Source organism: Palaemon carinicauda, unplaced genomic scaffold, assembly GCF_036898095.1.
Source record: "Palaemon carinicauda isolate YSFRI2023 unplaced genomic scaffold, ASM3689809v2 scaffold279, whole genome shotgun sequence".
Lineage (NCBI taxonomy): Eukaryota > Metazoa > Arthropoda > Malacostraca > Decapoda > Palaemonidae > Palaemon > Palaemon carinicauda.
In genome coordinates, this window is record NW_027170447.1 from 113,134 (window position 1) to 185,222 (window position 72,089).

Genomic DNA, 72,089 nt, shown 5'->3' on the forward strand with positions numbered 1-72,089 from the left:
CGTAGTAATCCACCCAATGATACTAAATAAGACATACACACCTTTTTTATATTCAAAAAAATTTAAATTTCATTTATAAAGATAAGAAGAAACTTTTATTACATGCAGTGGTTTTGATTTGTGATATAATTATATATGTCAATTTTTTTGTTTTTAAATGCTTCATATGTAGTTGAAATTTTTTCAATTAATTGCTCTAATAACAGAAAATTTTCCTGTTTAGCCTTTTCATTGTTCATGAAATATAATTTCAACAATTCAAACAAAAAATGTAATAATATTGTGGTATAACAAAGTTCTGTTCCATTTTCATTATCATTTTTGATTTTTGAATCTGTGTTGGTGGTGAAATAAAAAAATTTGTTTATATTTTGAGCTTTTAAAATTATTTCCATAAAATTACAAGCATTAACTAAAAATAAGTTTCGTATCGGCCGAAATATTTTGTTTGGGGTTTTTAAAAAAACCATCAAATTTATCAAAAATATAATCTTTATCCTTTTCCCCAAGAAAGTTAATATTATTATTGATTAGAAAAAACAGTTTTTCCTTCTATTTAAAATTCAGAAAACATTCGCAAATAAAATTACATATTTTTATTAGTTGCTCGGGAGGATTAGAATTGTAGATGTGTTTGAAGTTTTTGTAATATTTTTCGCTTTCATTAGTCCAAAATCCTCCTTTTTTAAATGGTTCAATCATATAACGCTCAATATCACATAAAACGTCTTTTGCTCGTTCATTTTCCTTTGAATTCATATTTTTTAATTTAGAGTGGAAAACTACCAAGATGTTTTTGTATTAATAGTTATCAGCCTTCTTACTTATATAACATTTTATATATATTATATTGAAATATATATATATAAAGTATATACGGCAATGAACAGCTAAATTCAAAGATTTGTGGTTATCACGATAATTTATTTAAACCCCCAAAAATACGATACAAATATTTATATAAAACAAAAATGATTGATATACAATAAATATAGGAAACATAAAAATGTCAAAAAATAGGACGAAGAATGATAAAATGAATGGTTGTTATACTACATATAAATAAAAAGTTTGACATGTTCAATTCTATCATTTTCCCGGTAATACTATTACATTTGACACAAGTTGCTCTTTTCATAAAATCAATTATTAGTTCTTTGTCCATTTCAGGTTGATTAGAGTACATTGATATAAAATTTTTAAAGTGTTTACACTTTACACAGTTAAAAGTATAATACACGCGATATCTTATTTCATCTACGAATATTGACCGATAAACATCAACAAATAAAATAGATTTACTATCAAAATTTACAGCTGTGACATTGCAGGATTGGAAACCCAAATCAACAAAACTTAGTATATCATTATTTTTTACTAAATCAAATAAATGTTTATTGAGTGGTTTTCTGTCACGATTTAAAAACCTTTCAAAACTAAGATCGGCCGCAATATAAATGGTGGCCAAAGAATTGAGAACCTTTTCAAAATCTTTACATTTTTCTGTGGCTTCGTTTTTTTGGGTAACAGGAAAGTCCGCTTGCTTGATATTTTGGCTCATTTTTTTTTGTATTCTGGGTGCAATGACAGAATACTACTACTACTACTGCTGCTGCTACTACTACTAGGGTTAACTAATGCCAAGTTCTAAAATCTGTGTTACGTTTGTTTTTATTTATATTTTACCATTATTTAATAAAAATTAGTTGCCGAATTATTCTTCATGAAATATACCTATTTTATAAATAACCATTATAACAGAATAATTTGAGAATTAAAATGTTTTCTTACAGATGATATGAATAATCAATAATATTTTAAGGTGAAGGGTAAAAATTATTAATGGTCATTGAAAATATTTTGTTAAAAATATCATCATTTTGTAATTCATTGAGTTTTTTAAATTCACTGCTCCGATTTTTATAATGATTCCATGAGCTCATTATTTGATGCTCGATTGCTATAATACCCTTCTCATCATCGTCATTACCATCATTTACACTCGTTATATTACTTTTTGTATTTTTGTCATAGGGTGGGCGTTTCGTTTTTGCTTATGTGTGCTGATATTTTTCGTGGTTGTTGCTTGTATATTTTTCCTTTTTGATAGTTTTATTACTTTCATCACAAAGTTTTCTTTTTTTGTTTCCTTGGATGCAATTGTAATAATACCGTTCGAAAGATCTATCTGTTGTTAAACTTGAAGCTTTGTCTAACATGCAATTTGCTGGGTGCTTATCCATATAAATCTATGAGGCATATCGTACTCTAGTTAAAGCTACAAAATATAAATTCCGCAATAAATCCCAATGAGAATCCGTTTCTAAATCAATTTCCACTTTGTATTTTAAAGTTTTTCCTTGTACACTATGCGTGGTTAAAGCATAACCGAGTGTTATAGGAAATTGTTTGATGATTAAATTACCTGCGCCAGTTATGTGTTTATTTTTCATATATTGCTTTTCAAATGAATGCCTATTGAATTTGACAATGCTTTGATGATTATCTTCATCGTTGTTATCATTATTATTATTATTATTATCATTACCAACCTCATCTAGTTTTTTTACTATAATGGCATCTACGTCATTAGTTTCATTGGTTAAAATTTTACACACTTTTAAAGACATTCCTTTTACAAGTCCACTAGATAAAATATTTGCCCGGCAAATACATATAGTTCCCTTTTTTATTTCTAACACTGAATCAATACCTATATTTGTGTATACATCATAATTCTTGGGAATTCCTTCGTCTATTATTGCTGGAATTTTATATATCATACCTTCTCCTTCCTTTTCTAATCGGTAAACATTTTCTTCGCGTCTTTTTTTGTTTGTGGCTACGATTAATACTTTTCTTGTGTCGGGGCATAATTAGTAGTCACTTAATGTTCCACCAATTTTTATATTTTCCCTAAAATTATGTATCTTATTTATTAGTGTCATTTTGTCTATACAGTTTTCGTTTTCTAAAGTATCACTAAAGCATGGGATAAATTATTTAAATATACTTTCATTGTGGCTCGCAAATCTTTGTTGGGTTTTTAAGCAATGTACATTTATTTAATCGTGTTTTCCCCAATCAACATCATAACAACTCTTTCATTTTAATTCTGGTGATACGGGGGGTAATTGATTTTTACCATAAAATAATATATATATAGTTTGATTTATGGGAAACGCACAAAGTAATAAAGCGAATGATAGACTTGTTATTAAAGAGCCTTCATCTATTAAGACAACATATATATGGTCGTTCTTAAAATTGTGCTTATAATATTGCATTAGGCGTTTGAGACCAACGACTTCAATTATATTTGATATCAACTTATCAAGCGAAGAATTTTTAAGGTTGCTTCTTATTTCTTTTCCGCATTTTTCAAATTTCTCAGCCACATTTTCATCAATTTTGAAGTTACCGATGCCCAAAATATCAAAACAAAAGGATTTAATAGCTTGATTAATTGTAATTCCCCTTTGTTGTAGCGCTATGTAATTATTTGGTGCTACAACTGTTAAATTTATCTTGTATCGGAGACCATTCCTATAAAATTGACAAAAAGCATTAATATTATTTTGCAAAAATGATTTTCCCGTCCCCGGGAGTCCGTGGCATGAATATATTGATAATTCATTAAATAGATTATTACATACCTCTTCATTATTATTGTTATTATTATTATTATTATTTGAAACTTTTAATGCAATGTTATCCAGTGCTTGTATAAATAGGTCGTAAAAACATATTTGATCCTTGGACATGATACTTTTACATTTTTTTATAATTTTCAATTCATTACAACCCAAATCCTTTATAATTTCTTCAAGGGAGTTATATTTATTGGTTTCATATAATTGTAAAATTAACGTTTCAAAAATACATCGCATTAATAAATAAAGATATAAGTAAATGAAATTAGTTTTAAAATATTATAATATATATATAAAAAAACTATAAATATAATTATATATTAAAAGCCAAATTGATTTAATCTTGTGTTTTTATGCATTTTTGTCCAGAATAATCCTTTTTAGAAATATTACATTTGTTCAATAACGTTTTAAATTTGTTTACATCCGTTAGAACATAAATTATACCGTGGATACCACCACCCATAGGAAATGTTGCTACAACACCAAAATATGTATATATATCATCGCGTTTAGTTCGAAAAACACACTTATATCTTTCATATAAATCACTTTGTTTTATAGTCACTATACTCTATCAATAAATAAGGGGTGTATCTTTAACGTCAAGATATTAAAGTTAATATGCGGAAAGGGGTCATTACTCTTCAAATTACCATCGCTATTATTATCAGGATCAATAAATTCTTTTAAATAAAATGATTGATACCATAACATCATCTTTTTGTTTTCTTGTTTTGTTTCACTCATTTCTATACGAGATCGAATGTTTTTTTTATTTAACCGATGATATTTAGAAATAATATCTTCATCGTTAATGGAAGAAAAGTATTTTTTATCGTAAGTTAATATTATTTCTCCAATACAATAATTCTGTGGCGGTGGTGTATAATAAAAAAACCCACCGTAATATAACACTTTATTTTTGTAATTTAAATTCAAAACAAACCTAAGTTTATTAAATTCATTATTTTGGTGGAACAGTTCAATTTCATTAATATTATTGAATAAAAACTCAAATGATAATACTTCATAATAATACCAATATATTCTCTCATTCCATGGAATAGCAATTTTTATTTTGGCTACATTATTGAATGAGTCTAAATACCTGGCATCTTTAAAAAACTTATTTAAGCCATCCTTAAATTCACCTAGATTCATTTTTTTTATATTAAAAAAATATGGCAGATGGAATGATAAACAATGGTTTACAAGAACACGAATTGGAATACATCGATTTACAAGACCTAATAGATAACTTCAATTTTGATGAAGAATCATATAATGAAAATTTTCAGATTTTTGAAAACCAGATGATGGGCAATTCAGATATTGACGGTCAAACGTTGGATGAGACGTTACTACCAATTTATAATAATGATGATATTGATATTATCAATAACCAAGACATGAATATTGTAACGGATACGACAGAAAGCCACGGAGAAATAAATCAGCAACCAAAACTTCAACTATTAGAGGGGATGGGCATGAAAATTAATTCAACTCCACCACAACCAACACCCAAAATCATCAAGGGTAAAGACATGAATAAAATGCAAGAACTTTTTAAAAGTGAAAACAACTTAACAAATTTCCCCCCAAAACCTAATGGTGCTTCCAATGAAAGCAGCACTCCAAACCCCAACAGCCCCGGTAGTAGTAGTAGTAGTATTAGTAGTAATGACAATTTTGAATCCTTTGAGCAACCACCCCTAATATATAAAGACCAAAAAAACAATATCCAATATCAAATTATGCAAACACTTCATGGCAATAAAAGCAAGAACATTAACAGAAACAACAATGAAAATAATTTACAAAATAAATATTCATTTCAACAACCAAATAAAAATCAATTACATTTAGAGGAGAATACATCAACCGCCACTTCTATTTCTCAAAAAGAAGGAGATGAAATAAATTCGTCTTTGTATAAACAAATTCATCATCAACAACAACTACCACCACCACAGAAGCATAAACCCACACAACCCACACAAATGACCAAACAACCAAGAGTAATAGTAAAAAGAAAATTTGATGATGAAAATGACGATGATATTGTATATCCTTTGGATAAGAAGAAACCCAAAAGTGATTCAGTTAAAAGCAATCGGTTATATATTGCAAAAAAATCTATGAAAGATGATAATAGTAATTGACAAAGATATTTTTATCCTAATCATATTGCTTTATCATCACCAAAAAATAATCATAGTCCTAAAGATGGGGGAACCGAGTATTATCTATTTAAGAGATCGACAAAGAATACTCCCACACAATTATCTAGTTTATAGGTAATTTTTTCAGTTTAACATATAAGAATATTTTCTCTTAGGGAAAAAATAAGAAATAAATTTTTCACATCAATTTTTTTATTAATAATAATAATACATAAATTATTATAAATAACAATAATGACTTTATTTAATGATTATGATAATAACATAAACATTTTTGAAACAAATATACATACCCCAAATACCACAATTAAACAATAAAAATGAAACAATTAAACAATAGAGCTCTTCTTTCTTCTTGTATAATACTTTTTGTGATTGTTGTCATTCTGGTCACTCTCATTAAAATAATCATTTTTACATAGAATTTTATTTTTTTGTGTTTTTGTGTTATTTATATGACAAAGCCCCTTTAAACATACTCGTTGTGCTTTGCGGCAAGGACATTTTAGTGTTACACATATACTTTGACATTTACAACCATTAAACATTGTCCCTTCTTCGTGTTGTACAACGGTCCTTAAAGGCATTGATGCCTTTTTAGAAAATAGAAGAGGAGGAAGAGGAGGAGGGGGAGGGGGGGAGTATTATTAATCTTCATAATAACATTTGTATTTTCTATTATTCTTTCCATATTTTCACATTTTTCAATGGTCGAGGGAGAAAATAGATTTTTAATTATAATATTCTTATTCAATGATGCAATTCTATACTTATTTATATCTGGTAAATATTCAACAATTTTTCCTAACATATTATTAAAATTCATTTTATGAACTTTATCAACTTTGGGTATATGAATTTTAACAATAGTCCCTGGGTGGTATATTTCTAGATTATTACTCTCAATATTATTCTCGCCTACCGTAGCGGCGTGTTTCATGTTGATGGATATTTGTTTTCTCAAAATTTCTAGCCGCTTTGAATTATCGGAAATCTGATTTGATTCTTGGAGTGTGTCCATTTCTTCTTCTTGTTCTTGTTCTTGTTCTTGTTCTTGTTCTTGTTCTTGTTCTTCTTCTTGTTCTTGTTCTTCTTGTTCTTGTTCTTGTTCTTCTTGTTCTTGTTCTTGTTCTTCGTTAATTCTTAATGAAATAGGGGGGTTTTGTCCAAATACTGCAAAATACGGAGAATATCCAATTGTACGGTTTAAAGCATTATTTTTTTGCATTTGTACAAACGGTAGACCCTTTACCCAATTTATGTTTTGATTATCTGCAATCCAACATCGCATCATTTGTTCAATATCTTGGTTGGATCTTTCAACCGATCCTTGAGATTCGGGGTGTCTGGGCCTTCCTTTAACAATGCTAATGTTGGGCCATATTTTATTTCATTTATCAGTAAAGTTAAATTCGCGTCCATTATCTGATTGCAAAATTTTTGGACAACCAATTGTAGTGAAGATATCTATTAAAATTTTAACAACAGATGTTACATCTTTATTAACCAATGGTCGCAGAATGCAGAACTTTGTCAAATGGTCTTGATAATTTAGAATATATCTAAATTCACAAACATTTATTGTCGACATGTCAATTAAATCAACCTGGCCACTCTCATCAAAACCATTTGATATGATTGGATTAATTTTGTTATTGTTTTTAGATGAAATATTTGATCTTTTCTTCAAACAATTATTACAAAGAGAAATAAATAAATGAACTTGATACAAAGAAATATTAATTATGCCATTTGTTTTAAGATTATGTAGTGTTCTTTTTTCGCCACCGTGTCCACAATTTATATGAGATTTGAAAATATTATCCCATATTTCTTCCTTCTACTGGAATAAGATAAGAAGAAGTAGTAAGGTAACGAGGGTTACTTGACTTTTTTTTAATCAATCTTTCCTTACCCGCGATAACTCCAGTTTTATAGTTCCGCAACAGATAATAAGACATGGCTGGTTTTGTACGATGATTCAATTCACTTTCTTTAATTATCCTTATATATTTATCCAATACTTCATTGTTTACCATCGATCTAGATAGTATTTGTTTTGTGTTAGAATTTCTGGTTTCTTTCCCTCTCCATGAATACTTTTCTTCGAGCTTCTGATAGAAGATTTTCTTTTTTTCATCATAATTGGTTGGCATTTTGATGTTGGGTATTTATCAATTTTTGGGTCTTCAAAATAATTCCATGGCACGTCGGGTACCTAAAAAAAATATACTTGTATATATATGTGTGTAATCACATAAAAGCAGACTACTCGTTAATACTTATCATACTTGTTTTGGAATTTATATCGCATTTTCAAAAACAATGTTTAACCAAAGAAAAAATAATAAAAGTGTCATAATCAAAAAATTATTGCGTGATATGGTAATCAAATCTGATGATTCTGATGTTTTGGATTTAGAATATATTCCAAAATCATTCACCGAAAAAAATGGATATTTTTCAATAAGAAGACTAAGAGAAATTCAAAAATATATTTTTGAAAGAACTTTGAATGAACTATATGAAAATTCCAAAGAAAAATTGGTAATTATGACCAATTCCACCACCCGCAATTTAAAATTTTTTAAATTACACGATAATATTACTAAAATGATATTTCGATCAATAGAGGTTAATTGTAGATTGATATCTCATTTTGATGGAACAAAAACTAATATAAGCGAAAATGCACCATCAAATACAAACTTGAATAGAATAAGTAATATCAAATTTAAAGGAGACCTCCAGATATTGATTGAAAATTTACTAAATAGAGGCCTATGTGATATTTTGAGTGTTACTGATTATGACAAAAATGCAATAAGAATGAATTACGCCTCGGCGTACGTCCCGCTTGGTTGTAGGGATTATTGTACACTTCCCTGTAAAAATATAGAAAAAAAAATAATGGAACCTGATGCAAACGTTTCCAACCTATTTTCATTACACAATAATAATTTTAACAATTTATTTCAATCAAAAGATACAAATATATGTTTCTTTAAAAGACAACCCATTGGAAAAACATTTATTCCTTTTATAAACAGAAATAATAAAGATAATAACAAAGATAGAATAACCAAGGATAAAACCAATAGTGATGATGATGATGATGATGATGATAATAGAGCTGATGAATACGACTTTTATTCTAACAACAAACAAAATGATCTATCTTATGAATATTTTAGTCAAGATATAAACCCAGAAAACGATTATATATTTGATAATTGTTATGTTAAAGCTACTCAAAATATGAAGGAAGATTTAGAGGCGTCTATTTTAGGAATATATAATCTCGAGGCTTTTAATGAAAACGAAAATTTTTTGTCTAGTATAGGTAATAAATCGTGTACAGCACTGATGGACTTTCAGCTAGAAAAAATTGGTATCAGCCATGCTGGATTTAATTTATGTCTAAATCTAAGAAATGTAAATTGTGCGCCAATATTTTATACAAATATTACTAGTGAAAATCTATTACCTTCGGTTGATGAATATCTCATAAATGAAGTTAAAAATAAACCAGAATATCAAAAATATTTAATTGATAATAATATTGTCAAAAAAATTAATATTTGTAATTGGGTTATTAAGAATGAAATTGAATCAAGCGACGATGAAAAGGAAATATCATCGAGCGACAATGAAAATGAAATATCATCAAGATTTTGTATTGATAATGATAATGATGATGACGATGATGAAGAAGAAGAAGAAGAAGAAGAAGTTTGCAGTCAACCGAAAAAGCGAAAGACCCAATAAAAACCTCATTATTTTTCAATCGACATCATTTCATCAATAAATTAAATGAATTAGTTCCAGTTCGATGAGGGATACACATAATTGTTGAACTAATAAAACTACATAGATTATCACGCAATTGATTTTCGGGTGATATTTTAATTAAATAGTTCTTTACATTTTCAAATGTATATTTCTGTAATACATTACAAGGAAATTTCATTCCTTGGCGGTTGATTGGATTATATCGATTACCCATCAAAATGCCCACAAGATGAATAAGAATGAGTGTTGCATTAATGTGTGGATTATTTTTTTCGATTTTTATATATAACAAATTACTAAGATTAATAATACTAGTGATGTGTCCTAACCATTTATCAAAATTTCTTATGTCTGTTGAATATACCAAAAATAATTGTTTATTATTGCTAATTAATCTACATACATCAAATAACCACATTGGTATACCAGGAAAAACTGGGTGGTTGATAACTAATCCATATCTTTCAATACCATCACTTAGCATATAACTAACATAAAATTTACTTTTTCTACAATCAATGAAATGGGCTATAATTGAAAACATATTAATGTCTGCTATAAAAATATCATCATATTTATATTTGGAAACAAGAATTGTTTCAATAAGAATATTATCATCGATTAGATATGTATTTATATATATATTAATCAGAGTATTTTTGTTATCAATGTTTCCTTCGTTTAGTGCTTTGTAATACATTTTAGAAATGAATACGTACAATAAACCATTTTTTTATCATATATAGAGGACTTTCTAGTTATATTTTTATTGTTCTGGTTTCTTTCCCGTTTTTTATTTTCAAGATATATATCCATATCTAAATGGGTATATATCTATTGATGATTTGCGTTTTTATCATCATTTAAGAAATTTTCAGTATCATTCTTAATAATTGTAGAATCATTTTTACTGGCTTTTATAATGGTGTGGCTTTGATCAAATTGAGATTGAATTTGAGCGTGTTGGAGAGTTTTCCATACAATGGCTGATATATCTGTGCCAGGCTCATATAATTCCATTTTATGTATGTCTGTTTAAATAATGATAATGTTAACTCCAAAACAATTTGTTTGTTTATTTATTACTTTTATTTTTTTTGTAAAGTCGTCGTGCGATTGTAATGTTTTTTTCAATATCATTATTATTATTATATTTATTATTCTTATATATATAAATTATGTTATTTTCCATCATTATTTATTATTTCAATTATATTTAGTTCAACATATAAATAATTTTTCAAATCGCGCTCATCTTCTGCATAAATGATGCTTCCAAATAAGGATGGTTCTTGTTTTGGTGATTGAGACGAAAAATTTGCTATTATATACACATATATATCTTTGGCAATAGCTGTGTCATAAATTTTTCCAATGAATTTAAATAATTCATTATTTCTGTTTGAAAAGAAATAAAGCGTATTTATTGTAGATTTATTAATTTTTAAATTGGGGGGGTTTGTACTATTGCAAAGACTGGCCATAGGTTGCTTTGTAGTGTACAGTACTGAAAAGATATTTGGACGATTATTTATATTATCAAACAAGGGACCGAGCAAATTATATAATTTGTCAATGGTATCGACACACGGAACATAACTTTTAAATGTTACTACTGTTTTATTTTGTTCTAAATTCATATTTATTGAATTTTTTAACTATTAAAAAAATGAAATTATATGACGATTCTTTGATTCAAATTCCGATAGATAATATAGACTCTAATTTGATTAAAAACTATCTCAAGAACAACCCAAACATAAAGGAATATAAAAAAAGGTTTTATTGTCGATGGCACCGAAAAATAAAATCTAGAAAGGGAAAAAATATAAAAAAAACATGGGAAACAAAAGTAAAAATGCCTTCATTTATGCTGGTAATCCTATAGCAAATTATAAATCAAATAAAAATACACCCGCCCAACAATTTTTTTGTTTGTGTGAAAATAGATTTTGGGAAAATAAAATGTATCATGACTTAAAAAAAAAAATTCCAAAATTGGTTACTTACAAAGATTTACTGAGTAATCATTATTGTTTGAATACATTTTCCAAGGAAGAATATGATTTATGTGATAATTTATCGGTGGTCAAGATAATAATAGAATATAAAAACGGGGAATTAATGGTTGATAATTCAAATACTTTATGCCATTTTTGGCAACCACATTTGGTTAATAATGTATCTGTAATATTACAAGATTTTTTATATTTGTGTTCGGTTTGTCTAGAGGATAATTGTCGTGCGGTTAATTCATTCGTGCATAGGTGTGGTCATATTATGTGCTTGTCTTGTGTTCAATCTAAAATAAATATTTATCCCAAAATCCCACACAAAAACCTTTTAAATGAATGTCAGTTATGCAGAGGAAAAAATATAGATATTGAATAATAACAAAAAAGTTTCTTATTTGCTACCCAACGTACTGCCGCTATGAAGTTTAGTAATCATAATAAAAAGACGCTTGTATAATGATAATATTCAGAAAATAAAAAATTTCTATACAATTCACCCCAAGTTTTTCTTTATTGTTCATATTTAAAAAATAACGAAACAACACATCAACTCTAGCAAAAAATGAATATAGAACAAGTGGATAATAATTTATTAAATCATATATTATCAAAAATTAAAAAATCCTATTATAACCTTCCAGGATTGACTTATGATTCTAGGGAGTTAAAATTTTTTTGTAGGCATTTAGATAAGGAAATATTAAACAGCGTGAGTTTATCGCCATATCATGGACAAAGAAATCCTCTATTGAAAACATCTACAAATTTAAATATTTTTCGATATATGATAGACAACATAAATCGTGTTTTACAGGAGTCGGGTGATATTAGACCATTCGAATCATATTTCGATAAACTTAAATATAATCCAATTGAAGAGATTTATGAGGCCTTGTGTTTTATTTATTACTTAGATGCTCATGAAAATTATATCGATAATACAAAAGAATTTAATTGTGTAGTGGAAAATTATTCAACAGATGATAAAAAAACATTTTCCGGTAGTAGAACGGAATGTTTAATTAAAACATTAGATTTAGATTGGTGGAATAAAACAAGAAAAAAAGTTAAGATTTTTTCTATAAACACAGAAAAAAAGAAACACGTTGGCAATATATATAAATTGTTTAATGGATTAATGGGTTTTATCATGATGCATAACTCTGATGATCAAAATTTGTGGGATTCCATCGGTACTGCATGTGGTGACATAAAAGGGAAAAAGGCTGTAATTATTGAAGCTATATATGCTGGCCTTATAACTAACAACGACGTTACTCAAATTTCACAAATTCTTGCAAGCAAACTATCGCTAGATTCATCCCCAAATAATGTAGCTGCACTTATTTACATAACTATTTTTTCATATAAGATTTTGTATTTTAGTTATATAAGATCGTCGAAATTTACTTAAAAATGAAAATTTCTAATATTTTATTTGAGCAATCACAATTTTCATTCTTGGTGTAGTAATGATTTTTAGACACAATTTGACAATATATTGGTAAATAATCTGGCCAAATTATAAAATCATCATTTCGAATTTTATTGCCCAATTCTAATTCAAATTTTAAACACAAACAAAAAACATTCAAAGTTTTATTTATTTCAGCATGTTTTTGTAATTCTTTGCGGAATATGATAGGAATCTGATATTTCATGAAATCTAAGCGTGACATATCATTTAAACACGCATTTTTGAGATTTGGAAAAAAATGTTCTTGATTCTCATTAATCATATTAGATATTTTATCTCTATCAATAATACCCCTCGGATATGCTAGAATTATCCTTTTAAAAATTTCTATATCTTTAGTAAAAAATAGGAAATGAAAATAGGAGTATTTTAATCTAAAAATTATTTGACTGTATATAAAAAAATAATAGATTTTTTCTTTATTTTATAGTCTAATAATCAATAAAATATCATTGTTTGAAATGTGGAGACCATAAAGTCTATCTATATTCTTAATTTCTAATGACATTTTAACGAAAAAATTATAATCTGATAATTTCAAATCCTTTTTTATCCAATTATCACTTCCATAGTAAGGCGAAACAGTATAAAATGATGTGGTCTCTTTTTTTTCGATGGGAGTAGACATGATACACCTTTCGTGTGTTAGGGGTATAACATACTTATTATATTTTGAAAATTCACTATCTGTAAAGAGTAAAGATCGAGGGGATGTACTATTCAAGTCATTAAAATAATCCTCTAAGAAACCTTCCATATCGACGGTTGTTTCTATTCCTGGAACAAATGATTTAAAATTTGGATGGCCGCTATCCATTTTGTTAATAATACAATAATATAAGATTTTGATTACCTTATTAAATTTTATCAAATAACAATTTTAAAACACAAAGAAACTATCTTTTGAATAAATATGCGTGTATATATATATATATATATATATAATATTAATATTTATACTAAAAAATATTATCGTTTGTTAATATTGTTATTATTAATATAATTATTATTATTATTATTATTATTATTAACGGTGTAATTATTCAATTGTTTAAGAATTTTCTCAAAATATTGTTTAATGGTAGTAAATAGAAAAGGTGTGATATAGTATAAATAATGTTAAAATTTATCGCGTTTAATAAAAAAAAAGGTAAAATGTGGGTTGAAACCCTGGATAGGTACGGTGGGTCGTTTGCGACCCCGAGCGTCAAAAAAAAACAGGTTTTTCTCACGTGACTCACCCCCGTGACTGAATTTGTGGGTGATCGACCTGCAGGAGGTGTCTCCCCTACACGCTCTAGTAGTGTCCAGATGTGCATTGCTGTAGCTGTACTCCTTCCCCGATTTCTGAGACGCGTCGGGGTCGAGCGCGACCGAGTTTACCCTTCTAAGGTAGTTTGCATAATTATCAAAGTTATTACGTATTATGAAATTGTCGTAGAATGGTGCAACTTGTATAGGTTATCAGTTGTGGAAAGTCTTGGTGGATTGTTTGGCTACCATGTGCATGATTTTTTTTTTAGTTAAAATGTCGTTCATCACCACGAGGACCATTTTACCGCGAGTGCCCCTTTTTCATTTTTTTTCATTTTTTTGCCAAGTCATTTTTCCGTAAGATATTGCCAAATAGGGTCGTAAAACTTTTGCTTGTTTAGTGTTGGAAAGTTTGTCTAGATGATCTGGCTACTCATGCGTGACTTTGTTTTTGTCAGATACGACGTAGTTATTGGTATATTGGGTATTTAACTGCGGTTACCAATTTCTGTTTTTTTTCAATATTTGTAAAAATTACTACGTAGTAAGGAATTGCCGTATATTATTCATTTTTTTTTTCATGTTTATGTGTTAGAAAGTGTGCCTTGATGGTTGGGCTAACACGTGCATGTCTTTTTTTTATCTCAGATGCCGTATATTAGAATGTCGGGCATTTTACCGCGAGTGCCCCTTTTTCATTTTTTTCTCATTTTTTTGCCAAGTCATTTTTCCGTAAGATATTGCAAAATAGTGTCGTAAAACTTTTGCTTTTTTAGTGTTGGAAAGTGTGTCTAGATGATCTGGCTACCCATGCGTGATTTTGTTTTTGTCAGATACGACGTAGTTATTGGTATATTGGGTATTTAACTGCGGTTGCCAATTTCTGTTTTTTTTCAATATTTGTAAAAATTTACTACGTAGTAAGGAATTGCCGTATATTATTGATTTTTTTTTCATGTTTATGTGTTAGAAAGTGTGCCTTGATGGTTGGGCTAACACGTGGATGTCTTTTTTTTTATCTGAGATGCCGTATATTAGAATGTTGGGCATTTTTCCGCGAGTGCCCCTTTTTATTTGTTTTGCATTTTTTTGCTTAGTCATGTTACCGTAAGGAATTGGCAAGTAGTGTCGCAAAACTTATATTTTTATAGTTTTGGAAAGTGTTTCTAGATGATCTGACTACCCATGCCTATTTTTTTTTAGCCAGATATGGCGTATATATAAGTATGTGTTCGATTTTCCTGTGATTGCCATTTTTTCGTTTTTTCCCATTTCTTTCAAAATTACTACGTACTAAGGAACTATCACAGAGTAATGATTCATTTATATGTTTATTTGTCGGAAAATGTGCCTTGATGGTTTGCCTAGCACGTGGCTGAAATTTTTTTTTCTGAAATGCCGTATATTAGAATGGCCATTTTTCCACGAGTGCCCCTTTTTATTTGTTTTGCATTTTTTTGCTTAGTCATGTTACCGTAAGGAATGGGCGAGTAGTGTCGCAAAACTTATAATTTTATAGTGTTGGAAAGTGTTTCTATATGATCTGACTACCCATGCCTATCTTTTTTTTTTTAGCCAGATATGGCGTATATATAGGTATGTGTTCGATTTTCCTGTGATTGCCATTTTTTCGTTTTTTCCCATTTCTTTCAAAATTACTACGTACTAAGGAACTATCACAGAGTAATGATTCATTTAGATGTTTATTTGTCGGAAAATGTGCCTTGATGGTTTGCCTAGCACGTGGCTGAATTTTTTTTTCTGAAATGCCGTATATTAGAATGTTAACCATTTTTCCGCGAGTGCCCCTTTTTATTTGTTTTGCATTTTTTTGCGTAGTCATGTTACCGTAAGAAATTGGCAAGTAGTGTCGCAAAACTTATATTTTTATAGTGTTGGAAAGTGTTTCTAGATGATCTGGCTACCCATGCCTATCTTTTTTTTAGCCAGATATGGCGTATATACAGGTATGTGTTCGATTTTCCGGTGATTGCCATTTTTTCGTTTTTTCCCAATTCTTTCAAAATTACTACGTACTAAGGAACTATCACAGAGTAATGATTCCTCTAGATGTTTATTTGTCGGAAAATTTTGTTTACTTCTTTTTTGATTGAATATCATCAAATTTGTTTAGCTAAAATATTATATTGTTTTACATTTTTTTTTTCGATTTTATTTCCCTTCAAAAAAATTTTTTTGGGTCAGAATTTTAATTTTATAGTCGTAAAATAATCGACAATTATCCAGCAACTCACCATACAATTTTTATGCATATCCAATAATAATTAGATTAGTAAATAACACCTTGAAATTGACATACCCTTCCTACATTTCAAGTGGCAGATTAGGGAGTCTGAGTCAGTGTGGTTGGCGGCCATTTTGTGGACATATCCGAAGCGTAAGCTGCCCCATCTATATATATTCTTGTTCCCTATAGAATTTGTGATATTTTGGTATATTTTTACCTGCATAAATATCATATTATATATTAAATATATGTATTTTTTTACGAAATTTCTAAGTACTCAAAAAATTACCTTTAGATATGGCCCCTGATATAAATGTAATTTACAAAATAATGAAGATTTTTTTACATATTTCTATTTTAGAATAACATATGTTTATTCCCTAAAAAAATTAGCCACTTCCTATTTCATTTGGGTACCCAAAAAAATTCATGAAATTTGGACAAATTTTTTTGGCCAAAAAAAGTTACCCTTTTTTTCTCATTTCAGATCTTCACCTCCATGGGTCTGACTTCATCCAAAATACATCAAGATGTGTCCTAAACATTCAAGAATCAATTCCTAAAAGAATTTGTGTATATATGTATAAACTTTTTTTTATAAATTTTTATGTCAGGTCTTTTTTTTTCTACTTAATTTTTAAAAATATTTATAATAAATAGTTTTTCTGCAGATGAGTAGTATTTATCTTTACAGTTGTTTTAAGCATTCATTGAAGTTATTTTTGGCAAAAGAAAAAAGGAGGTTACTGCAAAAACTGATTTTTCAAGAATTTTTTTTGGCGTCGGGGTCGTTCGCGTCCGAGTATACCCTTAAAGGGGTGTCCGAGGAGCGTACCTATCCAGGGTTAAATCCTAGAGCTAGTCTCATTAAAAATATAACTAGTAATAAATATTAAATATTTCACAGAGTAAATATGAGGTACGTAAAAAACCCACCAACCCACTCATTCACTCACTCCTAGCCCCCCCCCCTCCGCCGCCCCCCTCCCCCCCTTCCTATCCGCCCATTCTCAGTCCTCCCTAAACAATAAAAAGGGTGGCGATTAAAGCTAGTTGGTTAGTAAAGCACGCCGCAGCTATGGCCGAGGACGCAAATCAACTCTTTGTAGATATATTCATAAAAACCGTTACAACCAACGACAAAGTTGTAAACCCGGTTTTGGATAGTAACTGTATCTTTAATCTTTTGAAAATTCTTTATCCGGCGGCAACCGAAAACACTTTAAGTTTGCTAAAAGAAAACGGACTTAAGGAAATATTATCAAATATATCACCATTTTCATCGTTTTCATATAAAAATATAGGACTTTGTCTCGTTCCAATTTATGAAAAAGATAACATTAATAAAGAATATATGAAATCAATACAGAAGGATTTTTCAAACTTTACGATTAAAACTATCCCACAATCTCAAAACGAACACAATCAAATAAATGAATGGGCTAAATCTTGTTGGTGGATTTATCAAAATAATAATAATAACAACAACAACAACAACAAGAATAATGAAAATTTTTTTTGGAAATATCGAAAATCTAACTAGAATTTACTTTATGACAAAGTCAAAATATTTTGGTGAATGGGTACATAAATTTAAAAATTTTAATACTGAATTGAGAGATTTTCATGTCGGGCCTAATAAAACAAGGAAAATACTCACGATGAAAAGATGTGAGATAGTATCCCTTAAAAATTACACTGATACATTTGGTAGTCTTATTTGTAATGTTTATGAGCTCCCCTATAAAAATAACGATATGAATATGATAGTCATTTTACCAGATAAGATTTGTTCTAAACATGAATTATTAAATCAAGTGATTATTAATTATAATAAAAACAATATTCACGAAAAACTGAAGAAAACTAAAAAAAATAAACTTTACGCATATATTTATGCCAAAATTTCATATTAATAACAGTTTTATACTAAATGAAACTTTTATAAGAATACCAAAATTGGCTCCTTTGGTAGAAAATGCCGATTTGCGGGGAATTTTACGAGAAAACGAGAACACGCGGCCACGACCCGTTAATACCATTATTGAAACTTGTATTTATATTAATAATAATGAATATGGAACTGAAATGGACGCACAAGCAAATGCCTGCTGTATGGATGGTGGACCTAATTATTATAAGCCTTTGAATTTGAATAAACCCTTTGTTTACAGTATTCACGATACTAAGTCTGGAAGAATAAGCATTTTGGAAATTTTTACATAACTGTAAAAAAAAACGAAAATAAAAAATTATCAGGGTTATTTTCCCTAGCTTTTATATTTATAGTATTACTAATATTTATAAATGTGCGTCGATATTCGCACAAATTTCTTTACAATGTTTGAAGCCCGCCTCGTTCGAAGCAGCATTCTCAATAAAGCCACCAATGCCATCAAGGAGTTGTTAAATGAGGCGACATGGGTCTGTACAGAATCTGGCATTTAACTACAGGCCATAGATACCAGCCACGTTTCTCTGGTATCTCTTAATCTACTAGCCGAGGGTTTTGATGAATACAAATGCGATCGCAATCTAGTTATGGGAATAAACATCTCCGTTATGTCCAAAATATTAAAGTGTGCTAATGACGATGATGATGTTATAACAATAAAGGCCAAAGACGGTTCGGATACGATCGCATTTACCTTTGAGTCTCACAGTCAACAAAAAAATTCTAAGTATATAATGAAATTAATGAATTTAGATCAAGAATATTTAAATATTCCTGATATTAATCACAATTGCATAATTAGAATGCCATCAAATGAATTTTCCCTTGTCTGCAGAGATCTTAGTCAATTTGGAGATTCCATAAACATTGCTTGCATTAATGATTGTGTGAAATTTTCAACGGCCGGTGATATTGGCACCGCAAATATAAAATTTACAAAAACGTCTAGTGTAGATAACAAAGAAAGGGCCGTAGAAGTTGAGGTACAAGAACCCACCTAGATGACCTTTTCGTGTAGATACCTTAATTTATTTACCAAAGCTACCGCCTTTTCTCCTAGAGTATCTCTTTTCGTGTCCCTTAATATGCCTATGGTTGTGGAATATAGTATTGAAGGCGTTGGCAACATTCGCTATTTTTTGGCTCCAAAAATAGAGGAAGCGAATAATAGCTAAATATTATTTTCGTAAATTACTTTAACAACCGTTGTTATTTCGTTATTACCACACTGTATTAGTGTAGTTGTGTTTTGTATAAGTGTTTGTCCAGTAAATTTATTTGTATATTAATAATAATTTTATTAAATTATTTCTATATATAATTATTGAGTTTTAAATATGAAATAATTTAGTTTTCCTATATTTATTTTATATCTTTTTTATTAATTTTATTAAATTTATAAGAAGGGACGCTTGGAATATATGGACTGAAAAACAATAAGAAAATAAAAATTAATTAATAATTATAAAAATAAAGATAGATCAATTTTTTAGAAAATATTAATCGGAAGATAATTATGAGCATGTTGTTGGGGTGCAATGACCAAGAGATATTTAATGATTATTATCCAAACAATATCTTTACTCATCCAAATTTTAAACAAATTTACGAAAGAAAAGACATCGCAGAAGAATATCACGTTCATCAAAAAATACTTTTTCAGTGTACAAATCAAATGTCATATAAAAAAGAAATACTACCCAGTAAACAACAAAACTTTTTATCATACGAACATTTTGAAATATTACCAGGAGAAATAGACCGGTTGTATGGATATATAGAGGTTGTCGTTAATCAAAATCAATATTATCCATGTAGAACATGTTTAAGAGTTGATAAAAAGCAGCAACATATGCCCTTGTATATTGAGTTTGTAGATAAAATTGGTCCCCCTTATAACATTCCCGATAAAATGTTTATAACCAAGAATTTTGAAACGTTTTTTTATAATGCACTATTTAGAATTTTTTCTTGTGAACTTTGTGATTTTTTAAAGAAATATGATGGTATTGATGTAAATAAATATTTTCCCGATAATGACGAGGGATTTGCAAGTGAAACTTCAGACGAAGGATATAATAGCGATGAAATGAGAAATGAAGAAGATGGGGTTAGATGTTAGAAGAAGAAAAATAAATGTATTGATGGGGGGTGGGGGGAGGAGAGAGAGGGAAGGGGAACCATTATTCCAATATCATCATGAATTATATATTTTCAGTTATTATCATGAAAAATTTGCGGAGTGTATGAAAATAAATGATAAACAAATCCAATCCAGTATATATGAAAATAAACGAATTGAGAAAGAAATACGAATCCTTTTATTTCATATTCATTCCCTCTTATTCGTTACCTGCCATCATATCTAATAGACAATAATATAGTCTATAAATTGGCACAAGATATGGTATTAGTTGACCCTAATAGCTATTATCAGACAAAATAATAATTGTAAACGCAAAAAACAAAATTGCATAGAGTAGTTAGAAATATCTTCCTCACATTTAAATAAAAAAAATAAAGAATGTGAGTTATACTAAAAGACAAAAAAAATCAATCGCATATAATATATTTATATATATAAAAAATTTATGATAATTATGTTTGCCACGTAATAGTAGTAACATATGCAGTTATATACTCTCCATAGATTCCTCGCAAAAAGGTGTTTATAAACAAAACTTTTAAAACACTTTATTTTAAATTGTTATGGAATATATGATTTAAAAAAAAATACGATGTCATTGACATGAATAAATAAATATCTTTCTATTTCTATGAAACGAAAATTATAATGAGCTAATGTTGTTGGAATTGAATCCAAGTATAAAAGGGGAAAGTATTCACCAAAGCTAACCATTTGTTCTAGGGATGGATTTAGATAACATAAACAGCGAGGACGAGGGATTCGCAAGTGAAACTTCAGACGAAGGATATAATAGCGACGAAACGAAAAATGAAGAAGGTGGTTAAACGAAAGACGATCTTGAAATAGACGTTGAATATTATCATAGGTATAGAATGAAAATGGAAGAAAAGATATTAGCGGAAAGACGGGAACCATTTTTCCAACATCATCATCATCAACAGAAAAAATAAACGCATGAATTTTTAGTAATGGAATTCACAAAAAACGTTTGTTTTATATTTAAACAACAAATAAAACGCTCGTGGCTATCATCTTTTTAATTATTACCAAAAAAAATTGACTAAGTGTATAAAAATAAATTATAAACGTCTATATAAAATATACATAAAAGTTGATAAGTATTCAAATACAGCATATATAAAATTTACAAACAACCACTATAATGCTATATGTAGTACTGAATTTATTATCGCGGTCGTTTGGTAGTATTTCTAATAATGAATTGTTTACGTCCGAGAATATTTAAACATTTTTCACGTTCGGTCTCTTTTGGAATTTGTTTAGATAAAATTATAGAATCATAGAAAAAAAGGAAAATGTCAGTCAATGTATTTAGATTTTTAAATGGTTGGTTGTATGTAATATATATAAACATTAATATTTAATTGTTTAGATATAAAAAATATAATAATGTTTCCCATTTGGGAAGATTATAAAATTCCCGGGTTGAACAAAAATTTGAATCATTTACAAAATATAAAAAGAAAATATATACTACGCGAAGAGGCCGTATTTCCAAATGACGAGCTTGACCATTATTTCATTAGAATAGGATTAATAGAAATGAAGCCCCATAAATATGGAAATTCATCGATAATTAATTTGCCCACGGTTTTTGGGGCCGTTTCACCCCAGGAAGTCCTTCTTGGACTTGTATGTCCCAATGAAAGTACGAATAAATATTATGAAAAAATATTTTATTGGTTTGTAGAAAATCCAATGTCTGATTTATACAACAAATTTAATATGTCTATTTCACAACAAGGTATTGATTTAAGTAATCCCATATCAGCTTTAGGTGAACTTATTACGCCATGCAGAAATAAGAATATTTGGTTTTTTAAGAATGATGTAATTAATTGTCAAAAACTGAAGATATTTATAAAACTAACCACTTCAGATATGATCGAGATATTAAAAAACTGCCCTGATCCTAGTATAAGTTTAGATTCTAATAATTATCTTATTGATGCTCCCGAAAAATTTGTACAAATAATAAACGAATTGAGAAAGAAACACGAATCGTTTGATTTCATATTCAATTTTATTCATTATCTACCCTCGCATGTATCGCATCTAATAGACGATAATGCAGTTTATAAATTGGCACAAGATATTGTATTAGTTGATTCTAATTGCTTTTATCAGAAAAAAAATAACCGCAAACACAAAAAACAAAATTGCATAGAGCATTATTAAATATGGAAGAATATATTTCCTATCGTAAAAATAAAAGTGAAATACCAGAATAGTTTTTCATGCACAATAAATATTCCACATAAATGTAAGAAATATAACGAGAATAATCTAATAATTTATGAAGTTATCTATTCAATAAATGAAGGCGACTTGGTAACTTCATTTAGAAATATCCTCCTCACAAATAAACAAAAAAATAAAGAATATGGATTATATTAATAAAGTAGAAAAAAAAACAATCGCACATATAATATTTATATATCATAAAAAAAGGATAATTATTTTTGTCACAAAATTAGTTAATTGGTTGTTAATTTTACCTGCAAAGGATTACATATATATATAGATAGAGATATCAATTACTTACCACTATCGCAGCTCCTTTTTTCTTCCTGTATTTCAAAAGAACGAGCAAATAAATGTACGCAGTGTAACGATATCTATTCCCCCTTTTTTTACTTGTTTCTCGTTGTGGGTACACCGAGACACTATTTTTGTGTACACATTATACCCGCCGACATTAGCTTTTACTGTTATACTTTTTGTTTTGTTTATATGGCTACTAGCTAGTTTAAAAAATAAAAGACCAATATTTATATATTTTTAACTAACCAACTACAACCTTTTCTCTAATTAGGCTAAACTACGTTAATTGGTTTGTTGGTCAAAAACGACGCAAAATATTTTTAAAGCATTTTTATTCATAGACAATTACACCTTTTTTTTATTCATATCATTCACCAGTCTTTTAGATAATCTATATACATTATTGTCGGCATCCAAAAATATATTATTTTTTTCATCATATTGAAGATCTACTGTCAATAAATCTTTTTCCTTAATTTTGATTATTTTATCTTTATTTATTACAATTATGCCATCATATGAAACGAGCCTTTTAAATTCTAGCAAATTTTTATGATGTGACATAATAGCGGTATGGAAAAAAAGTAAGTTGATTGGTTATTATACTTTTTTGTGAAAATTATATAAATAAAACAAATAGAAAATATTTCAAATTGTTGATGATATTTAAACTGGTTGTTTATTTCACTATCATATATCTTATTCTTTCTTTATAAAAAAATGATAATTAACCATCAAACGAGAACAAAAACAACGACAATAATAATACATTTGATTATACTCCTGGTAATTATTATCATTCTTCATATCATATTTTCAAATTTTACTAATAAAAATCAGATATCACTGCTTTATTTAGATAAAAACAATAGTCAACAAATATTACAAAAAGAAGATAAGGGAGTGGAAATATATAATGTATTACCATACACCGCAACAACAAACAAAAGGCCTTCTTGGGATATAGAAAATGAACACGAACACGAGAATGAAAAAGGAATTAATCCTCCTTTTTTCACTTGTTCCGAAAAAGAAAATATTTAAAAAAAATAATCATCATCATCATTTTTTCTTAATAATAATGAAGAATGTTTAGATATAAAATTTCCTATATATGATAAAACATCTCATAGTTTATTATTATTTCCTAAAATTAATCAAAAATATTTATTACCCAATAGTAAAGAAATACCTTATCATAATAAATTTGGTGGATTCGGTTACTGTGGATTTGGGAAATTATTATTTGATATAAAAACTAGTAATAACTGGTCTTGTTTTTGTTATGCTCCAAAATATTTTGGAAGAGAAATGTGCGATGAACCTCAACAAAAAAAATGATTAAGGAAAATAAATGTATTAAAGTTGCACATAGAACTAATATTCTTAATGAAAATATATCATCCTTTAATCCTTTTATTGATGGCATCTGTACTCATTGTATTTCTCCGGAAACTTAAGTACCCGTTGTTAACGCAACATTTCCTTTGTGCAAAGAAATTAATAGTGAGGTAGAAGAAAATGAAATTGTAATAACAAAAAATGAAAATTATTTCAAAGATCCGTGCAAATATGATGCATTAAATCCTCATTTATATAACAGCCCAAACAATAAATATGTACCAGGTTACGGTTGTGTTTGTGATTTTCATAATGGCTTTGTTGAAGGGATATTAGAAAACCACAAGAGCCCAAAAAAGGAAGAAAAAGACGAAGAGGAGGTGTCAAATGTGTGCATTAAAATTGGAAAAAATAACACAACTTCATTTCATACAACAGATATTGCATATTATACACTGAATAATAATTTTAAGCCCATACAAGTACATTCTTATAAAGAATTAGAAAGTCCATTTAATATTATTTTTCCCAACAAAAAAGAAATTTTAGTAAAACAACATTCTTTGAAAAAGGCAAACAATCATGATTGGTTAAATAGAGTTATCAAACCATCAAGAGAATTTCCAATTCGTCATATGCATCACCCATATAAAAAATGGCCGGTCGTTCATAATAAATTTTTAGTTAATCAATATACTCAAAAAGAGTTAACCCATCCGATATCTGCCCTTAGATTAGCAACGGGAAGAGGATTTGAAACTAAACACTGGTATGAAACAACTAATAACCGTTTTTTGAATAATGCAGTACTTGGGCGTCCTATAGTTTATACATTTCATAATAACAACACACCCTGGACGGGAAAAGTCTTTTTAAATCCATTGGGAGCAGTTTATCGTCAATATTACGGGGCTACTATTTTATCAAAACCAGGTGAAATTGTAAAATTACAGTTAAGGGGTTATAAGCAAGAAGAGTATCCCGATAATTCTATTATCGCCTTACCGCCCGATTATAAAACAGAAATGATGGATAAAAATCAAATTGAATACGTTCCTTCGATTTTTCTAACTTACAAAGTAGAAGATTAAGTAATTAATCAACTAACGCTTTTATACATTATTAAAACCCCGCAAAATAATATAACGGTATTAAATTAACAAACAAACATAGGTGTTTATAATTACTACATTCTTTTTCTTATTTATAGCCAAATTACTTAAACACAACTACTTGGGAAATAATTTTATGTTGGTAACAATTATAGAAAATATATACTGTATATATATATGTATATATTTATTATAGTGAATATATATATATATATATAAACTAAAAATTTCTATTAATATCAATAATATTATTGTTGATAACACTTACATAATGTATGAAATAAAAGAAATCCACGGAGATTTGTTTACGTGTCCAAAAAATGTATCATTGGCGCATTGCGTTTCCCGGGATTTTTACATGGGGGGTGGAATTGCTTTAGCTTTTAAGGAAAAATTCGATAATGTTCATAAACTTAAAAATCAAAATTGTAGTGTGGGTAATGTAGCCATTTTAGATGAAAATGAACGATTCATTTACTATTTAGTAACCAAAGAAAAGTACTGGGAAAAACCTATATATGAGAACTTGTCTAGTTCTTTGTTGTCCATGAAAAATCATGCATTTAAAAATAATATATCTAAAATAGCGTTGCCCCGTATTGGGTGTGGAATAGATGGTTTAAAATGGTCACACGTTAAAAATATTCTTAGTGATATTTTTCAATTTACAGACATTGAAATAAATGTTTATTATTTATAAGATACCGAATAAAAGCATTTGCTTTATTATTGTTATTCTGATATTACGAGAGGAAAAATTGGAGGGGGGTGCATGATTAATTTATAATTTCTCTCTAATATTTTTTTGGTTTTTTCATATATATTAAAAAGACTTTTAAAGTTTGATATTAAAATAATCCACGTTATGATAAGCATAATAATTATAAAGAATAAAACAATTTTATAATATTTCATATACCTAGTTTTTTATTTTACTTAAAAAATATAAGATAAAAGTAGCCTTCTTGTCTTGATTATTAATTACGTATACTTCTTGTGGTTAATACAATTCTCATCATGCAGGTTTTTATAAAAACCTTAACAGGCAAAACTATAACAATAGACACAAACCAGTCTGATACTATAGAAAATATAAAGTATAAAATTCAAGATAAAGAAGGCATTCCAGCAGACCATCAACGCCTTATATTTGCAGGCAAACAATTAGAAGACAATCGGACACTTTCTGATTACAAAATTCAAAAAGAAAGCACCATACATCTCGTCTTAAGACTAAGGGGTGGGGGGGAAGCACCTCATAATAAAATAAAAGTTATTAAAACTTAATCCAAACAACATATTTTTGTACAAAATTTTCTCTGTATTTTATTATCATCCCCCCATTTGGGTAAAATCCTTTGTATATAATTTTGATTTGATAGTAATTCATTTTCTTCTTTACTAAATTTTTCGTTTAATAACTGGTACTCATATTCGGATAATTTTAACCCAATATTAATATCATTACCGTAAGCTTGATTTTTATAATAATCTTTCTCTGTAAGAATATCATTAATTTTTTTTGGCTCCTCGTCTTCATTTTTGTTTTCATTTGTGATATCCATTACTTTTTTATGTAAACTGATTCTTTAATATTGTTTTCTATTATTCTATGAATGCATGATTGAATAATGGGGGGAAGGCGTGAATTTTCATTAATATTTTTACACTCATTTGCAAAAATATGGGCAAAATCTTTTGGGGTAATTGATAATTTATCAACATCAATAAGATTTTGATTCAACAATTCACCTTCTAGATAATCTCTTAATTTATTTTCCAATGTTTTTGTTTTTATTTTGCCTAATTTTTTCATGATACTCATTGATAACTAATTCTATTTTAAAGGTATATGTATATAAAAAAAGTTAAAGAATTCAGTGTAATACTTTTATTCATTATTACTTATATACTTAATTGATTGATTATATAAAATATAAAACTACCAGAAAGACATTATTATTCTTATTTATTTACCAGAAGATCCAAATCCTTTATTACCCCTACAAGATTCTATTTCCCATTTTTCATTTTTGATGTTTTCAACTAAACAGATATCAATTCCCGAAAAAAATTTTATTTGGGCAATTCTATCCCCAATATTTATTTCAAAAGAATTATTTGGATGAGAATTATGCAACACCACTTTTATAGGTCCATTATAATCCTAATCTATCATTCCTGCAACAACATCTACATAATTATTCAGAGCTATGCCAGACCTAGTTTTAATCTCTCCGTGTATTTTGGAAGGAAATTTCATACATATGTCAGTGTCAATGGCAATTCGTTGACCGACAGGAATATTTTCATTTTGAGCACTATATAAGTCATAACAAGCCGCCCCCGTTGATCCTTTGGTAGGACATTTAGCATTGTCTGAAATTAACTTAAAGCTGACTTTTATAATATTTTCCTCCATTATAATTATTTCTTCTGGATGTGTAGTAATATGACTATATAATACCAAGAGCATTACCATTTATATGAAATATTTTTGGGAAATAATAATAATATTTATAACCTATTGTGGCAAGCCAAAACGATCGATAATTTTTTTTTGACCAAAAAAATCTATTTCTGTCTTTTTACGCATATAAAAAATAGGACAGTCACGATTACTGCATATAACTTCTTTAATTAATGATCCTTGACACCTTTGACATTCAGTCCAAAATTGATTGAATTTTTTTTCGAGTGTAGCTAATTTTTCAATGTGGTGTGTATACAAATCTGTTTCGTGTACTTTACAATTATTACATAAAGCGTTATATTCTACATCATCGGGTACTATTTTTCTTTTTAATAAAGGAATTTTACAATTTATACAAGTTGGATGTATTTGAAAAAATTGACTTAATGGTCCTACTCTACTTATTGGTAAACTCTTTTTTTGTGTATGCTCTCCTATTAATATATAAGATTCGGTTTTATCACCGAGAATAGGTTCAAATATTCTAATAAGTCGCTTACTTAATTGATGTTTTAAATAATAATCATAATCTAATGGAATATTATTTTCTAATACATATATTGGATCTTCAGCCCTTTCATAAATAGGACTTTTTTTAAATCCACATATAATAACGTATGGAATTCTATCGCCAAGTTTTGGAGCACTACCGGCATCTCTTTTTCTTAATTTGATGGCTAGCTCATTGTGAATTTGCTTTCCTTTATATTCTTCTGCTTTTTTTGTTAATTCCTTTGTAATAACTAATTGAGAGATGTCAATCTCATTACAAAGTAATTTTGATAGGGTTTGTTTGACAAAATTAAGGGCTTCTATTGGGTTTCTATCAATTAAGATTTCTTTCAGACAAGTATTTATGACCTTAGCCACGAGTGGGCAATTGTCTCTACGAATTGTTTCTAGCCCCTTGCAATCTATTTTATCATAAGTATTAGCATTTGTATAATAAAGACCAGCATATCTTTTTTTATTAATAAGCAAGTAAGGGAAATATATTTTTTCAAAATCAAGTTTGATTGGCTTGATAAAAGACTGAGTCACATGATTTGCCGCCTCCTTGCCCAAATTTATGGCCTCTTCTAAAGTTTCAACTCCAAAATTAATCATAACAGAATCGGTATCACCATATATAACTATAGCATTGTTATATTTTTCTTCAATTTGGTTTTTGGTAAGAGAAATCATCGTTCTTCCAAACGCCGTAACACTTTGTGATATATCTAAACACGGCAATTTACCAATTTGTGCGCCCGTAAAACCATAAACAGAATTAGCCAATATTTTATATGCCAGTTGTCTACCATCAAAGACTTTCTTTTCCATGGATCTTCTTCGTTTTTTAATGCAATTTTCGCCTTCTTACGAGCAATTAAAAACGATTCTAAAATTTCTGGAATTAATCCCTTGCGCTTATGACATTTTACAAAATAATTATTAGAAGGTGTAATGATATAATCGTCAGTTTTCAGAGCCATTTGATTAATATATCTTTTATCAATTAAGGTTGTATAACACAGATTATGTGCTATCATTATCGATGGATCTAATGATACAAAGTCTAAAGTAACGATTGGAACGTTATAATATCCTCTTTTTGGTTCAATAACTGTAGCTCCTTCATATTCAAAACTCTCCTTTTTATCAAACATCGGTAATACTAAATTCTGTTCTTTGGCTTTTCTTAGTATTTGTGAAAAAATTTTAATCTGTTGTCCTCTATTTATAACATATGATAAAGGAATGCCCGTTACGCGTGCCATTTCTATATAATTGACTACACACATCAATTTATTCAATAATTTTAAAGGAAGAATAGAATCTTTTCAAACAATATTCAGCCAGTCTTTTTCTAGTCTGATCATTACCATTTTGTAATTCAGAAATCATAGAATGATGAACATCTTCTTTTTGTTCGTTAAGAAAATGATAAGATACAGAATTTAAAGTATAAGACCGAAGTTTGTGTTCTTTTAGTATTATTGTTAAAAGGTCCATTAAACACCGTCCATCTATGTTAATGATTTTGTTATTTCTTTTTCCTGTTTGTTTGTTTTGGGTTATGGTATCTAATATTGTAGATTTTATTCCTTTTACCCTTCCTAAATGAGCAAATACTGGCAAGTTTAAATGCTTGGCGCGGTTAAGTAAATATGGTAAATCAAAATCATTAATATTATATCCAGTAATGATATCGGGGTCAATAAACAATAGGAATTTTGACCAATTTTCTAACATTTCTTTTTCTTCCTGAAATGAAAAAATTTTAGAGCCCACAATGGGAGCACAACTATTCAAAGTAAAAACAACACTTATAAATGGCTCAGTCTCTCCGTGCCGCGTAACAACATTTCCAATTTGTATGACCGGATATATTTCGGGTTCTGGAAATATTCCCCGTCTTCCCCCACACTCAATATCAAAAGATAATATTCTGAGTGGGGCAATAGACGCCCATTCTCCTTCGGGTTCATAAATAATTATTTTTTCCCACTTAAAAACGTTAACCTCTAATTGACAAGTAGTATTTTTAAAATTTGTCTCATTATTTTTTATTTCCCACTCACCAATAGGTAACTCGATCCAACAACAACCAGGCATCTGAACATCTGTCATAAATCTAAGTGTAAAATCAACATTTGATTCGTAAACCCGAAAGTGAGTGGGATGTTTATCTATCACTAACCCATTTTCAAGAATAATCTTAGCTATAGATATTAATTTTGGTAAAGCCACAGTAACTTTAAAAAAACACAATGATGACGATGATTTTTTTTTCTTGATATCCATATATACTTTGTTTAAACACCCTATCTACACTTAATACGTATTCCTTTAATTTAATTTGATCTTTTGTTTCATTCAAGTAGATTTTTCGATTCAGAGCCCTTTTTATTTGGTCTGAATATGAAACTTGTTTTTGTGAATCTAATAAATTCACAGAAACATATATATATAAGGAAAAAATCCAAATACATTACAACAAATAGTATTCCCTATATCATTTAATCCAAATAATCTTATTATGGGTACCTGCTGCTGCTGCATATTATAACCACCACATTCCTTTTTTCTTACCGGATAACCAATATAATAATCAATATCCATCTGCTGAAAACACAATTTATTTGTATTGGGAGTTGATAATGGTGCTGCTGGCCTATTCCATTCTTGGAGGAACCTATTTTTATTATCACCATTTTCAAAAAATTGCCGCAATTTGCTTATTTTACAACTAATTTTTAATTATATCTTATGAAAAACTATTAGACGTAATACCAATTTCATGTAAAGCCGTTTAAAAATAAACGGCTTATATATATATAAATATCTTTTAAATTACCAGGAAAATAAATTTATATTAAATTTGTAAATTGGGTACCTTTTTTGTTATACTAAAAAATGGCAACATATTATGCATTCCTTTTTAATAAAAAATGTTTACAAGAAGAACAAAACATAGATGATTATGATAGTATTACCTATTATATGTTAAAACCCAAAGACTTGGCCTCACGGATGACATATAATATAAAAAAACATGGCCACAAATTTGAAAGTATTATTATTTATTGTATAACTGATGTGATAAATTCGAAAGAATACGCTATTTTTCCTGAAGTCGGCTCATCTGGCAATTATTTCATGATGAGTGTTTATGGATTTATTAATATATTTTTAAAAGAAATTTATAAAGAAGATATTTACCAAGACGTAAAACGTATAATTGGTGTTTTCATCACCACAGAAGAAATTTATGATAAGGGTAAAATACCTCCACTTTATAATGCGGTCAATTTAGACGATGAAAAAGACGAATTAAAAAACGAATTTGAACGTGGATCGTTCGGGTCGTGTTCCGAGATTACAATTTACCAATATTTGTTGAAAAAACATTCAATAGCGACAAAAGAATTGAATGGTTTGAAAGAGGTGAAAAGGTTGATAATACAAAATAAAAATGATTTTATTATGCGGGTGGATCACAAAGTTATACCTTATATTAATAATCAAATGTTTGATGAAAAAAAAAGTATCTCTTAAAAAATAATCCTTTCGGTAGATATTTCATGATTTTCATGAAAACATAATAAAATATTATCATTGTCGATTTCATTAATATCATCATTCGTACGTGTAAACATTAAATTAGAAAAATTAATACGCCCGAATGATAGCAAAGTATTAAATTGAATATTAATATTATTTATTATTTCATCTATTAAATTTGCGTTAAAACAACATTTTGCATAAGAAATGTTAGAATAAGTATCCGAATTTAGACGACTTAACTCAACTAGCCTCTGCCTGTGTTGTTCGGTTACAGAATATTTAGAATGAGGAGAATTATTGGAAATGATAAAGGACAGGAAAAAAAGCTTCGAATTAGTATTATTTTCTTGTTGTTTTCTAAAAATTTCGAAAAGGGACACAAATAACATATAATCATCTAACCACGTTTTAGGATCTAGAAAAATTATAACAATGAAATTATTAATATAGTTACAATTCAGGTATTTTTCCAAGTTGTATAATTCGTCCTCTAGAAATAATTGTTTATTGTTTTTTTTTAGAAATGTTTATATATAAACCAAGATTTTCATCTATGTCCTTTAAAATCTTTCTTTTCTTTATTACTTTTTGGTTATTTATTATTAATATCAATGTTTTTTTGTTTTTATAAGAAGGATTATTATTATTTCGGGGTGTGGTATGAAAATAATGATTATATGTTGTAGTGTTGATATCATTATTGTTATTTTTTGGATAACAATAACAACAAATGGAAAAAAAAATTTAATATTAAAAAAAAACAAAGTATGATTATTTCTGAAATATTATTGTGGGTTATATTTATAATCTGTGTAGGACTTTTCTGTAATTTATTACAAAAACACTTATTTAAAAACCCTTTTGATGAATTATATCCTCCTATTGGTTTTTATTTCGCATCGCCTATATCAAATCAATATTCTGATCATTCATATTATAATGTATCGGTGTTTTCTAATGAAAATGAATTTACTCTTGATTTCATGATTCATATTATGCCATAAGATTTGTATTTCTTTTTGAATGATAATAAATTAATTTATCATCCCAAAGAAGAAGAGTTATCTGAAATGTGTGATCACGAATTTCGAAAAGCCTTTCTCGTTTTATTAGACAAAAAGGACGATGATTCAACCGATGTCATATATACTCAAAATATATGTCACAGAAAATTAGATTACTTAAAAAATTTATACAAAAATAAAATTTTTTACAAAACATTTGATAAACTACAGAATCCGGAAACGATAATAAATTTAATTTTGAATTTGGTAGAGAAGGGAAAAAGTTTCAGAAAAATTCTTAAACATGCCAACAGATAATAACTATTCACGGGAAAAAGAAGCAAAATTGTTAACTGAGCTAAAATATTCATCTTCACATGATATGTCAAAAATAATAACCGAAAATGGAGAGACTTTTATGCAATTAGATTCTATGTAGGAGTATTATGACTACAACAGTGGAACAAAAAAACAAATTGTTAATTTTGAAAAGGACGTCGAAATCATAAATTATTCTAATATTAAAATTGCCGACATTGATCATAATTCAAAGAGCAAACTACCGATTTCACCTTGTTTATTAAAATTATATTCAGGAAAAATAGTAGTTTTCATTCCTTATTGTGAATTAATTGATATTAGTCAAATTTAATTTGGAATATAATTCTAAAAATTTGATGGTAGATAGAACACAATTTCCGTTTTTATTTTTGGGTAAAATACAATTGTTGGAGAAACATATGTACGAGTGGTTTTTTTCGTATAATTTTCCTGATTTTGAGTAAGAAGTCTTAAAATGTTCATGAAAAGGACAATATACATTTCTAGTATCATTATTAATATCATTATTATCATTTTTCGTGTTGTTGTGCATATGTAAAATATTTTTACATTTCTGGGTAGCCGACGAAAAATCATTTGTTTTGTTGTTCTTGTAATGATTATTTTTCTTATTATTATTATTATTATTATTATTATTATTATTATTATTATTATTATTATTATTATTATTGTTATTTCTTGGAAACTGTTTTATTTTAAGTCTATAGAATTTTTCCTCGTCGACATATATTTCTTCTAATGAATAATTTCCCATTATTATTATGATGATGATGGCAACAAAGAAGAAGAAGAGTATAATAAGTATTTATTCCAATTTGCAGAACCCTTTATACTTAATCCTCAAATAACTTTTAATAACCTTTTTAAAATTTTCTGATGAATTTGAAATTATTTCATCATATTTTATATTTTCCAAATCAATGTGGGTTTTATTTGTTAGAGTATTAACAATTTTGTCATGATAGAACTCTATATCTTTAGGATGATATACCAATTCACCGATCATGACTACTGATGTATAAATTGAATCTTTGGGGTCTGGTATATTGTAAGTTGATAAAACGAAGGGCAGAAAAACACTTGGATTGATTATTATATATAAATTTATAACATTATTGGCGTCATCATAATTTAATATAAAATAATAATAACGTGAGGAATTATTATCCTTGTTTTCTTGATTGATTCTCAATTGTCCTATTATATCGAATTGTTTACCTTCTTTGTGATTGAAATATATTTTATTTATATTATTCGAAGAAAAACTATTCATTATATTTTTTTTCTTATTGTTTAATAAACTTTTCTCTTCTTCTATTATGAGGATATTTTTTTCGTTTTGGTTCATGAATTCATTTATTTTATCAACAACGCCCATATTAGGTCTCGTTGGGGAATAAAATATCCCATCAATATACGTTGACATTTTTTAAATTTAATTAAAAAATGGCAGAAAAATCATATGTATACGAATTCAATACAACACCACATCATATTACTGAACGTTTTAAAAAAATATTTGAAGAAAAAACCTACAATACAATAATATTAGGTATAAACAGATTTTACGTATGTCCTATAAATATACCAAAACATATGTTAGAAAACAAAAACAAAGAGGATTTTTTAAATTATGGTAGTATTAAAAAAATCTATTATATATTAGAGGAAAACGAACGAGACACGAGTATTATAACTGTCATGTTTAAAACCGACCAACATTTTATAAATTTATATTTAGTATTTAATAATAACATCATTGATTATAAGAGAAGTTACATAATCATGGGACAAGACCCCTCCTTAAATATATCTCTAATGATTCCTTCCCTTCTCTCAAAAGATGATGATTGGAAAACGTTATTTTATGGTGTTTTTTTGGAGGATGGGATTCATATAATGTCTCCTTATTTATTCCAAGAATTTTTCAGAGAATATACAAATAAAGTAAATAAGAATATATTGTATTTTAATGTAAGAAATACAAAAGGAATAATGAAAATGTTATATTCTGACATAGTACCTATTCCATACATCCCTTATTTTTATTACCTGGTTTGTCACGCAGAAATGGAATATATTTTACAAAAAGATGAACCAGAAGAAGATGACCCATAAATTAATATTGTTAATAATACTCATAAAAATGGTAGAAACTGAAACCAAAAAATGTTTTTATATATATATTATATATATATAAAGTGGATACATAAAACACTTGGGTCAGTTGGCCAATTATTTTAATAATCAACTAAAAAAGAAAATATGTCAAATAAAACTCAATTATATGGATTATGGGATTCGCGTTTGTACCCATCAACAGAATACCATCGTCTTGTTATATATTCTAAATTTTGTGATAATATTATGAACGCTTCAAGTGGATGTTCGGAATGTATCGAAAATTTGTGTTCAGTACAAATTTTATCTCTTATTGAACAAATTGCAACGTGGGCAGTAACTGATGGAGGTAAATTTACAAATGGGAAACAATATCTAGAATCAATAGACACTAACACGAAAGATACAGAAGGAAAACCAATATTTCTGTTATTTATTTCTATAGCTAAAATCATGCCACATGAAATGGCAAATATATTCATGCCCTTGAACCAAAAAATTAATTTTCATATATTATTTGATACATTTTCCCCTTTGGTTATTGCTAAAACATTAGACAACCTTTCTCATTGTTATCAAGGTTTATTATACGATTATTTTTTTAGACACTCGTGGGAGGTTAGGTTTCGTATAAACAGACTTAACATAACAGAATGGTATATTAATCCCCATCGCGTATTTTATGATATCAATTTATGTTATGAGCTAATAGAGCGATTAATGTATGAAATACGTAAATTGAAATTACCCGCTATTATTGGATGTTTTGAGCCAATTTTAAATCCAATAGCATTTTGTTTAGAGTGGATGATTGATGGATTTTTTCATGTCATAGGGCCTTGTATTTTAGATGGAACTCGTGATTATAATTTTTTGAAAGTAAATGGGGCATTAATGCGTGGCCTTATAGATGTTACTACACAGATAGATATTGATCCAAACACAAAGACATCCTTTTTAGCTTTTTTGGGATATTTATCAGATGCAAATATTGAGCAGGTTATTACTAACTGGTTACCAATATTTTCCCAAACAAATCAAAATAATTTTGATCATTGCTCTGAGGTGTTAGAAATGTTGGTCGAAAATGTTATTCATGAAGGAAATTAGGCACCTCTTATTTGTGAAAACAAAGAAGATATAGTTGATAGTTTTGAATATTTTTCTGAAAATAAGTGGTTGTGTATGTATTTAAATTCGAACAAAATGTCAACCACCACCCTTGAAATGGCTAAGGTGGCCATATGGAACGAGCATTGGAGATTATTCAGCCACGTATTAGAAGATGGGAATTTTAGTCCAGGAATTATAAAACATTTAGCAGTATTTTCAAGTAATAAAGTTATTGGAATTGAGAAACTATTGAATAAATATCATACGTGGTTACCAAAAACGCCAGTGATACCGGAAGGATTAACTTTATTGCAATATTGTATTAACCCTGGATAGGTACGGTGGGTCGTTTGCGACCCCGAGCGTCAAAAAAAAACAGGTTTTTCTCACGTGACTCACCCCTGTGACTGAATTTGTGGGTGATCGACCTGCAGGAGGTGTCTCCCCTACACGCTCTAGTAGTGTCCAGATGTGCATTGCTGTAGCTGTACTCCTTCCCCGATTTCTGAGACGCGTCGGGGTCGTTCGCGTCCGAGTTTACCCTTCTGAGGTAGTTTTCATAATTATCAAAGTTATTACGTATTATGAAATTGTCGTAGAATGGTGCAACTTGTATAGGTTATCAGTTGTGGAAAGTCTTGGTGGATTGTTTGGCTACCATGTGCATGTTTTTTTTTTTAGTTAAAATGTTGTTCATCACCACGAGGACCATTTTACCGCGAGTGCCCCTTTTTCATTTTTTTTCATTTTTTTGCCAAGTCATTTTTCCGTAAGATATTGCCAAATAGTGTCGTAAAACTTTTGCTTGTTTAGTGTTGGAAAGTGTGTCTAGATGATCTGGCTACCCATGCATGACTTTGTTTTTGTCAGATACGACGTAGTTATTGGTATATTGGGTATTTAACTGCGGTTACCAATTTCTGTTTTTTTTCAATATTTGTAAAAATTACTACGTAGTAAGGAATTGCCGTATATTATTCATTTTTTTTTCATGTTTATGTGTTAGAAAGTGTGCCTTGATGCTTGGGCTAACACGTGCATGTCTTTTTTTTTTATCTGAGATGTCGTATATTAGAATGTCGGGCATTTTACCGCGAGTGTCCCTTTTTAATTTTTTCTAATTTTTTTGCCAAGTCATTTTTCCGTAAGATATTGCGAAATAGTGTCGTAAAACTTTTGCTTTTTTAATGTTGGAAAGTGTGTCTAGATGATCTGGCTACCCATGCGTGATTTTGTTTTTGTCAGATACGACGTAGTTATTGGTATATTGGGTATTTAACTGCGGTTGCCAATTTCTGTTTTTTTTTCAATATTTGTAAAAATTTACTACGTAGTAAGGAATTGCCGTATATTATTGATTTTTTTTTCATGTTTATGTGTTAGAAAGTGTGCCTTGATGGTTGGGCTAACACGTGCATGTCTTTTTTTTTTATCTGAGATGCCGTATATTAGAATGTTGGGCATTTTTCCGCGAGTGCCCCTTTTTATTTGTTTTGCATTTTTTTGCTTAGTCATGTTACCGTAAGGAATTGGCAAGTAGTGTCGCAAAACTTATATTTTTATAGTGTTGGAAAGTGTTTCTAGATGATCTGGCTACCCATGCCTATTTTTTTTTTAGCCAGATATGGCGTATATATAAGTATGTGTTCGATTTTCCTGTGATTGCCATTTTTTCGTTTTTTCCCATTTCTTTCAAAATTACTACGTACTAAGGAACTATCACAGAGTAATATTTCATTTATATGTTTATTTGTCGGAAAATATGCCTTGATGGTTTGCCTAGCACGTGGCTGAAATTTTTTTTTTCTGAAATGCCGTATATTAGAATGGCCATTTTTCCACGAGTGCCCCTTTTTATTTGTTTTGCATTTTTTTGCTTAGTCATGTTACCGTAAGGAATTGGCAAGTAGTGTCGCAAAACTTATATTTTTATAGTGTTGGAAAGTGTTTCTAGATGATCTGGCTACCCATGCCTATCTTTTTTTTATCCAGATATGGCGTATATATAGGTATGTGTTCGATTTTCCGGTGATTGCCATTTTTTCGTTTTTTCCCAATTCTTTCAAAATTACTACGTACTAAGGAACTATCACAGAGTAATGATTCCTCTAGATGTTTATTTGTCGGAAAATTTTGTTTACTTTTTTTTTGATTGAATATCATCAAATTTTTTTAGCTAAAATTTCGATTTTATTTCCCTTTAAAAAAAATTTTTTGGGTCAGAATTTTAATTTTATAATCGTAAAATAATCGACAATTATCCAGCAACCCACCATACAATTTTTATGCATATCCAATAATAATTAGATTAGTAAATAACACCTTGAAATTGACATACCCTTCCTACATTTCAAGTGGCAGATTAGGGAGTCTGAGTCAGTGTGGTTGGCGGCCATTTTGTGGACATATCCGAAGCGTAAGCTGCCCTATCTATATATATTCTTGTTCCCTATAGAATTTGTGATATTTTGGTATATTTTTACCTGCATAAATATCATATTATATATTAAATATATGTATTTTTTTACGAAATTTCCAAGTACTCAAAAAATTACCTTTAGATATGGCCCCTGATATAAATGTAATTTACAAAATAATGATTTTTTTACATATTTCTATTTTAGGATAACATATGTTTATTCCCTAAAAAAATTAGCCACTTCCTATTTCATTTGGGTACCCAAAAAAATTCATGAAATTTGGACAATTTTTTTTGGCCAAAAAAAGTTACCCTTTTTTTCTCATTTCAGATCTTCACCTCCATGGGTCTGACTTCATCCAAAATACATCAAGATGTGTCCTAAACATTCAAGAATCAATTCCTAAAAGGATTTGTGTATATATGTATAAACTTTTTTTTTATGAATTTTTATGTCAGGTCTTTTTTTTTTCTACTTAATTTTTTAAACTATATATAATTATAAATATTTTTTCTGCAGATAAGTAGTATTTATCTTTACAGTTGTTTTAAGCATTCATTGAAGTTTTTTTTTGGCAAAAGAAAAAAGGAGGTTACTGCAAAAACTGATTTTTCAAGAATTTTTTTTGGCGTCGGGGTCGTTCGCGTCCGAGTATACCCTTAAAGGGGTGTCCGAGGACCGTACCTATCCAGGGTTAAAAATGAGGTTAGTAATTTTTATCAAATATTAAAACTAATCCATATAAAAAATAATTTGAATTTTCCTGGTTTAGATGGGCTAACTCCCATTATGACCGCCTGTTGTGTTAAAAAAAAAAATTATTTTCAACTTTTATTAAAAGCTGGGGCCTCTTGTTTTCTAAAATCTTCCACATTAAATCAAACAATATTTCATAGGATTGCTCCAGCAAAGGGTAATAAAAAGTTACTATTAATATTGAAAGATTGGCAAGATAGAAATCCGCTTATGTTGCTTCCAGATATAGAAATTAGACAACGCGATGGAAATTTGACGACACTACAACTAGCATTACTCTTAAAACGCAACGATGTTGCCAGGCTTTTAATATCTCTGTTTCATAGCTCACCCACGAGTTTATTTGGTAATTCCAGCATATTTAATACGGCTGACATGATGTTTCTTTATAATAATGCTACAGGATTACAAATAATCAAATCAGTATCATCATCGTTCATTCCCAATTTAACACGAATATATGGTTCATATTTGGATGGGACAATAGAACGCCCAACCAATATGGAAACGTGGCCAGTGTTTATAATTCCATGTGAATACATTTTGACAACATATGATTTTCCAATGTCCCCAAACGAAGAATCAATCCGTCTTGCTTTGTGGGGTTTAAGTGATAAACAAGATAGTGAATGGGTAACCAATGGGGAAATAGAAGGAAAAATAGAAAGTTGTCCAATTTGTTTAGATGACATGAAAAAGTATTTTATAACAGAGTGTGGTCACAAGTTCCATCCATTTTGTTTATCTCGTTACTTTTCTTTTAATAAAATTTGTCCAGTATGTAGATATGATAAAATAATAAATCTTCCTGTTGTTTGCAATCAGAATAAATATCCCGCCAAACCACCCCCATCACTGTTAAACGAAAGACTATTAGTTAACCCCACCTCAACTAACACAATATTACCTTATAGAATTCTTTATAATACAGTTCATTTTTGTAATAGTTATAAATTTATCCCACCTTTTATTTGTGGACATATTTTTGAATGCTATTTCCTTGTACATCAAGAATGGGTATCTGAAACTAAATATTTTAAATAAGAAATATATATTTGTGGTACATGTTATATACATACCTCGTTATATTTCAAACAAAAATATAACAATGAGGAAAAAATATGTTTACAACTTTAGCTTGGTAACTCCAGAGATTTTGGGGTTTGTTTTAATTAGTAATAATAATACATTAACGGACCTGGGAATAAAAATATTGTCAGCGTATGCGGCGCATAAATTTTCCATGAAATGTAATAATGGATATTTTTATAAAGTATCAAAATTAGAAAATGAAAAACTATTGACTGAAAGAAAATCATTAAAACAGGTAATTTTAACCTTTGATGTTATATTGGTAGAGATGAATGAAGAAGATAAAATGAATTTGATTGTTAGAGAAAATGAACAAACAATGATGATGGTATCACAAGAAAGAGAATAAAGAAGATTTATTAATGAGAACCACCCATTATTAATAAAAAAATTTAAGGGGTCGTGTAATGATCTTTCGTGTATGACGTTCTATAGCCGAGAAATAGAAATCCTATTTGATAATTATCGTTTGTGTATCAATCCAAAAAAAAAAAAAACGTATAATATTCAATATAAGAAAATGAGAGGAAAAAAGGAAAATTTTGTACGAAATATATTGACTCGTGAAATGTTATATATAAACGATGAGGGTCCCGTGTATAAAGAACCTTGTTTCATTATATTGGTAAATAATAACAGTATCATAGGTTTAGCTTCCTTTTTAGAATGTAATAACTTTGCTGTAAAGACACTTTATATTGAACAAGGCCCCATAAAATTATATCAGCGAGTACAACCCGACAATTATGCACAATCCTATCCATTTATTTTAGAGTACGAAGAAAGTTATGTGAATAAACAAACTTCTGATATATTGACTTATTTTGCTATGTGTTGGAGATTAAATGCTTCTGTTTCTAAAAATGTAAACAAAATTAATAATGTATTAGATAACTACATATCTGCATCCGCACCATGTAATTAATGAAACCACAATAAAAAAATCTAATATATTCATGAAATTTAATGGTATTCCCGCTACATCAAAATTTTACACTTATCATTTTGTTATAAACAATGCAATGATGAGTGAATCTTATGAGCACTGTATACCCGATAATATAGTTTATATATTAAAAGATTACATATTTTTAGTTGAATGTAATTTATATAAAACTAAAAATCGTTGCGTCATCCCAAAACCCAAACCTATGGTTATTATTGATATTCAAACAAATGCATTTATAGCAGAAGATAGAATGAAAATTATTCAAGACTTAAGAAATTCCATAGCTTCTTATTTATATGATTACTTTATATTTTTTCAAGGAGAGACGTGTAAAGGGATTTCTTTATGTGGATCTTTACAACCAAAAAATCAGGTAAAAAAGATGATCGATAAGAATATTTACGAAGTAAAATTAGATGCTTCTTCATCATCAAACGAAATTTCTGATATTATTAGGGAACACCCAGATAAATATAAACCAAACAGTAGTTATATGATTAACATTATACGGGCACTCCAAAAAATGAATTGAAGTGTGTTAATTAATAAATAGACGAAGAAAAATTATTAAATGATGTATAATAAAACACACACACATATATATATATTTTAAGAAATTGCATAAATGACATATATTTTAGATACTAAATGGTAATAAATATCATTATTAAAATACAACAAAATCCATCATGTTTTTACATTTGCTAGTATTGAAATTTTTAATTATATGGTTAATTTGAATTAATCTATTGATATTTTCTTTTAAATTTTTCGGTAAAAGCCAAATATTTTCATGTGACAATTGAAGAAGACATAGATATTCTAACGTTTGGGGCCTTTTAAACAACTCTCGTTCATTTTCATCCAGGAATTCATAAATTGTATTTGTATTATGGTGAATTTCCCAATTCCAACAATAACTATTATTATTTGACGAAAAAATATTAGCAAATGTATTAAAGTGGGGTGTTATAAACATTTTACCACATATAAGCGGATAATCATGACTTAAAACTTTTTCAATAGTATTAACATTCAAATTTATCTAAAGGTTTAAATTATCAATATATTTTGACCGGAAAGACAATATGTAATTAGTCTCTTTGTACCGTACGTCATTATTGTCGTTTAGGTAGTTTGAATCGAAATCAATAAAGTATAATCGATCAATTTGACTAGTTGTTAATTTTGATAAATTTATATTACTCTTCATTTCCCAAGGAATGACTATTTCATCAAAATAAAATATATAATTAAAGATTTGAAGATTTATATAATTGGATAGATCTCTAATTTCTATTATATCCGTATACAAACTTTTGAATTCGTTACAATAAGTATTATCGATATTCATTATTTATATATGTTTAGATTTTAAATAGATAACAGAAACTAATCTAAACTTCTTGTATAAATACCAAAAATTGTAAAATAAAATAAAAATTTTTTTAGATTATTTTGGTTGTTCATTATAAATTGTAACAACACAAAATACAACAGAACAGCAAACTATAAAGGATATAAATACAATATATATATATATATATATATATATATATATGAGAAAATGCAGTAATAACAAGACTATCCAAAGAAACAGCTCTCCTATTTTGACTTATAAAGTTAAGTTTTGTTTATATTTATGGCCATTTTTATCACTTAATATATATATGAAAAAAAATTCCAACCTAAAATTAAAAAATGTCATGATGGCCCAAAATAATAATAATAATAATAATAATAATAATAATAATAATAATAATAATAATAATAATAATAATAATAATAATAATAATAATATCGATTATATGATTCAGGCCCCATTTAACCAAACAAGAATAAAATTATATAGTATACTTATATACTACCAAAATTTCTTAATATACTTTCAGAAATTTTATGAGACAATAATGAAGCCGGTAAAACATATATCATATAGTATAAATTATTCTCCTTACTATAAAACTCCTATACTCCCTATAAAAAATATGCAATTTTTCAAAGCTTTTAATCGATCTAAATATCCCCCAAATACCTTAATTGTATTAGAAAATTTTTATCCTCATCTTCGAGCGATAAAATTAATAATTGAATCTATTATTGATAATGAAAGTAGATTATCTAAATATAGAAAACATTTAAAACATAAAATTACACGCGCAATTCAAATTCAAAATAATTTTAGGCAATTATACCGATATTTTTTAAATATAATTCATTCAAATGGAAACGAGTATGATAAAGATTATCAAAAGGTATTATATAGTTTCATTTCTCAAGTTGAAATATAAGCAGTAAATGTGTTATTTTATTATATCTAAAAAATATGAATACAACAACATATAATAGTAAAGATAATTATGGAATATATAATCAAAGTCCATATCAATATACTCAACTTCAACAACCACCATAACATCAGATATCACCATTTAATAACAACAACAACAACAACAACACCACCACCACCACCGTCGATAACAATCCGGTTCTGATACCACAATCATCTATTCCTTCTGCTGCTACTGTAATTCCGCAAGCACAAGCACAAGGTAATACTAATAATAATTACCACCACCAACAACAACAACAACAAAAACAACAACAACCTTTTCTAAATCCTAATAATCTACCTACAAATTTTGGTGATGGAAAAAATCCACAAAAAGAAAAAATGAACGAAGAAGTTTTGAATACATTAATAGAGAATTTATCTACTCCCGAATTAAAAAGTTTAACACAAGACTTGGAAAAAACGATAGATTCGCTTAGCGAAGAGTGTATATTTAGTCATTTACTATATGAAATCTTTGATAATGGTATAGAATTTGATATAACAAGTCAAATTAAACAAATATATACAGATCATTTAAATAGAAAAATAAATGAGTGCCATGAAAGGGTATTTGAAAGCTTTTGTGCGCCTTGTACTTATCTAAAACTTGGTTTGCTATATGAAAATATTGAAAAACCACTTCAACATACATCCTGTAATATGAATCCAACGAGGCATGGATATGAAAAGTTTAATATGGGTCCATTTATCCATGGTCGATCCATTTTTCGAATAAACTCTAAGCTGTATCCACCAGAGAATACTGGTTTTTCTGAAACCATTGCATTTCCTCCCGGGGTTTTAATATTTCCAAATAGTAAAATCTTAATGCAAATATTAGCAATGAATCATAATAGAATTTGTAATGGAGTTAAAGTCTGTATGATAAATTCTAGCGAAGAACAAATATCAAATGGAAAAGTTCTTTCATAGTTTTTAGCCAGAAATAATACATTAGGATGTGGATATTATGTAAGAGATAAAAATGTTAATATAAGAGATTTAAATAAAAGAAAAAATACCCACCAAAATAAAAAGAGTAAAATAGAGAATAACAATATTGGAATAATACCAGAATTAAAACAGTTTTTAGATGAATATAACAACAAATCTGATGCCGAAAGTGATGTTGATAATACCAGTAGTAGTAGTAGTAGTAGTAGTAGTAGTAGTAGTAGTTCTAAACGCAAACATAAAAGGAAAATAAATCTTGGACCATTTAAAACTAATTCTTAGAGTAGCAGTAGTAGTGATGATGATAATGATGATGATGATAATAACAATCCTTATAATTTATATATAAAATCAGTTGATAGTGATGATAATTTTGATATTGATAATATTTTCTAGAACGGAGAACCCCTGAAATATGTTTTACCGGGATATAATCCTCAAGATCCTAGAGATATTTGTATGAGAGTATTCGATTTAAATACCGTACTTATTTCGTTCATTCGAACCATGATGAATATTCAAGGACAGTCAGATAAAAACCACGAAAGGATTATAATGACTATTAATGAGGATAAAAGCAACAACACCTTAAAATATTTAGACAAAAAGCCACACTTTCTTTCTAATAACAGGTTATTGTGCCACACATTACATGATATTGTAAGTTTAGCTTTTCTTAATGAAGTACACCAAGAAAATTTAATGGAAATTCCTCCCTTTAATGGGCAGTGCCTTTTAGCTCCATCGAATATTTTGTTTGTAAACAAGCATGGAAATGCAATTATGGTTTCTAATTCTTTGAATCAACCCAGTGATTGTTCTGCATATAATTTTCTCATAAAGCTTATGGATGAATCATATATAAATGATAAATTAATTTCTACTGCTTCAAATACAAATTTGACACACAATGGAAATGTTCCTAGGGCTAAATTAACACCAAGTACTATTGGTAATATATATAATAATATGAAAATTGTAGATGAACAAGTTAGTAGTAATAAGTACCACAAAAGTAAAATTTTTGAAAAAGAAAAAGAAAAATATATCGAATTTATAAATAAACATTCTGATATGTTTAATGATATACACAATAAATTGAAAAATTCAGCTTATATATTTGTTAATTACTTCTGTGAATTTTATGATGATTTCAATGAAAAGGTTGAGTTTAAGGATCATGAATTTGCCTTTGATGTTGCTAGGAAGTTTTATCCACAATTAATATTAAATGCAAAAAATAATAAAAAACAATATACTTTAGATTTTTCAGTAAAAAATGGGGAAAGACAAATAATAGACAATTCTATTCCAAACATCGTTTACGTAAAAAACCTAGGTTTTGTTACGTTAACAAATATATACAATGGAGCGCCCCTAGTTCTAAAAAACTCTGTAGTTTATATTCAAAATTTGTACAACCGATTCACCAAAAACAAAAATGCTCTATATTTAGAAGCACCTGGTATGTGTTCTAAAAAGAGGACCAAGGGAATGATAACACACGGTCAAAAGGATGATGAGGATGATGATGATAATTTTACAATGCATACTAGAGGAGAAATGGTGACTAATATGCCCCTAAAAAATAAACCGTCTGATGATGTAATTAATATGTTTGGCGAAGAATCTGATTTTGATTATCTGGGACATATTCGACGGAAAGATTGTACAGGACCCAGTATCCATGATTACATATCAAAGTATTCTACTGATAATTCGAATTGTTTACGGCCATTTTAATGACATTTTGGTTATTTTCAAAACAATAGCACATATAAAGTACATATATATATTTATGTATATTAAAGTTTATGTTAGATAACTAAAATACTGATTACCTGGTTATTGTGGGTTTCCTCTTTAAATTTTATTATTATTATTATTATATAAAAATTTAATTAACAACTTATAATAATTTTTTGTCACACCTTAAACATAAATTAGCAAAAACTTTTAAACGTTTAAATACAAGTATATATATTATCGTTCATTTTTTTTTATTTATTATTGTCGGCGACTAAGGAAAGTATTGAGATATAACATATTTTCTAAGCAAATTAAAAAATAAACTATGGAAAAATATAATCTATTCAATAAAAGTTTAGAAGGTGGTGTTGAATCTGAAGCAAAACTAACTCGTATCATATTTCAAGAATTATTGAAAAAAATTTTAAACGATGAATCTACAGAGAATTCTACTTTGAAAAATATAACAAAACGCATTTTTGATTGCAATAACATAGATTCTTTATCAAATGTTGATATTTTCAACAACACAAAGAAAATACTTTTACTGAAAAAATATATTGCCGATGATGATTTTAATATAACAACATTTGTTCTTCAGACTTTACGGGAAGTTTTTGGTAAGGTTCAGAATGTTCCAATATCAAACTCAAAATACCCACAGATGATTCAAGCAATTGGACATATAAACCGCAATATGAAAGCTATGTTGCATAAAGTATCAGTTTTGAGGGACCAAAATTTGGATAAATTAACTAAACTTGCTGAATTATTAAATAATAAGAAATCTACAAACACTTTAACAGACGAATTAACACCCATAGATAATAAAGATTTGATTATTAATATGGTATTTTGTTCGTTGTTTAATATAGGTTTTCATTTTATTACCGATATGTTATTTAAGCAAATGGCTATATCTAATAAAGATAACCACCAGGATTCTACGATACTTGATTTTTTAAGCGAAAAATACTCGGATAATAATGTTATCTTTACAGGACACCCCCAAATGAAAGTTGATAATAATGTTAATTATCTTTCGGAAAATTCTAAGAATGCTAATATTATTACAATCAATGATAATTGCAATAAAAACAAAGATTTCCTCTCTGATAGGGAAATATCAAAAAATCTAGAAAAAATTAACAACAATAATAACAAAATGGGATATAATAATGTTATTAATGATAATGATGATCAATTTGAAATTAAGAATAATAAAACGAAAATTAGTAAGGAAAATTATAACCTTAAATTAACAAATGGTTTTTTTATTGAACTCGGTCATGCAAAATAGTAATGATAACTATACCAAAGAAAAAAAAAGAAGAAGAAGAAGAAGAAGAAGAAGAAGAAGAAGAAGAAGAAGAAGAAGAAGGAATTGTTCAAGAAAAGGAGGAACTTCATGATGATAAGATGGACGATAAAATATTTATCAATGGAAATTCCAGTGATGACCAAGAAACGGAAAAATATTTTGATAAAGAAATTTGTTGCAGACAACGAAAAAAAAACAGCGACAATAATGCTAGTTATATAATAGAAAATAGCAAAACTTTTATTTCATATAAGCGGGGAGGAGAAGCTACGTATAATGACTTTAATAATGATACAGAGAAGAAAGAAAACGTAAAAGAGTTTAATGATCACGCACCACAAAAAAACAGTTTTTCCGATGATAATATCCCCATCACTAAAGATTTTGATCATGATAATGCTAACTTTATCATAAAGGATAATTATACATCACGGGAAACCCATTTTTCTGAGGATAATGCTACTACTATCAATAATAAGGAAGACGAAGATGACGAAGGAAAAAAAGAAGACTCTGACAACGACAAAGTATTTGTCGACGATGATAGTGATAATGCTAACTTTATCATAAAGGATAATTATACATCACGGGAAACTCATTTTTCTGAGGATAATACTACCACTATCAATAATAAGGAAGATGAAGGAAAAAAAGAAGACTCGGATGATGATGATGATGATGATGACGATGATGATGATGATGACGATGAATTGGGTGATGATGAAGTATTTATCAACGAAAACAATAGCAACAATAAGAAGAGAAAAGGTAGCTTTGAAATATTTCAATATAAAAGAATCCGTTTAGGAGCCAACAATGAAAATAATGATAATGATAATAATAGTACTAGTATTTTTAAAGAAAAAGATCATTTTAATATACATGAAAATAAATACATGCCAATTGACAATGATAACGAAAATGAATATAAGGATTATCACGATGAAAATTAAAAATTAATCATTAACAAAGAAGGAAATATTGATATTGAAATAAAAAAAGATAAACCCATTTTATCTATAAATCAAAACAAATTTAATTTATCCCCAGAAATATTAACACCTTATAATCAAAGTAATATATTATTTAGATAAAATATATATAAACCAATCCTTGACAGACATAAATTACACTACGGAATTTGTAAGCCACCCGTCTGTTGGTTTATTTGTGTTTGGGGTAATATATTTGAGTCCTACATAAATCAAAATAGCAAAAAACAAAACGAGAAATATTGCTAACATTATTTTATTGAAAGACTTTATGCAAAATAAACATTTATGTAGGCTATCCATTTTAGTAATTATGTAACGCACTCGTCTGTTGGTTTATTTATATTTTTTTGGTTTATTTTAAATAAATATTTTTATACAAAAATATTCGTTATCATTATTAATTTAGTTAAAATTACTTTAAAATAAATTAAAATATATTTATTAATAAATATATGATTAAAAAACTTTATGTATATATGATATATCATTTTCTCATATCTAATTATTTCCAATCTAACGGACCAATGTATAGAAAACTTTCTATATTATTATTATTGTTACTTTTATTTTTTTTAAATTCAAGTAGAGCACAAGTTGAATTTGAAACACAACATAATATATCCCCGCTTCATGTATATTTTGGAGATTATATCAATGAAAATGAAAGGCGGTTTATATATTATAAAATCAACTTTAATAAAATATACATGGATATTTTATTTGTTAAAAAAAATGTAATGATGAAAAACTAACTAATTATATATTACCAATAATTCACAATTTTGAAACATTTTTTGAGGTTGTTCATCAACACAAACCTTTTCGTTTATATTACAATAATTTTACTTGTTATACTTATTTTTCCTCGTTGGTTTATAGTTTACCAGATTTATATAATGAGTGGGAAAGATTTATGAAAAGCGCATATATATTGGATATAGATTTGAATTTAATCTATAAAATTAACAATACTTTAAATGCCATCAAGAAAATAATTACTCGTTCAGAGCCCAATCCATTATCCTACCCCGACCATCTACCTTATGAATTGAAACTTCCTACAAACGCCATGCCTTTTCCTATAAGGGTAATTGCTTTAAAAAAAGGAAAATATTTTGTAGAGTATGAATTATATAGTTATTACCCACTTTTGATGCCATTATTATTTCCATTGCCATTACAAAATCCTCCGCCGTATAATACTATGTTCGCTTTACAAAAAAACGAAAATAATTCGTTTTATTTGGCCAAATCAATATCGACTACTTTCATTCTTTCAACTATTATAGATTTGGTGGACATAGAAAATTGTAATATAACTAATGGTATATGTTTTTTATGTGGACTCAATAATTTTATCATCAAAGAAAATCAGACGGGTAATTTTACAAATTCTTTTAATGATTTACTTATTCTACACACGAACCCAAATTTAAAGAATAAGACATTAAATGGTAACTGCAATAATAATTGGTGTTGGTTATATCTGAAAACATTGAATTGTTTTTCTATAATAAATCCACAACGTGTTCAGTATTTTCATATGAAGATAATTCATCCAAAAAATCTACAACAGAACACGATGTTGTATATAACAAAGATGTAATTAATACTAAATGTTTTTTTTACACAAAACCACAATATGTTTAATTGTATTAAATGTCATATTACTTTCATCAATTCTTACTTTCACTATATATTATCAATATTCTAAAAACACGAATAAAAGTTTTAAATATTATACAACCGAATATACAAACAAAGTTGACAGAGAAAGTATTGTTACTTTACCCAATATTCAACAAATAAATGATTTTTCAGAGAAAAATAGACTTTATATTATTAATTTAATAAATTTCACTGTTCATTATAACATGTTTGCTATTTTTATAAGAAAATCATTTTACAGGGTGCTAGATAATCCAATATTAAATATTTTTTTGTGGATTATTCTTATGAAAACTAGTTTTTTTTTAATAAAAAAATACTTGTTTATGTAATATTTTTTTAATTTATTCATATAAACCCCCATTTTTGTAATTAAAAAGTAGTATTTGATGAGACAAACACATTTATATTTTCTATTTTTTTCAACAAAAGCCTAATTTTTTTGTCCTATTAGGTGCTATTTTTTATTTTTCCCCCATGTTCAATGTCCATTTTATCTAATAAAACTACATTTATATTAAAAAATTATATATTTTAATTTTTTTTGTGTGTCTTTTGTGGTTTTTCTGTAAAAAAATATTAATTTTTTGTACTGAAGAATGTTTTTTTTTCAATTTTTTGGGCTATTTTTCTTCAATTTTTTTTATTTTTTTGTGGGTTATTCTTATGAAAACTTGGTTTTTTTTTATAGAAAATACTTGTTTATCTAAATATTTTTAAAGTTATTCATATAATCCCTCATTTTTGTAATTAAAAAGTAGTATTTGATGAAACAAAAATATTCATATTTTCTGCTTTTTTAACAAAAGACCAATTTTTTGGTCCTATTCGGTGTTATTTTTCATTTTTCCCCGTGTTCAATGTCCATTTTATCTAATAAAACTATATTTATATTAAAAAATACATATATTTTAATTTTTTTTGTGTCTTTTGGAAATTTTCTGTAAAAATATTATTTTTTTTTGTACTAAAGAATGTTTTTTTTTTGTTTTTTAGACTATTTTTCTTAAATTTTTTATATTTTTGTGGGTTATTCTTATGAAAACTTTTTTTTGTCACATTAGATGTTACTGAAAACTATATTTTGGTCGTATTCGGTGTTATTTTTTATTTTTTCCCCGTGTTCAGTGTCCATTTTATCCCATTTTTGTAATTAAAAAGTAGTATTTGATGAAACAAAAACATTTATATTTTCTATTTTTTCAACAAAAACCTAATTTATTTGTCCTATTAGGAGTTATTTTTCATTTTTTCCCCATGTTCAATGTCCATTTTATCTAATAAAGCTATATTTATATTAAAAAATACAATATTTTAGTTTTTTTTGTGTGTCTTTTGTGAATTTTCTGTAAAGAATATTATTTTTTTGTACTAAAGAATGTTTTTTTTTCATTTTTGGGGCTATTTTTCTTCAATTTTTAATATTTTTTGTGGGTTATTCTTATAAAAACTAAGTTTTTATATGAAAAATACTTGTTTATCTAAATTTTTTTTAAATTTATTCATATAAACCCTCATTTTTTTAATTAAAAAGTAGTATTTGATGAAACAAAAACATTTATATTTTCTATTTTTTCAACAAAAACCTAATTTATTTGTCCTATTAGGTGTTATTTTTCATTTTTTCCCCACGTTCAATGTCCATTTTGCCCAATAAAACTAAATTTATATCATAAAATACACATATTTTGATTTTTTGAATATTTTTTCTTATTTTTCAATAGTTTTCTATGTCATATTATTAACTAGAATTCTATATTATGAACCCAAACGGTAATATTATTAACTAAAATGTAATTTTATGAAAAAAGAAAATACAAATGTTAACCACAAAAAAAAAGTTAACCGAAATGGTAATATTATTAACAAAAAAAACATGTTATGAACTTCATTGGTAATATTATGAACATTTTTTATTGGTTTCCCCAAGGTTTATTAATTGATTTTGTTGAAATTTTATTGAAATTTACGCATTTTTTCAATTAAAAAATAATTGTCGGGAATTTGAAAAATTATGAGCAGGTTAATAAAAAAATAGATTGATAATGCCCATGAATATATATTCAAAACAAATAATAATCGTTTTCTATGACAAATAAAAGATTTTTTTGCGGTGACTAATGTATTTATTAATAGAATTACAAAAAATAATTTAAGAGTGTTACACAAAAATCATAACCACGCAAAATATTATCTTAACTTTTTTGAATTTTGTTAAATTTTAATAACTTTTAAATAATTATTTTATTGTTACTGTTATTCAGTTATATGTAATAGTAGCTGTACTGTACATCTGTATATGTATATAAACCCCAGAATATGAACTGCAATACATCATTAGACTTCTAATTTACGACCAAGTAACATATAGTTGATAGCTAAATATTTTAGTAATGGAGGATAATAATTCTCCGGTTATTGGTATTGACCTGGGAACTACTTATTCGTGTGTTGCTGTTTTTCAAAATGAAAAAGTTGAAATTATTGCTAATGACCAAGGAAATAGAACCACTCCTTCTTATGTTGCATTCAATGACACCGAAAGACTTATTGGGAAAGCGGCAAAAAATCAATGTGCTTTGAATCCAAAAAATACCATTTTTGATGTAAAAAGGTTAATGGGCAGAAATTATATAGATGATTGCGTTCAACGAGTACTTAAAATCTTACCCTATGAAATTATTGACGAAGAGAATAAACCAAAAATACAATTCGAACATAAAAAAGAGAAAAAGGTGTTAACCCCAGAAGAAGTTTCTTCTATGATATTATCAAAAATGAAAAAAATTGCAGAAAATTATTTAGGACAAAATATAAATAAAGCTGTTATTACAGTTCCGGCTTATTTTAACGATTCTCAGCGACAGGCTACCAAAGATGCTGGGACCATCGCTGGACTTGATGTTCTTCGAATAATTAATGAACCCACAGCCGCCGCCATCGGCTATGGATTAAATAATGATACAAAAGAACAAAACGTTTTAATATTTGATTTGGGTGGAGGGACTTTTGATGTATCTATATTGAATATTAGTAATGATGGCATTTTTGAAGTTAAATCAACAGCAGGAGATACTCATCTTGGGGGAGAAGATTTTGATAGTATTTTATTAGATTATTTTACGCGAGAATTCAACAAAAAATATAAAAAAGATTCAAGCAACAATAAAAGATCATTAAGGCGTCTTCGTTCTGCCTGTGAAACTGCTAAACGAACTTTATCTTCATCTACACAAGCGACAATCGAAATTGATTCATTATATGAGGGAATTGATTTTCATACTACCATTACTCGCGCTAAATTTGAAAATTTGTGTGGGAGTTTATTAAAAAACACTCTAGTGCCAGTTGAAAGGGCGTTAATCGATGCTAAGCTCGATAAGAGTGACATCGATGAAATTGTTTTGGTTGGAGGTTCTACGCGTATTCCAAAAATACAAAACCTCCTTCAAACTTTTTTTAATGAAAAGAATATGAATAAGTCGATTAATCCAGATGAGGCTGTAGTCTATGGTGCTGCCATTCAAGCTGCCATTCTCAGTGGAGATAAATCTGATAAGATCAAAGATTTATTATTACTGGACGTGACTCCCCTTTAATTGGGTATTGAAACTGCCGGTAATATTATGACTACCTTGATTAAAAGAAGCGCGACAATTCCTACTAGCAAATTTGAAAACTTCACTACGTATAGTGATAACCAAGAATGTGTTAATATTAAAATATATGAAGGAGAAAGAACTAAAACTAAAGATAATAATTATTTGGGGGGGTTTCAATTAAATAATATACCCCAGGCACCCAAGGGTATACCTAAAATTAAGGTTACATTTGATATTGATGCTAATGGGATATTAAATGTGTCAGCAACCGAAGAATCTTCCGGCAAATCAGAAAAAATGACTATAACTAATGACTCGGGAAGATTAAACAAAGAAGAGGTAGATCGAATGATCAAAGAAGCTGAAATGTATGCTGCTCAAGACAGGGAATTAAGAAACGATATAGAAGCTAAATGTAAATTAGAATCATATTGCTTAGAAATACAAAATAATATCATAAATAATAACAGTAGTAATATAGATATATTTAAATCAAAATTAGAAAGTACTCTCAAGTGGATTGATGAAACCCCCTCTGCTAAACAAAAAGATTATGAAAATAAATTAAAAGAAATAAAAAAGGATTATGAACATATACTTGGGGGAAATGAATCAAATTTACATAATAATCAATTCCACCCAACCATTGAAGAAGTTGACTAATAAACAGAGAAGGGTTTTCATAATTTATTAATATAAAATTTTATATATTAAAAAATGAATAATTTCAAAAGTTACCAAGAAGGAATAAATGCCCCAATAGATCTTTTAAAATGTAGTTTCCCGTTCTGGATACACCAACAATATCTATTTTCTCATTATTATTTAGATGTCGATAAAGAAGATGTCCCTTTTGATTTAAAATATATAAATGTATATGCCACTGATCGACTATATTATTTACACCACAAAGAATCACCATTTTATAAAAATGTAAATGAGTGTGTAATGGTTGGAAGAATGAATGATTTAAAAAATAAGAAGTTGGTATTGTATTTCTATATGCACGGAGCTACGTGGAATGATGGACTTGAAAACGACGGGGTATATTTTTTGGGCAAGAGACCATAATTTATTGCTTCAAGTTATTTACATCGAAAATAAGCTGAGGCAAACTGTTTATAATAACCTGAAATTAGATAACACTGGGGTAATGACGCTAAAGCCATATCCTAGAGCAATCCACCATAGATATAGAAGTAACTGCAATCACATTGCCTATCCAGATGAATTTGAAAATGCTATAAAGGGTATTGATTTCAATGTTAAGTTTGATTACATATATAATCCTATTGAAGGTGATGATCTAACTCAATTTAAATTTGATGTAGGAAACATTGATAGAGTAAATTACTTGAAGAAAGGCGGAAAGGGGGAAGTTGTCATGTATGCGAGACTAGACCCGCGTTTATTTGTCTATATATATATTAATCAAACTACGAAGACGATGTTTATTTCTAAATTTCGAGAGGCATTTATCAATACTATTGTAAAAATGAATCCTGATAATGAAATAAAACAAACCATTGTAGATGCAGTAAACAGAGATACTATTTTAGTATAAAGAATTTTCATAATAAAAAAAGATGGACCGCAAAACAATTAATTTTCCTATTGATTTCATATCATCACAAGGTGAAATTCAGTTATTATTTAATCGGAAAATTTTCTATAAATTAAAATCTTGTAAAGAATACCCAGCCATTTTATGTTTCCCCGAATTTTTTACCAATTCTATATTTTCTATTTTAAGATGGTACTCACACGAAAACAATGATAACCTATTATTATTATTATTAGAAATTAAAAATCAAATTAAAATATTTTTTGAAAAGTTAGAGGTTTTAGTAAACACAATAATTAACAACGAAAGCTATAAAGTTCAGGTTAAGAGTCCCCAACAAATTGAAAAACAGTTATGGGAAATTGTTTTCTTGACTAAGAAGAATAATAATAATAACAAAAATCCCCAGGATATAGAAAATAAAAAAACAGAAATTGAACACCTTTTCTTGGAATGGTATCTAAAAAATGAAATTAGTCAACATAATCACCAACAAATTTTATTCACAAAAAATCTCGAATTCAATAAAGTGAACACACTCAAAGAATTATCCAAAACTTTATATAAAACAGGATGCTGTGATACAATAAAATAGATTTCATTAATTCCTCCACATTCAATTCACTATGTTAATCAAACGGTTTTTTCTAACTATTCAAAGTTGCCCCCTGAATTATATGGACCGGCAAGTTGGGGACCAATATATTGGAATATTTTTCATGCCTTTTCAATAAATGCTGCAAACAATAAAAATTCTAAAACTAATTGTTTACCAGAGCATTTATATGCATTTATTCACATAATTCCACTTTTGATTCCTTGTCCTATTTGTATAAAATATTATTATACCATTATTCAACCTAGTAAAATTAAGCCGGCGATATCTATATCACAATATGAAAATTTATATGAAAAAATTCATACAAGTATATCTAATGGAAAGTTGGTGTGAATTTTTTAAAATAGATAATTATTTGTATAATGTGTACAGTATATTAACTATATATACACATAAAAGGTTTTATTATTAATTAGAAAAATTCAGGGCGTATGCAATAGTATTCAAAATTTTTATGTGGGTATTTAGTACGTTGAGTTTACAGAGACCCATTATAATGATTTGATTTTCTGGTGAATATTTATCGGGTATATCAATAATAACATTATATTTTTTTCTTAAATTATTAATTTTTTTTCCGCGTTTACCAATGATAAATTTATAATAATCTGAATAGCCATAAATTAAGCTTTGATGTATTTGTTTTGGGTCGCAATTTTCATTTATGGGCATGATATACGAAGAAAAGGATGAGGTAGATAAAAAGGATGGTGATGGTGTATTATATAAAAATAAAGGATTATTATAAAAAATATAAATTGTATTATCATTATTATTATTAATATTATTTTCAGATGAACAAATATCCATTTTTTCAATTATATTAGTAATCTTGATTTTCAGTTCTCGTATGTGAAAATGTAAGTTTTTCAGTTCATTTATATTATATTTTATATGTTGTCTATAATCACAATTTAATTTTCTAAAACAATTATTATTATTATTACTATTATTGTTGTTATTATAATTGTTGTCGTTGTTGTCGTTTTCCTCTCCTATTTTATCATCATCTTTGAGATATTTAGTGTTGTGTTTTAAATTTCCATTTTGGTATTCAACGTTAATATAATTATCACCATTAATACTACTACTACTACTACTACTATTATCATTTACAAAATTTAATTTTGATTTAGTAGTCATGTTTTTTTTTAGAATGTGTGACTTATCTAAAAAGATTTGCTCTTAGGATTTGGAAAAGAATATATAACAAGGTATATATGTGTGTGTGCATGATATACACATATATTTATATAAAATTTAAAAACGACAATATTTTTTTATTAAATAATTAAAAAAATGACCCAAAGAGAAAACCAAAAAAAAAGAAAAAGATATTCTTCAATCAAAAACGAAATTATTATTTCAATCGAAAAAAATATAAACCCACAAAGATATATATCTGATACCCTTTTAGTGGGATCAACAAACGAAGAAAAGAAAATGATATCTAATAATGAAGCGGAGAACCTAAGAGTTCGAATTGATATTCTTGAAATGAAAATGGATAAATTATTCAGAGTACTAGGTCCCATGAATAGTATAAAAGCTACACCAGTTGCTTCGTTAATATATTCAGATTCAAAAAAATGTCACGATTATGTAACTGCCATTTATAATAATTGGATTGAATATTTTTCATATATGGCATCTAGTAATAAAAGTAAAGAACTGAAATTTGAAGATTTTTTTAGAAATATCAATAATTTATTTTTAAAAATTACTTTTCTAAATATGATATTACAATAAAATCTTGGTTTAATTTACATGATTTAACAGACAAAGAACGTAAAATATTGTCGTGGAATAGATACCCAAATACGTGGGAATTAAAGGATGCCAAATCAAAGAACACATCTCCGCATTTATAAACAAAGATGCAATTTATATATATTATTTTCCAGATGAAATTATAGGAATTTGTAACTGTTCGACGACTACCACTACTACTACTACTACTACTACTACTACTACTACTACTACTACTACTACTAATAATAATAATAATAATAATAATAACATTGACATACAACTGAAAAATAAATCTTTGTTTCCAGGATTATCTACATCAAATAGCATCGTAGATCAAATTGAAAATGAAGCAATTTATATCCATTTATCAGAAAAAAATAAATTGATTAATACTGATCACCGTTTTGTTGTTTTGGGTGCCGAGAGACCCCTATTCAATACTACAGTAAATATTTCGTGTTTAAATGCATTAAATGATACTTTATATAAAATAGGACCTACTGTATTTGATATAACTATAGTTATATTTCATGCCATGTTACACTTGAAATGTTTCGCCGAGGAAAATGATTATTGTTATGGACATAATATAAAATTTTTACAACAATTTATTAATTACACCCCCTCAGTATTATTTGGACATCCATTTTTCCCTCCAGTTACTACTATTATAGACGGAAAAGATGTAATTTCTAAATAAATTTCAACTTTGATAACATGATTCATTTTAAGTCTCATAAAAATCAATAGCGGCTACTAAAGTTTTCAACTCTTTTATATTGAATTTTGTATATAATAATGGCGAAAATTTTGTTAAAAAATACTTGATTTGCCCATTGACGCATAATATAATATAGAACATATACTTTCAATCAATAATAATTTTTTCAGGGGAGTAGCCCATTGCGATACTGTATTATTGGTATCTGTATTTTGTTTAGAAAATCTGACACAACAATTTCCAATGGATCTAATCATGGAAGAAAAGTTGTTGTTTTCTGCATGGAATTTAGCAGTTAATTCGTGTATTATTTTTTTTTTGCTCTCTGATGGGTGTATCATAAAACCAAAATTGTAATCACTCCCAAAAAATATAAAATGTAATATAACGTATAATATCATTTGATCAATATTAAATTTAAGGCCACATAATAAACTATATAGATTTAATATAAAAGGCCCACTATATGTGTCACTGTTTTTACTTTTACTTAATGTGGGGGTTACTATAGCTAGATTTTTTATTTGTCTTAAAACGAGCATGGCCATTACATCCGAGTCATATGAAAGTATAACATTTGTTTCATTCCCACAGAATTTCTGAGTAAATTTGATTAGCTCCACTTCCCCTTCTCCTCTTTTAGAATATTCAATATGATAGTTACTTTCTAATGAAAAATTATAGGGATACGATAAAGAAATAAGTTTTTCTTTTAATAAATGAAAAATATATTAATGGAGTTCATTCTTTTCTGATAAGGTCAACAAACTATAATCATCCATTTTTTCTCTTTTTTTCTGTTTTTGATGATTGGAGATGATCCATCCACGGCAAGAAAACAATAAACAGTATCGTTAATGATTTCTTCTTTCCTAAAAGATTCATAAAATGAGCAAATCTGTTCTATATAATATATGATGCTATTAACTACACCAGTTGCATTACATTTTTTTATATCAATTTTATCATCATCTAACAACGCATTTTTGTCTGGTCTTTTAACGTGTGCATGTAAAAATATGGCTCCATCAACACCAATACTATTTAGTTTCCCCCCATTTCCGATATTATCATATATATCATTGAGATGTTGCGATTGATAATGATTATTATTATTATTTTTGTATTTTGTTAGTAAAGGTAGCCGAGCATTATTATCTTGAATTTTATTTGTAAGAAACGGAACTCCCATTATCTAACTAGTGAAAATGATATACTATATATATATTTATATGCAATTTAAAGTTTGTAAAGTTTAATATAAAATATAAAAAATGAGAACTCTATCCAAAATGGTCCTATCTGATGCATTATTCGTGACAATGATATTCTTATCATTGGTGTTATTGGTTATATCTATATTAAAGATTTTGAAAAAAAATTATAATATTTACATAAGTGACCAACAAATGTTATTTATCGAAATTATAGTGTTAATTGGACTAATACTATTAGAAATAGCTAGTGTATATTTAAAATATTATAATTATAATGATAAATTGAATCAAACAACCTATATTAGAAATAATCTTAATATTGATGATGATATCACTTAATTATGTTTCTACATATTGTACTTTTATCAGTTTTTTATCAGAGTTCTTCTTCATCATCATCATCATCATCATCGTTATTATTATAGTTTTCCTTTTCTTCGAGTAGGGCAATGTTGGTTCTATCATTTTTTCCTTCTAAAGACGCATTTGCCTTTTCTAATTTAAATTGGTTTTCTTGTTGATCTTTTTGTTGATTTTCAATCTTAGGTATTTTTATTGGAATTTCTTCTTCTTCGTCTTCTTTGGTTTTTTCTAATTTCCTTTTATTAGCCCTTCTGCTTCTATCAAGCCCACCACCATGATCATCATCTAATAATACTTCTTCTTTTTCGGTTATTTCCATTTTGAGGTCGTCCATAGTATAAAATTGGATTTTATCATTTTCCATATCTACCAATTGTGTTGTTTTTGTTTCTTTTTGTTGTTTATTTTCCTTTTCAATCATAATATTAGTTTTCTTCTTTGGGTGTATTTTTTTCGGGGTCGTGATTTTTTTGTTCTTTTTTATTGATGTATCCCCCTTTTTGATATTCCCCTTTTTTATTTTTTTACTGACACCATCACCTGCACTTTTAATTTTTCTTTTTTTTTTTATGTCTACCGCGTTCTCGTCGTCCAATAATGTATCTTCTTTCTTTATTACCTTTATTTTAGAATCCAATTGGTGGTCCTGGTTATTTTGTGCCCCTACTTCTTTTTCTATTTCATCTTGTACTTTTTGTAGGGGTGTGTTGATATTTTCAGTTTTTAAACTCTCGTCCTTTTTAGAAACAACACCATTAATGCTATTGGTGCCGACATTAGTATCATTATAAGTTAGCATTGGAGGACTATAAGTTGGTGTTAAGGGTGGTAGTGGTAGTGGTAGTGGTAGTGGTAATACCCACGACGATGATAATGATGATGGTGAATTACTATTATTTTCTTCGTGGTTTGAAATTGCCAGAGTAGTAGTATTTTGTTGATCATTATTATCAATGACATTGCTGTTATTTTCAGATTTTAAATTCTCTATTGGTATTAGTTTAATTTTCTCGTCCTTCTTAAAAACAATATTATTATTGCTATTGGTGCTGTCATTAGTATCATTATAAGTTAGCATTGGAGGACTATAAGTTGGTGGTAGTGGTGGTAGTGGTGGTGGTAATACCAACGATGATGATGATGATGATGGCAAATTACTAATATTTTCTTTGTGGTTTGAAATTGCCAGAGTAGTAGTATTTTGTTGATCATTATTATCGTTGACAATGTTATTATATGGTGGTAAGTTTGTTATAAATTGTATTGTTGTTGTTGTTGTTGTTGATGATGATGATTGGAGTGGTGGTGGTAGTGGTAGTGGTAGTGGTGGTGGTGGTGGTGGTAAAGATATAAGTTGTTGTTGTTGTTGTGGTGGTGGTGGTGGTAGTGGTAGTGGTAATTGTGAAGTTATTATTGGAGTTGACAGAGATTCTTCTTGGTCTACTTCCATTAGTGTCTCGTTATCATCATTAATATTATTATTATTACTATTATCATCATTATATAATTGTGGTTTATTTGCCCTTAATTGATCTAATCTTGATTCAGTAGGAATGTAATAATGATTATTGTTATTATTACTACCAAATGTAAACAAGGAAGATGATGATGATGATGGTGGTAATGGTTGGTTATTACTACCAAATTTAAACAAGGAGGATGATGGTTGGATTATTTTATTTTCAGGTAATAATGACACTTGTTGATGTTCCATTAATTGTAAATTATCATCATCTTTATTTGGGGGGATGATTTGGAGGGGAGGTGAATGTTCGTCAGATGATGGTTGGATTATTTTATTTTCAGGTAATAATGACACTTGTTGATGTTCCATTAATTGTAAATTATCATCATCTTTATTTGGGGGTTGATTTGGAGGGGAGGTGAATGTTCGTCAGGTGATGGTTGGATTATTTTATTTTCAGGTAATAATGACACTTGCTGATGTTCCATTAATTGTAAATTATCATCATCTTTATTTGGGGGGTTGATTTGGAGGAGAGGTGAATGTTCGTCTTCCATCACCTGCATGGCTTTGTTTGCTTCGTGTTTGGTTATTGTCTTATTATCATTATTAGGATTATTATATAAAGGTGTGGTGTTTACACCCAGTTGTTCTAATCTCGATTTAGTAGAGACATCATAATAATCACGGGGCAATTCACTTGGTTGTAAATTATCATTATTACCACTAGTTGTAGGTAAAAGGGGTGATGGTTGGATTGTTTCTTTTAGCGTTGAGGATGGTGGGATGAGTTGTTGTTGTTGTTGTTTTTCTTGGTTCTTTATCAATAGTGAAAGTGCTTTGTTGTTTTCGTCAATTTGATTTTTCAGCCCTAAAGTATCTTTACTTGTTATTTTAGCCACCCGGTTTTCTTTTTTTGAAGTTATCAAAAATCGTAACTAATTTTTCAATATGATTATTTGTTAATGCTAAAGCATTTTCATGTTCCTGAAACAACAAGTCTTTTTCTTTTTTATGCTTAAGAATTATATTATTTTTTTCTTCTATAGCCTTTTCAAGTTTGATGTTTTGTTTTGATATTGTTGAGTTTAATTGTTCAATTTCTTCTTTTTGAATTTTTAATTGTTTTAAATGTTTAGTGCACTCCTTTTTCATTTTATTCATATCGTCATTTGTTTCACGTATGTTTTCATTTTCTTTTTGATACTGTTCATTTGAATATAAATAATCATCTCTCTCTCTTTTTATTCTTTTTATAATACTTTCATTATCTCGCTTATCACTTTTCTTGTCTCGTTCACACTTTTCTAATTTATATTCTAAGTCGCTAATTAAACTTTTTTGTTCTTGAATTACTTGTTTAAACAAAATTATATCTTTCTCTATATTTTTTATGTTTTTCGTTTTTGCGCTTCACAATGATTTAACTCTTTGGAAAGTTCCTTTATTTTATTTTTCTTATCTAAATAATTTTTTGGATTTTCTTTTTCTTTTTCATGAAGTTTTGCTATTTCGGTCTTAGAGTTTTTTAGTTCTTCTTCTAATAAATATATTTTATTTTCTTTATCAGACAGCAAATTTGTAAATGATAAAATAATTGTGTCACAGTTTTTGTTTTTATCATTATAATCTTCAGTATTTTCTAAATCTGGGTATAATGTCTCCTCTGTTTCCATATTTTGTGTATCAGTTCTAACGCTTAATACATTTTTCCAATATTTATTATTATTTTCGAGTGTATTTTTACACATATTCATCATGTGCTCATTATACACTAGGACCTCCTTTTCGTGAAGAAGTCTATTTTTTTGTTCCCTTTGTTTATATGAATCAAATTTGCTTAGTAATAAATTATAAGCACGTTCACAAGCATCGTGTGATTGGTTTAATTTTTTAACTAAATCATTCTGTAAAATTTCATATTTATTTTTGTAAGTAAGATGTAGGTCTAACATTTTCTTTTGTATTTGAGTTTCATGCCAATTCCAATTTTCTTCCTTTTTTTCGTAAGACAAATAAAAATATTTATATATTAAGGCAATAACTCTTAATTCTTGCATCCATAATAAATTTCCTACGTTGGTATGTAAATTTGTGCTCATATAACCATTTAAAATTGAAGAAAATAGAGATGACCATTTATGTAAAGTATATTTTCCAATCAACGTATTAGAGTTATTTAATGCTTTTTGAAGTTCATTTTCCATAATATATAAAGCTTGCGAAAGAAAATGGTCAAAATTGGGCAGAAGAAATAAATAAAAACTAGCCTTTGAGTCTTTTTTTAAACAATCTAAAAGATTCTCTACTTTTTGTGATTTGTAAATCATGTCTTTAAATTCTCTGGTACTAATATATTGAACATTACCACCCCTTTGCCATCTAGACTGCCACATATAATATAATAAGTGAATAATAGCCGAATGAAAATTACTTTCATTATTCAACTGAAATTTTAATATTTCATTGATACCTTCGTATTTTTTCTGGTTGATAATGTATGACAAGATACGATGGAAAAACATTGAATAATATTGAATTGCTTTTCCATAATTTTCATTTTCAATTTCTTCGCATATCTTTATAACAGGATCCATTTAAGGATGTATATTTTTTAACATTAAGAAATATAGGAGCACAGTTAATGATATCATCATAAAAAAGTTTTTTGGATGAAATTTATTGTGCGACTTTCATAACTTGATATATAACATCCCTGTTTTTAAAGTTTGAAATGATTATATCAACAAAATTACTATATTCTGTTATTTGTTTGTCGGTATGTTTGCTGAGTCGTGAAGGCATAGACCATTGTTTAATTGCACTTTCGTGAAAATTTAAACAGCTGGAAATAAAAATTATTTGATATAGGCAATCTAATAAAATCTTGCCTTGATATGTCAAATAATTTTCAGCGTCTGAGATATACGAGCGTAATGCTTTTAACTGAATAATGTCTTTATGTTTACGAATAGTCAAATTTTTTTGAATTGATTTTAAGATTGTAGTAGCAAAGATTTTCGGAAAATTATAATGACGATTAGGTTGTATTCTCGTTAATTGTTCAAGCATTTAAATAATGGTAAATATTATGTCCATATAAAATGCTTTTAAGTTCTCTATAGAATTTGATTTATATTCATCAAACATTTCACAAATTTTCTTAAAACTTATAATGTTTGCATTATAGATAATAGAATTTGCATTATATATGTCTATTACATTTAGAATTTCTTTTTTGTGTGGTGCCCAATTATCAATATTCACAGAAGGAAAATAATTATCGTCATGATTATATTTTATATTTGGTGATATAGGTATGTCATCTTGGTCCCACCAAAAACTATTATGTGGCGATGAAAATTTCGTCAGTGTTTCGTGTGACTTACTATGATAATCTTTGGTAATTTCATTTTTTCGTTTAGGCGTTGATAAAAATAAAGATTCGTCGACAAAATCTATTTCATTTTTCTCTTTTGGTTCTTTTTTTATTTTGTTTGTGTTATTATTGTCATAATAATAATCATAATAATAATCATAATCATTCATAGATTCTTCATAACTATCGGTGCTGGTGCTACTAATACTGCTTACATCGTTGTTATCAACAAAAACACCATTCATTTTTTTACTTAGGTAATATCTTATATAAGCCGAAGAAGATCATTACTCTAATAAAACATAACCATCTCTTCTACAAAAAAACAATTGTGATCATGAAAATGTTTTTCTCTTTGGCGATGGTTCATCCAATATACTGTTTAATGAACTTTTGGAGATGGGCACCGATGAGTACTATAAAAAAACCTCCATTTATATCAATCTTCAATCATATTCATAACCCCTCTTGGATGTCAAGAAATCCAATTACTAAAAAAAGTTCCAATCATATCTTAAACTTACCAGAAAATATACCATTTTTTACTATCTGTGGAGTATGTATTGATATCAATTCATGTTATCTAGATTGTAATTTGACTATTGAACTTAATATTTCAAAAAATAATCTATCTGACCCAAACATGAAACAATTTTCTAAGAATCAATTTAAAAGAATTGGGGTAAATAAATGTATGGTGACAAATTTATCAAGTGACCCAATTATAAATGATGGTGAAATTACTTGCCTTGTAAAAATTAGAAAAAACAATATACAGAAAAACTGTCATTCAATGTAGTTAAAAAAATAAATTTCAAAATTGAAAATTCATATAACATTTCCTCTATAAATAAATCATTGTCGTGTCCAAATAGAGACAATAACGAAAATATTATATGGACTATAAATAATAATCACCTCATTTCTTCATTGGAACCAACAATATATATGAAAAAACTGAATAGTCAAATGAATATAAAAAATATTACTTGTTCAGTCTATGATATATTTCAACCTTATATTATTAGACAAAATTATTCTATATTAAATGATGAAAATTTTTACATGTTTAATAATAATAATACAACATATAAATATAGTTATGTTTTTACAATAATATGTCAGCTTCTTTTGGTAAATATCCTACAAAAATGAAAATTTATCAATCATTTGTTTTATGTCTTCCTTAGAAAATGTTGCGTGATTCAAATGGGGGGGATATGATATTGTAATAGATTCTAGCTCAGAGTCGAATATACTATTTTTTTCTTCTTGTAATCTATTAACAAAAGACAAAACGTGCATCGATTGTCCGGAAAATGGACAACAACCTTTCTTTCTAAAGTCTAATCTCGAGAAGAAAATTTTATATGTATTAATAAATAATATAACTCCTAAGATAATATACAACAACAACAAGAAGAATAAAACTTTATAGATACTAGAGCCTCCAATTATAATGGAAAGTATTAAAGGAGATATAAACAGAATAACCTCAGGTAATCCACAAATATTAATAAGTGTATCCATTTTTAAGATATATTATCCTATTCTTTATATTGTAGGGTTATTTTTTTATGTTTACGCAGAGGATATAGGGAAAAAGAATAATTAATATGGATTTTGAAAAAGATAATATTGTACATGCACTTATATCTAATTGAAAATGCTTAATCAAAACCATGGATTGATATCAATTCATGTTATCTAGATTGTAATTTGAATCTTGAACTTAATATTTCAAAAAATAGTCCATCTGACCCAAACACGAAACAATTTTCTAAATATTACTTGTTCACCCTATAATGTATTTCAGCCTTATATTAAAAAATTATTAATTATTTGTTTTATGTCTTCCTTAGAAAATGTTGCGTGATTCAAATATGACATTTCAATAGATTCTAGTTCAGAGTTGTATATACTAATTCTTTCTTTTTGTAATCTATTAACAATAGACAAAAAATGCATCGACTGTCCAGGACATCGACTACCTTTCTTATTAAAGTCTAATCTCGCGAAAAAAATTTCATGTGTATGAATAAATGATATAACTCCTAAGATAATATAAAACAACAACAAGAAGAATGAAACTTTATAGGGTTTAGAACCCCCAATTATAATGGAAAGTATTAAAGGAGATATAAACAAAATAAACTCAGGTAATCCACAAATATTAATAAGTGGATTCATTTTTTAGATATATTATCGCCAATTCGATGTTTTGGTAGTTCTGGTCGTTTGTCACTTGCACTGTCTGTCTGTGGAGGATGCGTCTGTGAAGGAGGGACAGAGGAGGAGGAGACGTGTCTTATGTCTTATAAAAATAAAAAAAATTAAAACAATATACAGAAAAACTATCATTTATTGTAGTAAAAAAAATAAATTTCAAAATTGAAAATTCATATAACATTTTCTCTATAAATGAATCATTGTCGTGTCCAAATAGAGACAATAACGAAAATATTATATGGACTATAAATAATAATCACCTCATTTCTTCATTGGAACCAACAATATATATGAAAAAACTGAATAGTCAAATGAATATGAAAAATATTACTTGTTCAGTCTATGATATATTTCAGCCTTATATTAAAAAGATATCAATTATTTCTTTTATGTCTTCCTTAGAAAATGTTGCGTGATTCAAATATGACATTTTAATAGATTCTAGTTCAGAGTCGAATATACTAATTCTTTCTCTTTGTAATCTATTAAAAAAATACCAAGCGTACATCGATTGTCCGGAAATATGACCACCTTTCTTACTAAAGTTTAATCTCGCGAATAAAATATCATGTGTATGAATAAATAATATAACTCCTAAGATAATATAAAACAACAGCAAGAAGAATAAAACTTTATAGGGTTTAGAGCCCCCAATTATAATGGAAATTATTAAAGGAGATATAAACAAAATAAACTCAGGTAATCCACAAATATTAATAAGTGGATTAATTTTTTAGATATATTATCGCCAATTCGATGTTTTGGTAGGTCTGGTCGTTTGTCACTTGCACTGTCTGTCTGTGGAGTATGCACCTGTGAAGGAGGGACAGAGGAGGAGGAGACGTCTCTTATGTCTTGTAAAAATTAAAAAAAATAAAAACAATATACAGAAAAACTATCATTTATTGTAGTAAAAAAAATAAATTTCAAAATTGAAAATTCTTATAACATTTTCTCTATAAATGAATCATTGTCGTGTCCAAATAGAGACAATAACGAAAATATTATATGGACTATAAATAATAATCACCCCATTTCTTCATTGGAACCAACAATATATATGAAAAAAACTGAATAGTCAAATGAATATAACAAATATTACTTGTTCAGTCTATGCTATATTTCAACCTTATATTATTAAAAATGATGAAAATTTTTACGTATTCAATAATAATAATAATAATAATAATAGCAATAATAATACAACATATGAATATAGTTATGTTTTTACAATAATATGTCAGCTTCTTTTGGTAAATATCCTACAAAAATGAAAATTAATGAGCAAGTTATTAATTATCTATTATTTCAACATCTCTGTTTTCTTGTAATAAATTGCCCTCGGTGGTTGGAATTTTTTCATCAAATTTATCGGCCTGTAAAAGTTCATCTTTTTGATCAACTGAATCTTCGGATACGTTTGTTTCCTGAAATTCCTTATTGAAAGTTTCATCGATCATTTGTTTTAAGTCTTCTTTAAAAAATGTTGCGTGATTGAAATAGGGGGGATATGATATTGTAATAGATTTTAGTTCAGAGTCGAATATACTATTTTTTTCTTCTTGTAATTTATTAACAAAATACCAAGCGTACATTGATTGTCCGGAAATATGATCGCCCTTCTTACTAAAGTCTAATCTCGCGAAGAAAATTTTATATGTATTAATAAATAATATAATTCCTAAGATAATATACAACAACAATAAGAAGAATAAAACTTTATAGATACTAGAGCCCCCAATTATAATGGAAAGTATTAAAGGGGATATAAACAAAATAACCTCAGGTAATCCACAAATATTAATAAGCGTATCCATTTTTTAAATATATTATTAATCAATTTGGCTTTTGAAAAAGATGATATTGTACATACACGCATATTTAATTGAAAATACTTAAAACTATTTCTTGATAAAAAAACATTTTTTTATTAAATTTTATATAAATTTGGTTCATTAAAATGAATAAAAAAATAATATATATGTATACATATATACAAATAAATTTTGATTACGATGAATTGATAGAAATTCGTCATTGTTGTAAAAGTTGTAAATTAGAATAATTCTATTTGTGTGGTTATCATAAATATAATGATATAAATAAAACGACTAAATATAAATACAATTACTTTATTTTTATTAAACAATTGCCAATTAAGTCTGTTTCCTTTTACATGGTGGGGTATTGTGATGATTAAACAAAATAAAATGAATAAAAAAAAACACTCAAGATTACTAACTACTATCACAATAATGAAAACATTGAAATGATAATATTCATCCTCAAATATATAATATAAAATTAATATATTTTCAGTCTGATTAACTCTAACACAACACGCGGGAATAGTGTTTTCTCAAGAAAGTAATATACATAAAAATAAAAAAAAATAATGAACGAAAGGTTTTTTTTTATTTTGAAGCATGTCTTTGTTTAAAACGGCGTATATTTTTTCTATCATAAATATAATTGTTTGTTATTATTTTATCAATTAATTCTTCGATGGGTTTGTTATCAAAAGTATTCTTAAAAGAACCCACGGGCTGAATATCCTTATACATTGTTGAATTTGCTGATATTGATGTGCAATAAAAACACGGACGCATGCAAATAGAACAAAAATAGCCTTTAAATTCTTCCCAATTTTCAGTAATATCCAGAAGTGGCTTGAAATTATCAATTATATTTACACAAAAATATTCGTGGTATCTATCGGGCCCAGTCACCCAGCCCGGATCAGATACATAACGTATACATCCTTTACAAATAACTCTCCCAGTACTTTCACAAACACATCCAGAACAAATAATTACATTATCATCAGACCTTTTTTTTATCTTATAAAACTTTTTCACAAAGTCATAATATGTTAATTTTGGAATATCGATGGTGTTGTCATTATTATTATTTTCTGGTTGTAGTGTTTTAGAATAAACTTTCCATCGAATATGAGCATCAACTGTAAATAATATTGCATATGGAAGGGATATAGACTCCGCCTCAAAATTAAAAGTAATAATCAGATTATCGATAAAGTTTTTCCAAGACCTGGGATCTAAATACAATTTATCAAATATCAAACCAAGCCAAACTGCACACGGCCTTAATTTTATTTTCAAATGATTGTCGTCTTGATATAGCACACGAAAAAAAAATCCACGATCACATGAAATGTTTACTTTGTGTTCACCACCAAAATTTAATGGCCAATGTGTATGAAATTTATCTTCCATTATCAATTTATTCTAAATACTAAGTTCACCAATAACAACAATGGAAAATAAAGACTTTCTTCATAAAATATATACAAAAAAAAGAAAAACAAATTTATGTATTAGGAACAAGTTCTTTTGTAATTATTTCTTGTTCGTCCTCTTTGTGGGTTAAATTGTTGATTACTATAGTATTAACCAAGCCTGAATATAATTCTTTAAAATAATATATATATTTGTAACAGGAATAATATTCATCAAATTTCTTTAATTTACCCAAGGGAAAATGAGGTGATACTGTAGTGAAATGAAAACAAGGACGTAAACAGTATTTACAATAATAATGACGATAATTATTAATTATATACACAAATATATTGAAATTTTTTTCTGTGCCAAAACACTTAGGTATTGGTAAATCTTCAATCCGTCTCGTGTGAAAATAATCTGTGAATTTGTGCCCCCCACTACTACTAACCCAGCTTGGTTCAATTGTATAATGCATACACTCTTCACATACAACATCCCACGTTATTGTACAAAAATATCCAGTATAAACAATTACATTATCAGATTCTTCTTTTAGTTTATAAAATTTTTCAATAAAATTGTCGGGTATTAGTTCTGGAATATTGCTGATATTGCCATTATTTATAGTAATATCTTCTCGTAGTTTAGAATAAACTCTCCATCGAATATTAGCATCAATAGTAAATAATAATACATAGGGGAAAGGTAAAGAAATATCTTTTAAATCTATATCAATAATCTTATCATTATCAATAAATTCTTTCCAAGTTGTGGAGCCTAAAGCTAATTTTTTGAACATATGAAAAAGCCAAAATGCACGATTCAATAATCTTATTTTCAAA

General features: G+C 27.7%; 1 protein-coding gene and 2 pseudogenes across 1 annotated transcript; 2 read left to right on the forward strand and 1 right to left on the reverse strand.

Moving 5' to 3' along the window:
• The first annotated feature begins 18,968 nt into the window (after nt 1-18,968).
• On the forward strand, nt 18,969-19,757 carry LOC137636357 (proliferating cell nuclear antigen-like; annotated as a pseudogene).
• An 8,516-nt stretch (nt 19,758-28,273) lies between these two features.
• LOC137636355 (DNA polymerase delta catalytic subunit-like) lies at nt 28,274-45,186 on the reverse strand. The gene is given in 6 exon segments (XM_068368767.1): nt 28,274-29,541; nt 29,544-30,045; nt 30,047-30,991; nt 30,993-31,052; nt 31,253-31,330; nt 45,055-45,186. Coding segments are annotated over 6 exon segments (2,985 nt in total).
• An 8,229-nt stretch (nt 45,187-53,415) lies between these two features.
• On the forward strand, nt 53,416-55,356 carry LOC137636356 (heat shock cognate 71 kDa protein-like; annotated as a pseudogene).
• The last annotated feature ends 16,733 nt before the right edge of the window (nt 55,357-72,089 follow it).